The 72089-nt window shown below is 39.1% G+C and overlaps 2 protein-coding genes across 2 annotated transcripts; one reads left to right on the top strand and one right to left on the bottom strand.

Moving 5' to 3' along the window:
• The first annotated feature begins 12833 nt into the window (after positions 1-12833).
• LOC148039562 (clathrin heavy chain 1) lies at positions 12834-29138 on the top strand. Its single transcript, XM_087691973.1, has 30 exons — positions 12834-13132; positions 13844-14048; positions 15199-15287; positions 15409-15487; positions 18714-18841; positions 18987-19085; positions 19160-19268; positions 21149-21228; positions 21339-21566; positions 21676-21741; positions 21925-22041; positions 22209-22406; positions 22484-22600; positions 22715-22774; positions 22879-22965; positions 23223-23306; positions 23384-23518; positions 24087-24149; positions 24240-24344; positions 24461-24573; positions 24752-25004; positions 25104-25240; positions 25333-25611; positions 25751-26753; positions 26860-27345; positions 27690-27860; positions 27954-28139; positions 28259-28381; positions 28471-28581; positions 28670-29138. The coding sequence occupies exons 1-30, from the start codon at positions 13088-13090 to the stop codon at positions 28832-28834; spliced, it is 5121 nt and encodes a 1706-aa protein (XP_087548099.1). The 5' UTR covers positions 12834-13087; the 3' UTR covers positions 28835-29138.
• A 13315-nt stretch (positions 29139-42453) lies between these two features.
• Positions 42454-46643, bottom strand: LOC148039561 (uncharacterized). The gene is made up of 7 exons (XM_087661600.1): positions 45911-46643; positions 44829-45811; positions 43626-44407; positions 43420-43516; positions 42920-43030; positions 42652-42712; positions 42454-42557 (listed from the first exon to the last, which is right to left on the bottom strand). The coding sequence occupies exons 1-7, from the start codon at positions 46641-46643 to the stop codon at positions 42454-42456; spliced, it is 2871 nt and encodes a 956-aa protein (XP_087517726.1).
• Between the last annotated feature and the right edge of the window lie 25446 nt (positions 46644-72089).

The raw sequence follows: 72089 nt of genomic DNA, 5'->3' as shown, positions 1-72089 counted from the left end.
GCCATAAATATCTCTAAAATAGATTATGAATGATTGCACGTGTTGAAAGCCACATTGGAATGTTATCAATGTTGTAAGAACCATCACCATTATCTTCATGTAGAGAAATTCCCACCAACATTTGCAGCATCTCTTTAAAGGTTGTGAAAAGGGAAAAGTTTTCATTCTTTGATTTTCTATATTATTTAGGTAGTTCTAGAAACATGACATCATCTTCTTTTACATCTTCAAGCTCGTCCTTTGAAACAATAGCTAATAACACATGGCACAATGAATAACCACACTTACAACATCAAAGTAGATTCCCATCATGCAAATTTAAGCAAGTCCAATGACAAAGTTGTGCATCATGGTTGGGTCTCCCACGTGCAACTTGGTACCCTTAGAGTGACCATCTTGCTTAGAAATATGGTAATAGTGTGAGAATCAAGAGCAAGTGGTATCCAAAGGCTAGGATCTTCTAATGATCCATACAAGTGTCTATCTTGGGATGGCTTGTCCTGGTTGTTATTATATTACAGTGTACAAGGATAATTCAAACCATGTGTATGATGAGCAGGGTGTGAGCATGGATAAATAAGGCAAGATGTGATCAATGGGGGATAATCCTTGCATGGACGGGCCTCACGGCCTATATTGTAAGGTGGATAAGGAATATTTGTTACACCTAGTTGATATTGCCTCTTTGGGTGAGAACTTGGGAATATTTTTCCCATAGATGCAAGTGGTTGATATCTCAAGTACTAATCTATCAGATCCTATCGCATTGGAGTATACAAGCTCTTGATGACAACTTCAATTACAAGGTATACGACTATAAGAACTAAAGCTCATTATACAAGGATCATTATTTCTCGACGTGGCTAAGATAGGCCAAGATAGTATAAAAGGAAGCTAATAATTATTAGGGGCATTTGCACTACATTCTTTAGTGTCATTAGTGTCATTTTCATAATCATATTGACAAGTTCTTGTACTTGTCCACACATGAGCCCACATAGGTGCTATTCAAAAAATTGAAGACCTCAGTAAGAGGCAATCTATAATCATTGGATGGAGAGGTATTGTGAACAGTTAAGATTGATGATCTATATGAGGTGATATGATTGGTAGCTAAGAGGTATAAAAGAGAAAGGAGAGAAAGTGAAAGGCATACATTGAATTATTGTATTCATCTTCTAGAGTATCATCAATCCTGTTTGTTTTGTTTTCTACTTTTACATCCAATTGCTGCCTCTCGATCACTTGATCTAGACAACAATACTTGGAATTCTAACATGTATTGTGTTAATATGATCAATACCAATGAAAACCAAAACAATAATAAGAAGCTACGAGATGCTACAATTGATCCTTTCCAACATAAAGCTGCATTTGGTTCTTCCACGACCATAATCCTAAGCTCCTCTCTAGCTTCATGCACCTTCAATTCCTACACCAACCTTATCTTTGGCCTTGTGTGCATACATACATACATACATACATACATACATACATACATACATACATATATATATATATATATATATATATATATATATATAAGAGAGAGAGAGAGAGAGAGAGAGTAACATGTGAAAGCTAGAGTTGGATCTAGAAACTAGGGTTCTATAATGGTTATACCATTGTTCGACCAATAGTGTTTATATGTGGGACTAAGACATTTAATTTCAATTGATTTTAATGCATCAAAGTCGCATGCAATAGGGAGCACTTAGTGCCATGGGTTACTTGTTTCTTTATAAACAACTAGCAAGGATGTACTTGATGCCAATGAGCACTAGTTGAAACAAAAATTGGGCACAATGTGCCCCTTCACCTCTGTCGCATCTATGTAGCTTTGCAAACATTGTTTCTAGCTGTGTAGGCCACAAAGTGAAAATCCATTTACACCATTGCTTGGAAAATCTTTGTAAAGGATGGAAAATAGGGTACATAGGGTGCAAGTATAAAAGGTGAAAGTACTAATCATTTCGTACCTATTTTTGATATAGTACAAGTCTTTTCTTGCTTACTCTCTCTCCTCCAGCTTGCATGGTTGACATCTTCTTCCCTTTTTTATGTTTCTCTCTCTTCTTCTAGTATTTCTCACACTTCTTCCTTCTTTCTCTCTTCTTGCAATCTTTATCTCTCCTTCAATAGTCTTTCTCTCTTCTATCTTTCTCTCTCCAAATTCATTTCATGACAAGTGGTATCACAGCATTGGTCTTTGATCCATTTTCTCATATTTTTCTTCATATTTGGTCTCAATTTTCATCATAAATACCTATTTTAGATAGGTACTACAGGTAAACGACATGGATTGTGACTTGCAAGTTTGCTATAGCTAGAAGAGATTATGGCTAGAGGCCTTCACAGGAGTTGCTAACAAAAATGGTAGCCTGCATGCTATTTTAGTAGGTCGTGGTCAAGTTTCATGCCATTCTAAAGGTAACTTAGTCAAAAAGGGTTAACTGGACATTGTTTTAAAAGCCTTTTAGCTTTTTCTTTAGATGCATCATTACCATCCGACACTTTCTTTTTTCCTTTATCTTTACCCGCAACACTTGTAGATGCACCTGAAGATATGGGGCTACTCCCTAGTCTCCCAGACCAAGGGTTAACTATAGATGTAGTATTAGATGATATTTCTGGTCCACTAAGGCTCTGTGATTCCTACTTTTCTTTCTACATATAACTGTCATGATCATTATCATCATCCAATCCATCACCACACTAGATGTATACCAATTGCTCATCTCATAAAAAATAATATCCATGTTCACTCTGAACTCACCTGTGATAGGGTTATAGCAACAATACCCTTTCTACTCTAAAGAATATCCAATAAAAATACATTTTCTAGTCTTTAGATCAAACTTCTTTCATAGCTCATCAAGTGTGACACATCGGGCTTCTTATCTGTAAAGCATTCTTTGGAGGTCATTCCATGAACTACAACTGTGGGAGTTCAGTTCTCATAATATAGATAGTAGCATGAATAGCTTCAAACCAAAAGTATTTTGGCATATTCTTTTTCAGCCATCAATGCCCATGCAACTTTTGCATATATGTCTATTTTTCCTTTCTGCAACCCCATTTTGTTGAGGGATATACCTGCAATGAAACTTTATTTATTCATGGGACCTAAAAAAGTCACTAAACTCATTAGAGAGGTACTCTTTCCCTCCATCTGGCCTCAAATACTTAACTTTCAAGCGTGATTCTACTTGAACAAAAGCCTTGAAAGTTTTGAAGTGCTCAAATGCATCACTCTTTTCGTTTATGAAATATACCTATAGCTTTCTTGAACAATCATTAATAAACATGACAAAACATTTGCTGCCATCAAGAGACATGTTATGTATAGACCCCCAACTATCTGTATGCACAACATCAAGTATTATTTTTTCTTACATCTCTATCGTGTAAAAAAGGTTGTCTTGCATGCTTACCAATTTGACATGCTTTATACACTTTATGAAATTCTGCAACTCTGAAAGTAGGTAACCTTGTAACCAACCCTTTGGACTGCATTAATTTTAGCTTTACACTTTTGTATATCCAATATGCTTGTGTCGTATTTTAATGTCTGTTACTGCTCCTTCTCCTTTAAGCATACATAATAGTAATCATAACATGAATTTCAACATCTAAAGTGCAACTCTACTTCCTTTTGTGACCAACCGGTACTTATCATTAAAATCTTCCACAAAGTAGTCTTTTACATTAAATCGAACTTACAACCCTTCCTCTACCATTTGACAATGAACACTGGATTATTTGTGATGGATAGCACATGTAATACATCTGACAGATTCATTGTTTGACCATCATGCAAGGATAAGAAAACCTTTCTAACGTGTGAAATTGGGTGGCATGAATAATCGCCCATCTGCACATAACCTAGATTTTATAAATCTTGCACCTCTCCAAACCATTCAACATGACTAGTCATATGATTAGATGCACCTGAATTAACATACCATACATTATCATGTATCCCCTTTCCTCTAATAGCATTCATCATATACAACATAATAAACAAATGCTCATTCTTATCTTCATTTTGTTGTGAAGACAATGCATAGTTTCCTTATTACAATTTACCACTACAAATATCATCCTTCTTAACATAACAATGGTTTGCAATATGACCTGTTTTGCCACAATAATGACAAAAATTACCAAATTAACTAGAACCTCTATTCTGCAATCCACCTCTTTCTCTAGAGCTCCCATTGCCTCTAAAGTTTCCATGACCTCTTAAAATCCACATTTCACTCGAACTACTAATTTAACATGTTTTTCTAGTTATCACCAGCACATCCCATACCATAGCTTCTTAAAGAGGATTTGCCATGTTCCCTTCTTGAACTTTGAGTAAAAAGCTTGGACCTATTCACCACTTCTTTTAGATGATTCACCCTGCATATTGATCTCTTCAGTGATCATGAAAGAGACCAACTCATCAAGAATGGGAAACGACTTTTGTGCATACACAAAAGTGACAATGGATTTTCAATCCTTGTCATTATTAAGACCACCCAAAGTAGACGAAACCAAATCATCATCATCATGCATAACATCAATAGCTACTAAGGCATATGCAATGCTTCTCGCTTTCAAAATATAGTCATTTATAGATATATTCCCTTTCTTCAAGGTATTTAACTCTATTAATTCATCCATGCCTTGTATTTACTAAAAACATGTTTTAAAAAGCTACATGTGAAGTTTTTGCATTTGTTTAATGTCCCGACATAATGTTGTCAATGACTATAAATAGCCAATACATCACCTTTTTGTCTTTTACATTCCATTCTTTCCATGCCTTTAATTCTTTTGTAGTCACAAAGGCACACAGCTCTAGCTCATTTTCTTCACCTAAGACAAACTTGAAGAGGCCTTTTTGTCATGCAAAACTTCCATGATGGGTAGTTGTTATTCTCCAGCTTTTCAATGATGGGGTTTCCGCTATTCTCTACCATTATCACAAAATTGATACAAAACAATAAACAAAACTTATGCAACCTTTCATAACAAGTGCATAACGATACAACAAGAAGCCTTTTCACAGACTACTCAATAATACACGTAATATGTAACTTGTTTATAGATAAAACTTGTGTTTGCTTCCTAACAAATACCTCAAAAATTATAGATTCAAAATATGTAACATGTGCGTCCACTTTTGGTCAACACAACCAAAATTGTAGTATACCATGAAACTATTGTCTGCAACCTTGTAGGTCTCAAATGGGGCCTGCATATGGCCAAAAAAAGTAATAAGTAAGCCCTAAAGTGTATAACTGTAGAATATATAGTGCTTTGCTCACACACCAAATCTCATAGCAATCTGAGATTTTTTACTCGACCCTACTTCCAATGCCTCCATAGGCACTATCCAAGAGAGAGTGGAAGAACGAGAGAGCTTCTTACCCGTAACTTGCTTGCTCGAACCCTTACTTCTTCTCCTTCACTTCAACCTTCGAACTAGCCTCTCTCAATGGTGCTACTCTGATACCATGTCAAGAATTGCATGGTGGGGAGGGGTTCCAGTTTGGAACCTTGTAGATTCCCTTCCCATACTTGCTTGAGCTACTACTCCAAATACACACCATACGCAAGAGGAAGCTCACTCAACAACACAAGAAGAGAGATGGAGTCCATAGCTTTTTTTTTGTTGGTTTCTTCTTATTTTTTTTCACACAATACAATGTACACAAAATATAGATAAGATATAACATAAAGGAAAGTAACATGTTAAGTCAAACAATGCATAATTGCCTATCCTAATCGATTAATACTATAACTATGCCAGCTGTAGGTGGGTGCAACAAACTAAATATAATAAGTGATAAGTTAGTGGCCATGTGAGGATCATAACGACCATTGACATGGTAAGTGTATGTAAATGTGTGAAACCATCCAACCAGATAATCCATCATCAATGTTTGCATGTGTTGAGCTTGCCATCTCTATACTGCATTGTCTCAAAGAACTAAGCTCAATTGCATAAAGAATCCAAAGCTCTAATGCTTATAGCAACAAGTAGCTCCCATCCATGAAGCAAATCCAAATGCCAAATAAGCAATACAAGCTCAAGACATCAAGTACATGACCATTCGGAATCTAAGATACATATGAAAGCATGAAACCTAAGTCTGTCTTCAAACCTATAATGTCAATGACTAGAGCAACTGAAGCATATAGTAAAAGCTCCAAAGCATCCAATGTAGCTCAAATTCGAGTGATAAAGCCATCCATAATCATATCAATGTTGGTTGCTTGATTCGAGGGGCTTCTTTCCATGCTATCCACATAGGGATTGGTTCCATTCCTATCACAACATGCCAAGTTCTATGAGACTAGAAAATGACTTGGCATTGGATACTATTGGCATTGGTGATATTAGACTCCAATTTGCTTCAAGTAGAACTATTGTTTTGCATGATGTATGCCATGTTTTGACTTTGACCAAAAGCCTACTCTCTACTAGATAGTTGGATGCTGCACGGTATTATGTATCTTTTAGTGATTTTGTGTGGAAGATTACCCTATGGGAATTTTGTCTTTGCTTTGAGGTGCCAAGGCTGGCATCCTCTATCCCTTACTTGTATTTGGGCCCATTGACCATGTTTTGGCTGTGGCTAATATACCACATGTCTCTTTATGGCATCTTCACCTTGGGCACATGTCCTTAAAAGGAATGAAAATGCTTTCTCATTTCTAGTATCTTCTATCCGTTGACTACAAATGTTTTGATTCATGAGATCATTGTCTTTATAGTAGCTGGCCGACACACAATTCTCATAAGAAGTTTGACATTGCGACTTTATGACTTTCATTGATGTTTATTCACATAAAAACTAGGCATATCCCATAAAGTAGAAATCTAATGTATTAGCTACCTTTCAACGTTGCCTTGCTCTTGTTGAGAACCAGTATGGGTATAGGTTGAAATGTCCAAGGTCAAATAATGGGGGTGAATATGTATCTAATGCATTTGAGAAGGTTAGCAATGAGCAAGATATTAAGCATCAATTGATTGTCCCTTACACCCCACCCCATAATGGTGTTGTAGAGTGCATGAATAAGACGATTCAATAGAGAGTCTATAGTATGCTTAGCTAGGCAAGTTTACCACAATATTTTTGGGTTGAGGTAGTTACTACTCCCGTACACTTAATAAACAGATCTCCATGCATTACTATTAGTTGTTAGCTTGCAGAGGAGGTATGGTCTAGAAAACCTCCATCATATACTCCTTTGCGTGTCTTTGGATATGAGGTTTTTTACCATGTTTCCAAAAACAGATGCAATAATTTTGATCCTAAATTAGTGAAATGTTCTTTCTTAGTTAAGGGGATGTTAGTGAGATGGGCTATCACCTATGGGATATGCAAACTAGGAAGGTCATCCATAGCCATAATGTTGTTTTTCATGAAGGAGAAGATGTATAAGTAGCTTGAGCAAGTAGTTGAGGTATGCAAGGTGATATTTCGAGAGTAGCCTTCTATTGCCATACAGCCACCTAGATAGTCTATAATTGATGTTTTAGTGGCCATGGTCATGATGTTGGACAAGATGTACAGGCCCCATAGCTCAGACGGTCTACTAGAGATAGATATCAGCCTGATTACTTTGAGCCCTCCATGGACTATGTTATGGTGACAGATTCTAGTGAGTCCCTTACTTACGACGAGGAGGCCATGTCCAAAGGTGATAATCACTCTTGGGAGAGGGCCATGAAGTCAAAGTATGACTCATTGTAGAAAAACTACACATGGGATTTGGTTCCTTTGCCCAATGGGAAACATGCATTGCTATACAAGGGGGTGTACAAGTTGAAGAGTATCCGTGGATGCCCTAAGCCAACATATAAGGCTAGATTAGTTACTAAGGGTTTTAAGTAGGAGCATGGTGTTGACTTTCATGAGGTCTTTTCTCCTGTAGTCAAGATGACTACCCTATATTTAGTGCTGGCCTTGGTTGCTTAATTAGATCTAGATCTCTATCAGATGGATGTTAAGATGGCTTTCTTACATGGGGACTTACATGATGAGATTTATAAGTAGCAGCCTAAGGGCTTTCAAGAAAAGGATAGGGAATACATAGTGTGCAAGTTGAGAAAAGGTCTTTATGGTCTTAAGCAAGTACCTAGGGAATGGTATGTGGTCGTAGTCTTACTCCCATGGTAATATGGATTCGTGTCTCTACACAAAGAAGGATCCTGATGACATCCTTATTATCTTGGTACTTTATGTGGATGATATGTTATGTGGTCGTAGTCTTACTCCCATGGTAATATGGATTCGTGTCTCTACACAAAGAAGGATCCTAATGACATCCTTATTATGTTGGTACTTTATGTGGATGATATGTTGATTACTGGGAGAGCTCATGATAAGTTAGATGCTTTGAAAACTTAGCTCAAGAAGACCTTTGAGATGAAGGACATGGGGTAAGCCTCACGTATTCTTGGGATGCACATCACGCATGATTGATTTCAGGGGCTCCTTTACTTGTCACAAAAGGAGTACATACAGAAGGTCCTTAAGCGCTTCCATATGTAGGATGTTAAGCCTATTGGCTATCCTTTACCTTTTCATGTGAAGGTCAGTCAGGTAGATTGTCCCTAGTTAGATAAGTAGAAGGCCGAGATGCCCAAGATCCCTTATATATCTACATTGGAAAGTTTGATGTATGCCATTATAGTCACTTGCCTTGACATAACATTTGCATGGGAGTTGTGACATGCTATATGGCTACACCTGGCTAGCAACATTTGGATACCATGAAGGGTGTCATAAGATACCTAAAAGGCACTGTAGATACGAGCATTTGATATGGTGGTCAGGATACTATAGTTGCGGCTTACACTAACTCTAAATGTAGAACATGTAGATAATAGGAAGTCCACCTTTGGTTATCTCTTCACTTTTGTTGGAGGTATTGTTTCTTTGATGTCCAAGGTACAAAAATACATGGCCTTATCTACTATTGAGGCAAAGTATGTTGCAACCATTGAGGCTTGTAAGGAGGCCCTATGGTTAGGTTATTTGGTGATAGACCTTGGTATTACTGTTACTCCTACATTGCATTTGGATTCTATGAGTGCTATTTAGTTGGCTAAGAATTTGGTATTCCGTGCGAAGACAAAGCACATTGAGGTGCACTATAACTTCATCAGGGAGGTGGTAGAGGACAAGTCTATTGAGCTTATCAAGATCTTGATTGATGAGAATCTTGCAGATTTGCTCCCTAAAAGTCTCTTGACAAAGCGTTTTGCCTTCCCTCGAAAGATGATGGGCATAGGATAAGAAGACATCTATTCCTCATCTTGTTGTACTTCATATACATTTGTACTTTATCACTTTTTTCTTATTCTCTCCTCACTAGAAGCACATTCACCTTTAAGTGGGAGGTTGTTGGGGGTAAAGGTGCTTGTGCCTATGTTCTCCTATATTTACTTCACACACAATGACCACACACCTGTACACTGTAGGTGGCGGGCACTCATCATTGTCACTTTATTCTTTATTCTTTTAGTGATTATCTATTGAATAAGGGAAGACTGGTTACACATTGTGACTATTGGAGTTCCCACATATACTCTCTCTCTCTTTCTCTCTCTCTCTCTCTCTCTCTCTCTCTCTCTCTCTCTCTCTCTCTCTCTCTCCATCCACCATAGCTCTTGCTTCCACTTGTGTGCTTCCATTCAAGCTCTACCTTTCAGGAAAAGCAAGATGACCCCCAACAAGATGAACCAAAGTTGCTAACTATGGATGGGGTGAGTGTTGTTGAACAAGCACCGATCTATAGTGACATTTTTCTATCCATCAATGATGAAGATGCGAAGGATCAAGGATGATCATTTGACTAAGGGTGGTTTGTGAAATGTGGCATTGACAACTTTTGTAACAATGGTTGATCTCTTATTTGGGTAAAATGACCTATAAACACTAAGAGAGGTGGTTTTCACAAGTTGTTGTGATGAGTGAGCATCTCCTTATGCATGTATTTATGGATTTGTATTTCTTAGCTTTTGTGCTCAATATCATGAAGAACATTCTTTTGGGTTTTTTGCTTTATTTGCATGAATTGCATGCTTTGAGGCCTTATTTTCTAACTCCTCTCCCATTAACCTATTCTAATAAATGTATGTTTACAAAAAATATTTCTATTACCCTTAGGCCTTAATACAAAGGTTACGAAAGTAAAACATTTATGCATGAACACAATAAATCCACAAAATAGAAGCACAAAAAAATAATAGGAATTCAAACATGCCAATTGCACCTCTTTGAATATAATAATAATTCATTTGTATAACTTGGTCTAATGATCTACCCACCAAAAATACAAAACACATTAACTAGGTATAATGTGACCAATGTCACACGTGTGCATTCGTGCAACAAGTCACTATCATGCAGGGAATAGACAGATTGAACAAGTGCACATGGGGAATAAACATACCAAAATTCAAAAAATAAAGAAAATATTATTTTTACAACTTGAAAAAGTAATAAATTATCATAACATCCAAAACCTAGACACGATGTGAAAAGTTGTATACACAAAATATAGCGCACTTTATACTTTGAGAAACAGAGTAAATTGCAATTTGAAGTTATACTATTCATTGACCATGCTACCTAACACACTTTCAACATGTGGCCATCTAAAAGGATCTTTGTACACCTCTCAAATATTTGGAGATACAAAAATATCACATAAGTTGGAGGAAAATACTTCAAATCACATGTATGCAAACTTGACAAAGCACATAAGACTCTTCTACTATGCTAATGCTTATCATCAATTTTCAGATAGTTAAAATTTTATAGCTCAACTTTGTCAATCTATACTATGGTGAGCAAAGATTTACATTGCTCTTCCTAATCTTCAAACACTCAACTTAGGCACACACATACACCCTCATATCTCACTTTCCCACATTTCGAAAGAAAAAAATGCAAAACCTAGACATGATGTGCAAAGTTGTATACACAAGATATGGTGCACTTTATACTTTGAGAAACACAGTAATTTGCAATTTGAAGTTTATACTATTCATTTACCATGCTACCTAACACGCTTTCAACATGCGGCCATCTAAAAGGGTCGTTGAAGTCCTCTCAAATATTTGGAATCACAAAAACATCACATATATTGGAGCAAAATACTTCAAATCACATGTATGGAAACTTGCCAAAGCACATAAGACTCTTATACTATGCTAATACTTATCATCAAATTTTAGATAGTTAAAAATTTATAGCTCAACTTTGTCAATCTATACTATGGTGAGCAAAGATTTACGCTGCTCTTCCTAATCTTCAAACACTTAACATAGGCACACACATACACCCATACACCCTCTTATCTCACTTTCCCACATTTCGAAATAAAAAAATGCCTTAAATAAGAAAATACATTTAATCGTGATTACGAAATTTATGGGATTTCACCATGCTGCTTTGTTAACTAAAAAGAAAGCACAAAGTGACATCAAACAATAACAAAACCACTTAATGCATGAAGAAACCCATAGGTTCTCACGTTGTGTGCATTGACTACCCATATTGCCACTCTTAGTATCATCAAAGAATGAATTGCCATTCCAAAATTGGGTTTCGTGTACTTGATGGAGTACTTGCCTTCAATGATAAGTATGGATGCAACATAGTGCATTTTACTTGAGCAAAGGGAATGCAAAGTGCATAGGATTTTGTTGCAATAAATTCTCTAAAAGTACCACTCTAAGACATTGTTATACCATTTGAAATATAAATCAAAACAAAGGAGAAGAATAAAGAGAAAATGTAGGTGATCACATGCCTATCAGTAACATTGCAAGCTTTTTGTTTATTGCTACCATTTTCTTACAATGCATTTAGATTGCTAATTCGATTTGTAATTAAATTCAAACGATGGTGATGATGATGACATGTCATGCTCCAACTTCATTATCATGTTCACCTCTTTGTTGCTTCATCTCCTTGGCTTGGACAAAGGGATCCAACATGTGAGCCATTGCCCAACAAAATCATCCAAGTATAAGGGTTTGGTGAAACCTTTGAAATAACATCTTGGACAAATGAGAGAGAGAGAGAGAGAGAGAGAGAGAGAGAGAGAGAGAGAGAGAGAGAGAGTGGGGGGAAGGGGATAAAGAGTGAGAGAAGAGAAGCCCTTTGGATAGTGATGATAAAAAGTGATAAATGAGCAGCCCTTGAAACATTGGTTTTAACACTTTTTTTAGATTATTTGGAAATTAGGGGAGTTTTGGAATAATTCTCCTTACACCACCTAGGGTAGACTTGAAGCTAGTGATATCTTTGCCAGAACCAAAATATATTAATATAATTCAAATGAGGGAAGGAAGAAATTAGGTATCGGTTCCTTTTTCTCATCAAGGACTCCTTCACCTACTCATTGGTTCCATGTGCATGCTATTAAGAGCAAAACAATAGCTCTTCTAGCTTTTGATGGGCTCGAATGCATGCTTGGTAGCCTTGTGTGCAAAGGGACATGCGGAGTGTTTACCAAGAAAGATGAGATCAAAACTTTAGTTTGTTGTGCAAAAGCGTACACAAAGCTGAATGGTAAGGGCTTAAGCATTTAAATAAATGGGGCAAGCACCACTCTATGTGCAAAGGCAATTAAAAGCTCCATTCGATCGATAGAAACATAGAATACCAGTGAAAGTGTCTCGAGGAGGGCCTAGGCACTTGAGAAATGAAATGAAATGCAGCCCAAATGAAAGGAGATGTAAAGATTTGTGCTTCCATTTCCCTACCGTGAATTAGCTCACATTCATTCTCTCCTCTCTCTCTCTCTCTCTCTCTCCCCCCCTCCCCCGCCCCGCCCCCTCTCTTCACATACAGGCATTCGGGGGCAGACTCCTCGCGCGAGGTCTTCCTTCCCGATCTGCCCCTCCCTCCCGCGCTCGGATCTGCCTCGCCGGTCGCCGCCATCGCCTCCTCAGAGCTCCGAGATTTAGGTCTTGCGTGGTGGTGTTTTGTGTTGCTGCTCTTTTATCAGCCACCGTGCCTGGCCCGATCCATTCCTCCCGCGTGGAGTTCCCTTCTCCGCCAATATGGCGGCAGCAAGCGCTCCTATCGCCATGAAAGAGGCCTTGACTGTAAGTGCTTCCTGGCTCTCTCTCTCTCTCTCGGTCCTTATCTTCTAAATGGCACTTTTCTAGCTGGCGATCACGTTTCTACATACTTGATAGTTGTCGCGGGAGTAAATGTTGGTTGAAAATCTCAAATGTTGCCGGATTGGCGACACTCCCAACATCACCTGCGGTTCTGGATGCATTTGGCATTTCTGTAACGAACTTTCCTTGCACATTGTTTGAAGCCCCTTGTATAGAACAGGCGAAACTTTCAGAGTTCCTGCATCAGCTCGTGAATTATGGTGCAGGTTGGGTGCCAATGTTTTGGATCTGTGCATGCCAGATCCGACCATGCACAAGTGACTGTGTGTTGATCAGTGGATCTTCTGTTCCGAGGGTTTAGTATTAAGTGCTCGCCACAGATCGGATATTGATCTCAAATTGGAATAGTATACTTGATAAGTATTAGCACTACAGACTCAGCCGGTTCTCAACTCATTGTTGCTCCTGGAGAGGAGGCTGCATGCTGCAACCATTGCATTCACGCGACCGATGGATTACTCGCATGAAAGCTTAGTCCTAGTGTTTGTAATCCTCATATGCATGTTGCAGCTTAGCTGGAGTGTTGTACAGTACAGTCATGATGGGAATCATCATTACACTACCTGTTTTACAACGATTTTACTTGTGTTACAATCTGAGGTCCACTGCTGCATTGTTGCTTGTTTCTTCCAGCTGCCAAGCCTTGGAATAAATCAGCAGTTCATTACATTCACACATGTGACGATGGAGTCGGAGAAGTATATATGTGTAAGAGAAACGGCTCCTCAAAACAGCGTTGTCATTATAGACATGAACATGCCCATGCAACCGCTTCGACGTCCGATTACAGCAGATTCAGCTCTAATGAATCCCACCAGTCGAATACTGGCCTTGAAAGGTACGTGCCAAGTCTTATTATATACACCATCATTAGCCTTTGAGAGCTATATTTTCAGGGTGACGTCTTCATATTCTCATTGATGAGTGTCCTACACTTGAATGATGATAACATTTTGCACGTTGAACATTACTTCACTTGTTGACTTACAGAAGGTTTAGATTTGATTTGTGCAGTTGTATTCTTCTTTGTCTCTTCATGGCACATCCACTTCATTTATTCAGGAGCCTTACAATATAAACACATTCACACGTCCCTTTAGGTGATTCCGATGCAACAGGACCACACAGAAGTAGGCCAAGTACTGTTAGACGAAAGTTTTAACTTCATATTCCAAAGTGTAGGAAATAGCAATGCTTGTGATAGGTGCTTGACTTTTTACTCAACTTGACATGTGCCAAGTCTCTGCACTTTGTTTTTGCGACCTTTAAACTGCTGGGTATTTGCTGTTTGAAATCTGGATAAATTTGTCAAAAATGTAGGTCATGAGGCCCCCTGCCAGTGGGATGCAATGTGGTTGTGTCTTGCATGTGTTGGTAAACTTAAGTCATTTCTTAGCACATGAATGTGTCATGTATGCAGCTTGTTGGTTGGTTGCATTTCTCTGTAACCTCAGGTGCTTTGGAGAAATTACAAGCTGGAAGCACATATATTGTCCAGATACACCATGACTTGATACTGAGATTGTATTTTTGAACGGTAGTACAGGCCGGAATATTTGGAAAAGAGGAATCATTGATATAAAGGCAATAGCTTAGAAGAATGAGGGTAGGTGGATTGTGCTAAATTGCTTTATGATGCTGTGAACCAAGCAAAGTTCAAGAATGAGCTTAGGTGGCGTAATGTAGTCTTTGCTGAAAAGTGAGTGTGTGCTGGAGGACCTGAATGATACATGCATGGTTCCTTGTGAGGTCTGAACCGTGTCAGGACCTGAGAATTATTCTGGTAGAACATGAAGCGAAATGGAATCTTACAGGCCTGGTGCAATTTATGTTGAACAGTATGTAAAAGCATTAGAGTCATCAAATGTTCTGTGGTGTAAACTAAAGCATGGCATGAAAAAAAACTGAGGAACGTTAATGCAAGAGTGCGCCATGGGAATATATTCTGTTCAAAGCACATAAATTTGTTGTTTTTGTAACATATGCAGCTCAAATATCAGGAACCACTCAAGATCATTTGCAAATATTCAATATTGAGCTGAAGGCAAAGATAAAATCATACCAAATGCCTGAACAGGTTTGGGTTTTTTCTGGAAATAGTACTTTGAATCAGGTTTCAGGGAAAACTATGATCAGAAACTCAGTGTTGCTGTGCATTGCTGAAGTGCTAATTTTGGGTTTATTGTTGAATGTGGAAGGTTGTCTTCTGGAAGTGGATCACTCAGAAAATGTTGGGTCTTGTAACTCAAGTTGCAGTCTATCATTGGAGTCTTGAAGGTAGATAGTTCATTCCCAATGCATGCTTTTTACTTTTATACACCACAGTGCAATAAATTGAGTTAGACTTCATAAATTGTCATCTTGATTATTGAGACGAAAAGTGTGTTAGTGGTTACTTTTTATTTAACACAGTTGGTCTTGTGAAACTTTTTGAGGAGCAATTTATCCTTTCTTGAATGGCGTAAATGAATGTTTGGGATTATTTTGCATGAATTGTTACACGTTGACCTGCAAGTTTCAACTCACGTTTTAAGTCGTGCTCAAGATCAAGATCTTGTGTTGAGTATTGGCTGATATGGTGAAAACCTTGAATGTTCACTTTTCCTCTTGGTACAGTAGATTTGTTTAATGTGCTTTAGGTGGACACCGTTTATGTTTTGGCCCGCCCATGCCAGGCCTTAGCATTCCTTAGTGTTCCTCTTCAAGAGTCAAGAGATGCCTTACTTTTTAGGCATAGCTGCCACTATCTCTTAATCATTAATTAGCAATTGGCAATATAGCAAAATGATTAGCCATACTTTGAAACCTGTGCTTGGTGGGGCCTTTTGAAGAGTGTGTTGAACTACCAAAATTGCCTTAATTTATTGTATTTTTCGGGTTCATTAAACAATCCCACAAATGCATTTTTGCTTTTTGTATGATGCATGTGACTTATTTTTTGGCTCCAGCGTGTTCTATAAAAGGTACTGAGTGTGTATACCACTTACATCCCTAATCCCTCTATCCACATTATGTGACATCACCTTGATCTCCATCAGCATTATCCCTGACTGCTGTTCCAGCCTTGGTTGCTACTGCCACCAATCCAGCTGGAGGTTCCCACCCTGTTCAGCCAGCTGCCGTTCTGATCTGCTTGTTGATGCCTTACTGTTTTCTCACCTCTAAGAGCTGCTCCATCTGTGTTTTCACTTGCTTCTACTGTTACCAGCCTTTAGGTGGTGCTGCACAGTTGTCCATCCCCATGCAACTGTGCTTTTGATGCCCAGCACTCTTCTTCATCTGCTGCTGTTGTTGTCAGCCTTCTCCTCCCGCCTTCTCCTCCCTCTGGAGGTTGCCTTTTGGCTGCCAGCTGCTGCATACTGAGTCAGAGACTGTTGCTACATGGTACACTACTGTGTTTCATCTCTGTCACTGCTGTGTGGTGATGTCCAGCCTGCTGCCTTGCTGTCTTCAACTCATTGCATCAGGTTTTCTCTTTCAACATTGGTGGTTTTGGTGCACTCGGGATCCGTACAGAGGATGAGACTTCCTAGGCTGCTTCCATGGGAATCAGTGGTTGTTGGACATCCCTGCTCCTTGAGCACCCACATCTGTACCTTTTGCATTCTTCATTTCATCCTTCGTTCATTCATCGAATGCTTCTCCACCTCCTTTTTGTGCTTTGCACTTGCTTGAGGTCATTGTGTTTTAGTCGTTCGTAATTTGTATCAAGATGTGCATAAGAATGAGACAGCTTGTCCAAAATGCAACATGCCCTGTTACAGAGATGTAGATAGCAAGGTTTCTAACAAGGTGCTCCAACATTTTCCAGTTAACTCCATGTATCAAGCATATTTGTGGAGCCCACAATTGTCATGGCTTATGGATTGGGGAGCAAAAAGTACAAGAAAACATGGGATAATGCAAATCCCTGCTGATTGTCTTGCCTCCAAGCACATTCATTCCATGTGGCCTGAGTTTGGGGAAGAGCCACGATACATTGTGTTTTATTCTTGCAAACCCTATCATATCTTTACACTTAGTCCATAGTTGTGGCTATGCTACTTGTTACTAAAGATGACAAGAATGTAAGATCAGGCGCAACTGAAAATACAGCACAACTCTACAATTGTAATGATGACATCACTTCACCTTGGGAGTAGTTCTTGTATGCACAGTTGGGTTGAGCTTCTAAGGAATTTAACTCCTTTAAACTGGTTATATTAGGAACTCTGTGAGATGTTAGAGGATTGTCAGCAGGTTCCCCTGCTGTAGTGAAAAGATTAGGGTTGGATAATTTAGGATATGCACTAGCCAAAGAGCGTGAATTGCATTGTCTAGAGAGGTCCTTTCAAGTTCTTGTGATGTCACAATGCAACCAGTGGATTGATAACCTGTTTATGAGGTGATGAGGGTATGCTAGTTGCAATATGAGTGTTTCCCTCCCATTGTATACACACACCTGATGAGACACTTCACAATTTCATTGATAATGTTCTTAAGGGGACATATTCTAAAACTGTGGAAGAACCACCTCTCTCAGGTTTTGCTGTTTATTGCAGCCTAGCAGCTCTTGATTATGGAGTATTATGCTTGTATATCATTCTCATGGAAGCTCTGCTTTGTTGACCAGATTGTTTGTGCAAAACAGTATCTTCTCTAGGCGGCTTGCATTCTCTCTTATTTAGGCGTTCACTGTAGTCTTTGTGTCCTGTTAAGTTCTTAGTTGACAGGAGATCCACTTTATTGAAACCTTCAGAGGTTACTGTAGGGAATTTTCTGTGTGGATGGTTTCTTGTTTTTTAGCAGGTTGTAAGCATGGTGAGAGTAAACAAGTGTTTGGGGTTTCATACTGCATCCTTAGACAACAACCATTCTCATATTTTAACTGGTGTTGAATTGTAATGTGCTTCCTGGTTTCACAATATTGTTTGTGCAAAACAGTCTCTCCTCTATGTGGCTTGCATTCTTATTGTTTATTGTAGTTTTTCTCTCGTAAGTTTGTACTCAATCCATTTGATTGAAGCCTTTGGATATTACTGTAGGATCTTTCAGTGCAGATGTTTTCTTGTTATTGAACAGACTGTAAGCATGGTGAGGGCAAACAAATGTTTGGGGTTTTCATACCGCATCCTTACATAATGACAATTCTCATACTTTGGTGCCGATTGTGATGTGCTGCCTGGTTTCATACAAAAACATGTCTTATGGTACTTGTGTTTGTGGTCGATTTGGATTCAGATGCCTGCACATTTTTCTCATACTATGTGCCTTGTTATTGGTTTACTGTATTCACGGTTATGTATCATAGAATGTGAATGGGTTGCTCTAGTTCATACTCCTTTCAGAATCCTAAGGAAATTGTTGCAGCTAAGGATGTTGGAAGGGGCTTTGTGATAATAATAAGCGTTGGTTTGAATCAGTTAGAAGGAGTTGACACTTATTTTCAGGCAAAGCTTTTGCACTTGTACTAATAGGGGTTTACCTCCCTGTTATTGGTTTGGCTTGGGGCCTCACGGGACAGGTGATTCGGAGCCAGTGAAGATGTTTGATAGGACTGCAAATCTAACAGGAAATCAGATTATTAATTATAGATGTGATCCGTCTGAAAAGTGGCTGGTGCTTATTGGCATTGCTCCAGGAGCACCTGAGGTATAAAGATCAATTCCTCATCTGTTTCATGTTTGTCTTCACAATTTTACAGTTTCTAGTCAAGGCCTCAGCAGGACGAACTGTTGACTCAGTGTAATCTTTTTCTTTGGTGATCCTATTTTAATCTTCGTAAGCTCTTCTGCAGCGCCCCCAACTTGTGAAGGGGAACATGCAGCTATTTTCTGTTGATCAGCAGCGAAGTCAGGCTCTTGAAGCACATGCAGCAAGTTTTGCATCTTTTAAGGTATGTATGTAATTTTATCAGTTCTTGTCAGCATGAGGTGACCATATCATTAGTCTCACATGTAGTTTTTGTAGGTTCCTGGTAATGATACTGCATCAACTTTGATCTCTTTTGCTACCAAAACCATTTCAGGCGGTCAACTTACTTCAAAGCTCCATGTTATTGAGCTTGGTGCACAACCAGGTATTATACACACTTTCCATTTTGTCCGTGTGGACAGTTTGTTTGGAATAAGTGTAAGTTCTGGTTTCTTGAGCTTGTAGGAATTGGATTACAGGGTAGTTTCGATCCTTGTCTGTATCACTAGTTTCTTGAGCTCATGGGGATAGAAGCATGGGATAGCCTTTGATCCTTTTCTATATCACTAGTTTATACTTGCATGATATTGCTCACGATTGAGCTGGATCAAAGTCCTTTATCTTTCACATTGCAAGTGCTTGGTACAGTATGTTGTGTATAGTTTGTCAATATAGGCTGTTGAAAACAGTATATCAGATATTTTTTTCAGTTTTCTTGTGTCCTTACCTTATCTCTTGTGAAATATTTAGAGACCTCATTTTAATTTTCCATTAAGAACTAGAGAGAGTGAAAGAAAATGTTGCTTATTTATTTGGTTATAGACATGTCTTTCTCTGGCCAATAGAGACCTCATATTAAATTTCCATTAAGAACTAGAGAGAGTGAAAGAAAATGTTGCTTATTTATTTGGTTATAGACATGTCTTTCTCTGGCCAATTCTTTTGTTGATGGCTTTGGGTCAGAGAAAGATGTTCCTACTTTCTATTACTTTTTATTGAGTTCTGTTGCGGATTATGCACTGTGCATCAAGGAAATTTTTGGTTCTTTTTCTGTATGTGCAACTCTATGTTGGCTTTCCACTGTTCCACACCTCCAACTTAGACCAGGGAATAGAAAACTGAAAGGATGACTTATATTAATCATGGTGCATGATGGTGTTAGTGTAGGTAATTGTTTATCTTTTCATAATTGGTAGATTGCCAAATCCCATTGGTCAACTTAAAGCTTTAACACAATGGACCTGCTGACCACATAGTAGTTCTATGTGAGTGCAGCCATGTCTAACATCATTTAATCTGTAGCTAGTTTTGCTAATGTGACACCATGAATGAGGGCCATTTTACACTCAATTTATGGGTTTGACTGCAGGATTGGTAGCCTGCTCATGCTAGCTACGTGATATGTATTTTTATTGATAATAACGTCTTCTTGCAACTTTGTTTGAAACTTCTCATAGCAACTCAATTGAACATTGAGGTGGAATTACAATATGTCTTTATATGTGCCGAGGTGGCATTACAATTTGTTTTCATCTGTGGTGTAAAACATTGGAAAGATCAGTGCATGCATCATAGTTATTTCAATATGTAGTGAAGGATGAGATGCTAACTCTTATCCATTTTATAAGGCTGCTTAAAGTCCAAAAAACCACCCATCCACCCAATAAACTGCCATGTATACAGATTGCTTGTTCTCTTTTTTTAGAGTCTTGTTCCAAGGAAATTGCTGCTTGATCAACCACAGCATCTCATGCAAAAAGTGTCATATGAAACAAAAAGGGGCACTTGCAGATATGTTTTTTCAAAACCTTGGATGAAGAGCCATGCGAAAAGCTTCCATATGCACTGGAAGTACATGTGCATGGTCATTGGTGCCCCATTCACAAGGAAGAACTCTTTAGCACTGGAGTCTTTAGCTTGAGAGAATTTGTTCTAAACAGATGATTGGTTTCATAGAAGATGTCCTTATGGATATCGCCACATTTGGAATCTGTGGGTCATTAAATCCTCTATGAGGCTGGAAGCCAATTTAGATGATGCCAAGTGATTAGAAATGCTTACTTTTCGGGTAATGCATCAAGGATTGGTACCTTGCATTTTTGACATTTAATATCGCTGTCTATCAGTGTTGGTAAACTAGTTGCGTTTTTTTTTGGACCAATCACACAGGTAGTTTGGAGTTTCTTGTTTTTATTTTACCTCAGAAGTTCAAGTTGAATTTAAAAGGCTCTCTCACCATTTTTAGAAAATATTTTATCTTTGCAGGCAAGGCTGGTTTCACAAAAAAGCAGGCAGATTTATTTTTCCCACCTGACTTTGCAGATGATTTTCCAGTTTCAATGCAGGTGGGTAATATGTTGTAAGAGTTTGTATTCTTATGGGGTGAGCCTTGTAAGGGGGGGCATACCTTTTTCTTTTTTCCTAATTGAATGTTTTGATCCGGGATGCTGCGCAGATCTCTCAAAAGTTTAGTCTCATCTATGTCATCACAAAGCTGGGCCTGTTGTTTGCTTATGATTTAGAGACTGCAACTGCAGTTTACAGAAACCGAATTAGTCCCGATCCTATTTTCCTGACAGTAGACTGCCCTTCACTGGGAGGTTTTTATGCTGTGAATAGACGTGGCCAGGTTTTATTGGCTACTGTCAATGAGGCTACAATTGTGCCATTTGTCAGTGGACAGGTAGGATGTGATACTTAAGTTGTTTAGCATCCCAAATTTCTCCTGTTGTTTTCTAGGTGTCTTACAACTGTTTGGGTGAACTGAGATGCGACTACCTGACGTGTTGCAGCTGAACAATCTTGAGCTTGCCATAAATCTTGCAAAACGAGGAAATCTCCCTGGTGCTGAGAATCTGGTACATCTATTCAATGTGTTCAATGGGACTTGCAGATTTAATTTGTTTTGAATACCAGTCATTCATTGTGTCTTCTTTGTCCAGCTGACCAGCTGAAAGCTTCCATTTCAGTTTTTCTCTTCCCTTCTTTTTTGGCCTTTTTGTTACCTTGTTCTCTGACATTTATGTTATTTTGCTTGTCAGGTTGTTCAACGTTTTCATGAGTTATTTGCTCAAATGAAGTACAAGGAGGCTGCAGAGCTTGCTGCTGAGTCTCCTCAAGGGATCCTTCGTACTCCAGACACGGTTGCGAAATTTCAGGTTTGTGTCAAGCACTATTTTAGTAGATTAGATTTGCATGGCCTGTTTTTGCTAGAATATTACTCTCTCTCTCTCTCTGTGTGCGCTAGTATGCTAGTACAACCTGTTCAGTAGATTTAGTTTTTCAAGGACTCATAGAGTTACTATGATATTTGCTTTCAATGCAGAGTGTACCAGTGCAACCTGGACAAACCCCTCCACTGCTGCAATATTTTGGGACATTGCTAACCAAGGGGAAATTGAATGCATTCGAATCATTGGAACTTTCTCGTCTGGTTGTCAATCAAAACAAAAAGAATCTTTTGGAAAACTGGTTGGCAGAGGATAAGTTGGAGTGTAGTGAAGAGCTTGGGGATCTTGTAAAGGTACAGTATTCTGGTCTATGGCACAATGTTCATCACTTGGGGTCCGCAAAGAATGACATATTGTGATTCTCTTCTAGACGGTGGATAATGACATGGCTCTGAAAATATATATCAAAGCTCGAGCTACGCCTAAGGTGGTTGCTGCATTTGCTGAACGACGGGAGTTCGATAAAATTTTGATTTACTCAAAACAGGTATTGTGTAGCTTAAAGGGGCAGGGTATATTTTTGATACGTTAAGTGAACATCTATTTGCTGAGCTATCCATGTGCTCATACAGTTCTGTCGCCTTGTTCTGGCCTTTTACAGGTTGGGTATACTCCAGATTACCTGTTTCTACTGCAGACCATTTTACGGACAGATCCACAGGTAATTGAAGTTCCTGTGACCATCAGTCAGGCTCTTGCTTCAGAATGTGTGTTAACATCTAACATTCTTAAATTAGTCATCAAGCCTGCTTTTGTATGCCTCAGGGAGCTGTAAATTTTGCCTTGATGATGTCTCAAATGGACGGAGGGTGTCCAGTTGATTACAATGTCATAACAGATCTATTTCTTCAGGTATTAATGCTAGTCTCAAGAACTTCATAGAAGCAATTTCTGTTCCCTGTAATATCCTATCTTTTCATATCTATGCTTTATCTGCAAACAAATAGACCTTCTCTTCTGAAAAAGTGTATTCTGAGAAGAAGGGTGGGGCGTCTTACTGTGTTGCGCAACACAGTTGTGACATGGACTGTATAGAAAATCAGTAATGCATTATGTCTTCCTTCAATCAAGGATACAAGATACCATACTAAAAAACATGTTTGTTACAGCGCAACCTGATCAAAGAGGCGACTGCATTCTTGTTGGATGTGTTGAAACCTAATTTGCCAGAACAAGCTATGCTACAGACTAAGGTAACATTGTAGCTGAGTCATCCATCTTTCAAGTGCTTATAAAGTCCAATGTGTGCTAATTGATGATGATTTTGCAGGTTTTGGAGATCAATTTAGTTACATTCCCTAATGTGGCAGATGCCATTCTTGCAAATGGCATGTTCAGTCACTATGACCGTCCCCGTGTAGCCCAACTATGTGAGAAGGCAGGATTGTATATGCGTGCATTACAGGTATGATTGTCATAACCTAGCATAGGTACCAGTTATACCAATTGCTGCATTGTTGCAGACTTTGCTAGGACTTGGAATTAGTAGTAGGTATATGTGGATGATATAACTGCTTCCTTGAATGAGATTTGTTGATTTCTTTTTAATAATATTATGCATGCAAGCTCAACTTCTTTCTTCTTTCTCTTTCTTGCGTTCAATTTGACACTTGCTTCAAATATAACAGAAAGAGAAAAATCTCTTCCAAACATGATGATAAATTGTGTTTATTGCTAATAGCAATTTGGAAGATGTTGGTTAACTTTTCTTGTTCATTATTATGTTTTACAAGACAAGTATGAAAATTTGTTTTCTGTAAAAGATGCCAACAGATATTTACATTTAGTTCAGAATGTTACCTTATGCTTGCTGATGATCATTCTTCTTTGTAAACTGTTTAGTTTTGAGCTACTAAGGAGTTTCATGACATGTGCATTTATTAGATTATTGGTCAAGTTGCATGGTTAGCCTTTCATTTTGAGCAATTAAGGCTAGATGTAATGAGCCTGTATCTTTGGATGAATGTTTACAGCATTATACAGAACTAACAGACATAAAGCGGGTGATTATTAACACTCATGCTATAGAGCCTCAGGTATGGTCTATCCAAATTCACAATCCATTGAGCCTGAGCTGTTGCCTATGCAAAAGAGCCCGTTTCCCACACTCATGAATGATTGTGCAGTCATTGGTGGAGTTCTTTGGAACGTTGTCAAGAGACTGGGCACTTGAATGCATGAAGGAACTGCTGCTGGTTAACATGCGTGGCAACTTGCAGATTATAGTTCAGGTAAATAATGAGCATCTATAGATTTCACAAGTAGCTTTTCTGGAATATGAATACATTGATTTTCATTTGGTGTGCACAGTTATTAGTGTATTCCTATATACTTATGTTTGCTGCAGGTGGCTAAGGAATATTCAGAACAGCTGGGGGTTGATGCTTGTGTCAAACTCTTTGAGCAATTCAAATCCTATGAAGGCCTGTACTTCTTTCTTGGATCCTATCTTAGCTCAAGGTAGTTTTCTGCCGACTTTCTAAAGTTTGGGGATTGAGACTTTTTTCATAGTTGCCCATTGCTATGAAGGTCATAATATCTTGGTTGTGTCTGTATGTACTGTGTTCTCCATGCAATCATTTTTAGCAACAGTATTTTAAATGCTCTGCTGACTAGCTGGGACGTATTTGACTTCTAGTGAGGATCCTGACATACATTTCAAGTATATTGAGGCTGCTGCTAAGACTGGTCAAATTAAAGAGGTTGAACGGGTAACAAGGGAGTCAAATTTTTATGATGCCGAGAAGACCAAGAATTTTCTCATGGAGGCAAAACTTCCTGATGCTCGCCCATTAATCAATGTTTGTGACCGATTTGGTTTTGTCCCTGATCTTACACATTATCTGTACTCAAACAACATGCTTCGGTACATTGAAGGATATGTCCAGAAGGTCAGTGAATTGCCAAAGATCTGAATGCTGAGATAATCCCTTTTGGAATATTGATTTACCTATTGGCATTCAGCTGAGACATCTCACTTGTGTTTCCAGGTCAACCCGAGCAATGCACCACTTGTTGTTGGCCAGCTTTTGGATGATGACTGTCCTGATGATTTTATCAAGGGTCTTATTTTATCTGTGCGGTCCCTCCTTCCAGTTGAGCCTCTTGTGGAAGAGTGTGAGAAAAGGTGGTTGGTTGTCTCATGAGCATCACTGGTCTATTTGTATGCAAGCCACATTATTATTGCCGTTCTTATTTTTCCTTCCTTCACATTTTCAGGAACCGCCTGAGACTGCTCACTCAGTTTCTTGAGCATCTTGTCAGTGAGGGAAGCCAGGATGTGCATGTTCACAATGCACTTGGTAAAATTATTATTGACACCAACAACAATCCTGAGCATTTTCTTACTACTAACCCTTACTACGATTCAAGAGTAGTGGGCAAATACTGTGAAAAAAGAGACCCAACTTTGGCAGTTGTCGCTTACAGGCGTGGTCAGTGTGATGATGAACTGGTCAATGTGACTAATAAGAATTCACTGTTTAAACTTCAAGCCAGGTATTTTGATCGTTTAAACCTTTAGAACCTTTACTTCTTTCATTTCTCATTTACAAGTCGCAACTTAAAAGGCAGGGGGCGTGTGTTAATCTAATCATTTTAGGGTGCGACTAACATCAAAATACTCTCTTTTGTAAAGGTATATTGTTGAGAGGATGGATCCAGATCTCTGGGCTAAGGTACTGGATCCAGAAAATCCCTACAGACGGCAGCTTATTGATCAAGTTGTTTCAACTGCCTTGCCAGAGAGTAAAAATCCTGAGCAGGTTTCAGCAACAGTGAAGGCTTTCATGACAGCAGATTTGCCACATGAACTTATTGAACTTCTTGAAAAGATTGTTCTTCAAAATTCGGCTTTCAGTGGCAATCCCAACCTGCAAAATCTATTGATACTTACAGCTATCAAGGCTGACAAATCTCGTGTCATGGACTATGTCAACCGGCTTGATAATTTTGATGGTCCTGCTGTCGGAGAAATTGCAGTTGGCTCAGAACTATATGAAGAGGCTTTTGCAATCTTTAAGAAGTTCAACTTGAATGTTCAGGCTGTTAATGTTCTTCTGGACAACATTCGCAGTATTGAACGTGCTGTGGAGTTTGCATCCCGGGTTGAGGAGGATGAAGTTTGGACTCAAGTTGCAAAAGCACAATTGAGAGAGGGTCTTGTCAGTGATGCGATTGAATCATTCATTCGTGCCAATGATGCAACTGAGTTCCTCGATGTGATCAGGGCAGCAGAGCAGGCAAATGTGTTTGATGACCTTGTCAAGTACTTGCTCATGGTTAGGAGGAAAGTCAAGGAACCAAAGGTGGATTCTGAGCTCATATATGCTTATGCCAAGATTGATAGATTGGGTGATATAGAGGAGTTCATTCTGCAGCCCAATGTGGCAAATCTCCAGAATGTTGGAGATCGCCTATTTGATGAAGCTTTATATGAGGCAGCTAAAATCATCTTCACCCACATCTCCAACTGGGCTAGACTTGCCAGTACTCTAGTCAAACTACACCAATTCCAAGGAGCAGTAGATGCTGCACGTAAAGCAAACAGCTCAAGGACATGGAAGGAGGTCTGCTTTGCTTGTGTTGATGCTGAAGAATTTAGGCTGGCTCAAATCTGTGGCCTGAACATCATAATTCAGGTTTGAACATTTCAAAGAGCTTAATGGTTTGATCTGTTTGACATAATTGTTGCAAATAAGTTTTCCTGGTGTTTTGGATCTTGATAAACTTACAATTTTGCTTTAGGTTGATGACCTAGAGGAAGTTAGCGACTATTATCAGAATAGAGGTCGGTTTGATGAGCTTATCACCTTAATGGAAAGTGGTTTGGGTCTGGAAAGAGCACACATGGGCATCTTCACAGAGCTTGGAACCCTTTATGCAAGATATCGTCCAGAGAAGTTGATGGAGCATCTGAAACTCTTTGCAAGTCGGATTAACATTCCAAAACTTATCCGTGTTTGTGATGAGCAGCAACATTGGAAAGAGCTTACTTATTTGTACATCCAGTATGATGAATTTGATAATGCTGCAACCACCATAATGAACCATTCTCCAGAAGCATGGGATCATATGCAGTTCAAAGATGTTTCTGTTAAGGTGGCAAATGTAGAGCTTTATTATAAGGCTGTCCATTTCTATCTGCAAGAACATCCTGACCTAATCAATGATCTGTTGAATGTTTTGGCCCCTCGAGTAGACCACACAAGAGTGGTTGATATCATGCGCAAGGTAAGGTTCTTCAAGTCTATTCTGCAGTGTTCTTCCTCTGAGTTCAGTTTGTTTTTGTGTGGAAAGATGGTGTTTATTGGTTCTTGAATTTTTGAGTGTTCTCAATGTTGCAATTCCTCCAGTTAGGAATTGGTCGTCATTTTTAAGGGTAATTTAGCCATGCTCATCGTCATCTGAAACATCTGTCCTAATAGTTGCCATCAAATTTCTGAGAGGTTCTTTTCTAGTGAACTTATATCTTTCAAGTGGTCGGCAGTAGGAGCTTGTTAGTCAATTGTTTTTTTCTTCTCCTTTTTATGTGGATGTAATTTTTTGGATTGACATCAGCTCTATGGTTATCTCAGGCTGGACACTTACCCCTTGTTAAGCCATACATGGTTGCTGTGCAAAGTAGTAATAATGCTGCAGTCAATGAGGCTTTGAATGCGTTGTATATTGAAGAGGAGGACTATGAAAGGCTCAGAGAATCCATTGATATGCATGACAACTTTGATCAGATCACTTTGGCACAAAAGGTGCACATTCTTCTTTACTGACTTCTGTGTAGCAGAAGTTGCTTTTCCTCAATTTCTAAGATAGGATATTAAATGATTCTGTGCTTGCAACAGGTTGAGAAGCATGAACTTCTGGAGTTCCGACGAATTGCAGCTCTGATTTACAAGAAAGCTGGACGATGGAAACAGTCTGTGGCTCTTTCTAAAAAGGATAACTTGTTTAGGGATGCCATGGAAACATGTTCACAGTCTGGAGATCGTGATCTTGCTGAAGAGCTCCTGGCTTACTTTGTTGAACAGGTGCAAATTGCTGTTTTTCTTTTGTTGTGTGCTGCCTTTCTTCTAGTATCATAAGCTCCTGAAAAAAAATCCTTTTAACCTGATTGGATTAATTTTGATGCCTTGGCATATCCTTGCAGGGGAAGAAAGAGTGCTTTGCATCTTGTTTATTTACTTGCTATGACTTGATTCGAGCTGATGTGGCACTAGAGCTGGCATGGATGAATAACATGGTTGATTTTGTGTTCCCATACCTACTGCAGGTAACTTTTAGAAACTTCATGTGATTGTCTCTGGTTTAGCATTTTTGTTATTTGACAGATTTGACCTATGATCTGTCTATACGTTTCAGTTCTTACGAGAGTATACTGGTAAAGTTGACGATCTTGTGAAAGACAAACTTCAAGCACAGGAAGAGGTGAAGTCCAAGGAAAAAGAGGAGAAAGACCTGGTGGCACAACAGGTGAATCTTCTGGCTTGTATATTGCTGTTGCTGCTATGATCTTAATTTATGTAGAGTCTAATATGGTCTCTCAATCGGTGATTTGCAGAACATGTATGCCCAATTACTGCCTCTTGCCTTACCTGCTCCTCCCATGCCTGGTATGGGTGGTGGGTATGATCCAGGATTTGTTCCTTCAATGCCAGGAATGCCTGGCATGCCTGGAATTCCAGGGATGCCCTCGTATGGGATGCCACCCATGGCTGGATATTAGAGTTGGCACTGGCACATGAAGATCTAGGCAATATAAGGAGTCTGCTGCTTGTGCATATACTGCATTTTGAGCAAGAATGTGGTGTTCTGTTGCTCCATTCCGGAGTGTACAGGCAATTTACCATCGAGGCAGGATATACAAGTTTCCAGCTGTTGGCTGTTCATACCAATTGGTTATGAATGGTTGAGTGTGGCTTGTGAGCTGGGTTACCCCGGATTCTTTTTGTAGCTTGTATCAACATATTAGGAACAATACCACCATTGCGCTATTATTTGATAATAAAATCTAGATATTGAATCTTCTCCATGGTAGCCATTTTTTTTTTTGATAGTAGGACTTCTGCTCTGCTGACTCAAGAGTCTTGAAGCCCTGTCATTGCTGTTACAATGTGTGACGAAGGCTTGTAGATGTATGCAGATAGGACTGGGCAAGTGTAAAACTTTTCGTTAACTGAATAGTGAGTTCTTCTCAAAGCTTGTTAACATTGCTGTAATATAGAATTCTCTGGTTTTGGAATACCTTTTATATCACAAAAACAGTGATATGTTTGTTTCATTTGTTGGCACAGTTTGTGATATTAAGGTAAACACGCCATCCAAGTCAACTGTTCTGTTCTACAGCACCCTTGCTCAATCAAGGTCTACAACTATTTTGTAAGGCACACTAGTTGAAACTTGTAGAAGGAGGTTTGCGTTGGCTTTATTTTGCATTTCAGTACCCCATGTTATGCAAGATGTAAATGAACTGTAAATTTCACCCTGTTGGTACTATACAACATATCAACATGCAAAGCAACTGCTATCTGACCTTGAGTTGTTTTAAATCTTCTTTGCATCGAGCAGCTTCTTCCAGCAGTCCTTGGAGTGAAAATACGAGACTTTGTGCTTGCATACCACTTTCCTGCACTATCAAAATATCTTGTACGTCTTTAGACTTTTGTGAAGCGTGAGTCTTGCAGGGGTATGAAGAGGAGATAAACTTCTTAATAGTGTTGAGTTTTGAAGGGCTCAGAAACCCTTGGACTCACCAATGGCTTGTCAATGTTCAACTGATTGATGCAATATATCTTTTGGCCACTCTAAATGATATTGTGCTAGTATTTTTTAATGATACATTGGTATACTCCAAATCCTTTCGAGATTCACGAGGTTCATCCAAGGATTATTCTTTTATGAGAATCGACTCTATGCCAAGACGCAAGTGTACATTCATCACAAGCAGAATTGAATATTTAATGTACATGCAACAACTGCTCATCTCTTGTTAAGTGATCAACAATGGGTCAATCATGGGGAAGCAAAGGGCTAAGCTTACCAAATTCATCATCTAGTGGGAGGAGACCTCTATTATTTAAGAACAAAGGCTTGTAGTTAGCTTTCTTCCTTATAAGAAGTCAATCCCAAAAGTATAGGAAAACTAGCATGTTTGTGTCTTCTACATGTGAGCTCACCTCTCTAGTGTAAATCTATAGTTTTTCTAATGGAATCTAAGCTTTGCTTAGATCTCACATGGATTAGGTACTTAGGAAATTGAGGCCCAAGGTTAAGTTTGGTCAATTGGCTTCTTAGATGTTAGTTTCATTCTTTGCCAATTACTCAGTGTCATGCCCTTCATGGTTAATTATTGCAAACATCTTTCCACATTTTGAACTCAAATTGCTTGGGAGAAAGTCCATTCTTGCTCAAACTTGAGTTACAATGGTAGTGAGTTTTCTTAGAAGAAATTGTATCTTGTTTTGAATTGACACTATACAATGCATTTTGTATTTGTTTTCCCATGTGTGAATGCTAAAGTGGGGAAGGTAGGGATAAATTAATGTTGATTGCACTTGGTTTTCCAATTGCAAGTTGCTACACATAAAAATTTCAGCTTGGACTTACCTTTGTGTTGTTAAAGTCTTGGCTTTGCATGTGTGGAGTTGGAATTTCCATTGCACATGCAAGTGGTGGTTGACATGTAAAGATTAGATGTCTTGAGAGGATTCTAGTAGGAATGCATTAATTAACAGCTTTGATGACACTAGCTTCATTAACCGCAATTTGGGATTTGATATATCCAAATCTTGTTATTTTTACTTGTTGAAACAATTGTGTACATGACAATGATGGAATGTGATGTCATTTCTAGTTATATACACATTGGTATTTTCTATTATTGACTCCACATCAATATCCATGACCACCATACATGGGTCTAAATGAGAAGTGGGCTTCATACCTAAATGAAATCAAAATGGTGAAATGGTGAAAGTTTCAAATCATCATACATTGCTTAAGCACCCCAAAAAGGCAATTAGCCCAAGATTTGAGTTGTCCATCATCCTTAAAAGTCCAACATGCTCACTTGAGATATTGACAATCTATGTCCAATGTGCTCCTCTTTGCCAAGTACCTCTTCATTTGTGTATTTGAGTAGGAGTGTGCACCCTTTTTCCAAGTACTCTTGTATCACTCTCATATTTGAGTACTTCTTACCTCTCTTTCTCATCCTAGATTTCCTCTTACACGAAACATACATTCTTTAATGATTTGTAGGATAGTTTTGAGTTCCTAGTAAATGCTACATCCATCCTAGGTAGACCATTGATTATGAAAGTAGGGAATCCCTTCTTTGAGGATATTGCAACACTGACACTGAACTTAAAATAAAAAAATGGTTCGCTTGTGCAATACCGGAATGTGGATTTGACAGTATTTAGGCCTAAAAAGGACAAATAGATCAAATAGTCTTAATACACACACTTGTGGTTATTTGAGTAAATTGAAAAAGCACAACTATTTCTAAAAATCCATCATTTTAGTATTTTTTGAATATTAAGTACTTTTCACATGACAAAATTTTATAGGAAAATTTTCATACAAAAATTATACTTATGACTTGGTGGTCTCTATGAACTCAGTAGTAGGGGCATTGGCAAAAGTCTTATTCTGCACATGCATGCACACACACTCTCTCTCAAGCTTTGGCTATGGTGAAAGTAAGAAGGAAGTAATAGCTCAAAAGTTTGCACACACAAGAATAAGTTCTCTCTTAATTTTACACATTAGGTATGTATGATTTCCTTTTGGAACGGCATCCTCAACCCTTTGGTCCCTCTCTTGTCTACATACAATATCTGATCTAATGATTGGGCCTTCAAATGTTGCCCTCATGAGAGATATTGAAATGCTCGTATGAGATATTTCCATTTAGATAGAAGAAATATTCATGTGTGCAAGTGTGGTGAATATTTTAATTTTTCTTGAAAGTTTATTCAATTTTCATGGGAGTGAACCTATGCTTGGATTTCACAATAATCATTCTTTGCAACATGATACACGTATTTTACAAATGACTCTAAAATACAATGGATTAGTATTGGGAGTAGAAAATAAATAGAGATACAAATTAAAGAGATGCCAAGGCCTTAAATATCCTCTCCCAAATTACTATGTGACTTTTTAGCCCTTGCCTTAGTCTCTTCTTGCTATTTCTAGCTATTGATAGCGTCACTTTACTTCAACAAGTCTTGAATTCTATTAACACTTTCCTCTTGTAGACAAGTATCTGCCCATTAGCACTCCAATCAAAGGTAGTGTATTGGAGTGTGCATTGCACACGTGGAATGACAAGACTTTAGTGGTGTAGTTTGATAGAGAAGAAATGGTTTTTGTAGATGATGGTGGATGACAAGGTTTTGTAGAGGATTATGATGGTGGTGGGCTTGATTGGTGCATCCTTCCATATAATGATCATGGTTTGAGGTGCTAGGGAGGAGGAATTGCCCATTGTAGAAGAACAAAGGACAAGTGTGTGTGAGAAGCAAGATTTTGGAGTGAGTTTTTGAACGAGCTTTTTTTTTTGGCAACCTCCAATTTTATTTAACATAGTCCACTTGGTCCTCTTTTTCATTTAGGCATATATCAACCACCACTACTACTCCATTGCCATCACCACCACCACCACCACCACCATATCTTACTCTCCCCCTCCTCATTAGAACCACAACCAATTCTCCTCTCTTTCTCTTCTTATATGTTGAGGACAACCACTGACATCTCACTTCTCTTAATAAGATTACCACCACTAGCATTGCCACTACCACCATCACATCTTACTCTCCCCCTCCTCATTGAAACCACAATCAATTCTCCACACACACACACACACACACACCTTGGAGATCCATGACATGCATCTCCCTCTCCTCTTCCCCCTCAATAACACCCTCTCTCTCTCTCTTTCTCTTTTTCACCCCCAACTCTTATCTCTCTTTGTCTCTTTCTCTCTCTAACAACACATTAGTAGTTCTCTCTCCTTAACTTCTTTACATCATTACATTAAGCTTATGTGATTCTTTTTTATAATGTTATCACAATGTTAGTGGTTGAATGACACATACACAAGTTATATCACACTCACGTATACATTCACATCCCCCCTCTCAAAATTATTTACATATATGTTACAATTACATCATGATGTATTAGTATTTCAATTGTGCATACATGAGCAAACCTAGATACACACACATCTCTCTATCTCTCTCTCATATGTTGGGGACCTACAACATGCATCTCCCTCTCCTCCTTTTGAATAACAACCTCTCTCTCTCTCTCTCTCTCTCTCTCTCTCTCTCTCTCTCTCTCACCCAACTTTCTCATTTATCATCTCTCTCTCTCTCTAACAATGCATTAGTAGTTCTCTCTCCTAAACTTATTTACATCACTAGATTAAGCATATGTGCTTGTCTTTGATAATATTATCACAATGTTAGTGGTTCAATTACACATACATAAGCGATATCACACTACATATACATTCACATCTCCTCTTTCTCCCTTCTTTACACATATTTTATAATTACATCCTGATGTGTTAGTACTTCAATTATGCACACCCGAGAAAACCATAGATACATCCACTCATACTTACAAATTCCTCTCTCTTTTTCTCTTACTCCCTCTCTTCCTCATTTGACTGGGCTTACATATGGATTGAAGTTATGCATATGCTTATAATAGCAATCTTTGTAAAATATAGCTCCGCATTGCTTCATTACTTGTAGCTGTTATTCCTTCCAAGAATTTTTCATTTTACACTCCAAACTTCAACAATCAAATATTTTAATATACTAATGTATTTCACATTGTATGCATGAACTTACTATTGAAAAAATACTAAATCCACAAATGCATTTGCAAGTTAATGAACTACTATGTGCAAAGAAAATGAACATATTTATTGCAACATTAAACATCAATCTAGCTCTATTACTAAAGGGTAAAATGGGTATTCAACTCCTAAACTCCCCCATGAAAATATACTAGCCCAGTCAAAGAGGGAAGCATGCATTTTAAGAGGATGGTATCCATGGGATTTTCGTCAGTCAAATAGGAAAGCATGTGTTTGAAGAGGATGGTATCCATGGGATTTTCTTCAAATGTAGATGGACATATAAAGGAGTTAGGTGGTTTACATTGCATCTTCTTTATGCTATCATCCACAAATAGTATCACTGTAGAGCTAAAGTATGGCCAATCGATATCATCAAAACATTTTAGAAACTATAGCTTTGTTGCTGAAGAATGAGATACAATAACAAATACACCGGTGGTATCACTTTCCTACGATTAGCCATAGTCTCTTTGGAAGAAGACATAAAAGTGCAACATATTCCAAAGAATATGTGTGGGATTACTTAGCAGGAATCCGGATCCTTATGTCTCTTGTACATTTTTTCCTTCAAGTATTTTTTGGTATAATGCCTTCTTATTGGAGAAAAATTCACCTTCAGATAGTCAAGGAAGATAAGACATCTCTGGTACACCTCTTCATTCCACTACAACTCAAACTCGCAATTCTTATACATGAGTTACTCCTCCTCCAAGTCCACCTAATCTCTGCATTCCCTTGGCAAAGTTTGCAACATCCCTTTCTCTAATTTGCCATACATGAACCTGCCATTTATAGTTCTATTACATATAGAGAACACATCAATAAGATACAATTGCAAATATACTTCTATAGAAGGATATTGAGTTATGCTTGTAGAGGTGTCTCCATGTAACTAACTTGCATGACTTCTGAGACAATATTATTATTTGGTTTGAAATTCTCTTTATCTACTATGTGAACTAGAAGAATAAATCTTTGTCCACTTGAATGATATAGTAGTTTTCTGAATATGAGAGAGAGAGAGAGAGAGAGAGAGAGAGAGAGAGAGAGAGAGAGAGAGAGAGAGAGAGAGAGAGAGAGAGAGAGAGAGAGAGAGAGAGAGAGAGAGAGAGAGAGAGAGAGAGAGAGAGAGAGAGAGAGAGAGAGAGAGAGAGAGAGAGAGAGAGAGAGAGTTATATTAACGTCTTCTAAAGACCAAAACTGGCCTATGAGACAAACTGTGATACAACTGATGAGGTCCAGCTATCCAAAATAAAAGTGCTGAATGAAAAGGTAAAAACTGGAAACTGAAAATACGGTGCTGTGAGTGTGATAAGTGTCGTGTATGTGTATGTGCGTATGTAGCTCTGGTACTCCAGATAATGGCTACAAAAGGGGAACAAATGTCGGCTGTGATAGGGGAACAACTGTCGGCTGTGATAAAGTGGTGCGATGTGTATATGTAACAGATGCAGGGAGATATACTATCCTGGGATGTAGTAGCAGCAGTCGTCAAAGTCACTAATAGCAGGTGATCCCTCTTGGATGCAGGATGTGGTACATCGGCGGTGGAGAAAGAGCAAACTGGAGATTTGAGATCCAATGTGTCGAGTGTCGTCGGATCTCAGTCTACTGTCGATGTAGATCAAGAATCCTCCGGATCTCCTGTCGGTGTGGCTGTGGGGTCCGAAACCCACGGATCCTCGTGCGGCATTGGAGTGTGTGTGTGAGTGAGAGAGAGAGAGAGAGAGAGAGAGAGAGAGAGAGAGAGAGAGAGAGAGAGAGAGAGAGAGAGAGAGAGAGAGAGAGAGAGAGAGTGTGTGTGTGTGTGTGTGTGTGTGTGTGTGTGGATAAATATCCATGGCTATCTATGTAAAAGAGGGTCTAAGGTAGTATTATAGGCGAGAGTGCTATAAATTTTGAAATTTATAGCACGCTCTCATATAATACTATAATATTACTTTTGGGTCTCCTACATTAATTTGAAAAATGTACATCTCTATCAAAACTACTTTTCACATTTCTTTCTGTTTTCTCTTATCAATGATTTTTACAAAGATACCTCTCTTGTCTCATCAATGATTGTTTTTATCTCCTCTCTCTCTCTCTCTCTCTCTCTCTCTCTCTCCATTCAGTCTTAATACCCTTCCAATTGACATTCCTCACATTCAAAGTATCTAGAATATATTTTTGATTTTAAAGACCACGCAAACCATTGATGAATTACTTAGTCAAGGCGGATTAGAGTTTTTACGAGGAATAATCTTTAAAGGTATGTCTTTAGTTTTTTAATATACACTAGTCAAGCCTACCTTGATTGTTCTCTCTATATGTATGTGCACAACTGTGTGTGTGTCTAACTAAAAACTTGTTCTCTCTCTCTCTCTCTCTCTCTTATTGAAAAACTATTGTCACTAAAAATCTCTCTCTTTTTTTCCCTCTCACTCATTAATATATATACATATGTATGTGTGCATGTACTTGTGTGTGTATATTGAAAGTCATAATATGCACATACATATTACTAGTTCAAAGAAGTATAAATATATTTTATAGCCTAAGAATATTAATATTACAACAACATGATGTCAAGTTAGCAAAAACATACACAATGAGAGATCAAGATGATGGTCACTCACTCACTCACTCACTCACTCTTATTAAGTATATTGATTGAGTATCAAATTTATACTTTGTTTTACCAATTAATATCCCTTATTGCCACCACAATAAATAATCCACAAATGTGTAAGATTTAATCATATATTTTTATTTTGTAATCAATGATTAATGAGGTTGATAGAGCCATGTGTAAGGATAACTTTTTAGTGAGTGTTTGAAATGGATGCAAATGTAAACATGTTTATACACTAACCAATGCTTACCGAAGAGAACTTGCATCTCATATTTGGAAGTAGAAGAACTTTTACAACATCACCCATACTGTGACCATCAAAGCAAAGGCTATACTAATTCTTAGAGCAAATGCATTTTATTTTGTTGAGAAAATAGAGATATACCTCGCTTGGCTAGCTATGATCAAATTTATGATAATCTTTTACTATCATTGTCTCTTAGTTTGTGAAACAATAGTACACTTGCTAGAGGTTAATGTAATATGAATCTAGATCCAGATTGCTTGCAAAAATTGTTTTGTATTGAGAGAGAGAGAGAGAGAGAGAGAGAGAGAGAGAGAGAGAGAGAGAGAGAGAGAGAGAGAGAGAGAGAGAGAGAGAGAGAGAGAGAGAGGTGTGGTGAAGGTAGTGATGGTGGTGGTGGTGAAAGTGAAAATGGAGGCGGGTACATCTAAGGGTGGAATAAGTGAACTATGTGGAATAAGAATAGAGGGGTTGCTGAAAAAAGCTCACTAAAAAAACACTTCTTGCCCTTTCCCACGAAGGACTAGCTCTCAATATAGAGAAAGGACTAGCTCTCAATATAGAGATGAAGATCTGATGGTTTCCATGAGCTTTGGCACCTATAATTAAAATGTTAGATGCAATCGACTTCTATGGACATGACACATTTTTCTGGATTGGGAGATGGATTTAACACTAGGAAAGCTGTAAATTCTTAGGCAATCCCATACTTAAGGAATCAATTAGTGTATAAGTTGTATTGCAATTATGAGTATGCAAGTACACATGCTTAGATAGGCTAATACATAGGTAGAAGACAAATTCTATGGATTCCCTAGTGAAGGTCATCATAGTAATGAGGTTGATTTTCATGGTGGAGGGATAAAAACTATTGTTATTGTTGATAAAAAGGACCACTAAGAAAAATTGATCTTGAGATCATGTCATCTTGGCCTAGATGTCTAGAAACATGCAATTTTTCCTCCAAGAGTTTTTCAAGTAGAGGATGGTGTAGTAGTTTCTCATTTAATAGGAAGTCACACATAGTTGCGAAAGTTAATAGGGAAGTGGGAGCCACGCTTGAATTCCCCCCTTGAACCCCCTCTAGGGGGCATTGACACCCCTATGACCCCTCTGCTAGGGTTAGTCTTAAATCCCATGGATGAGGTACATATGATAACTTGTCACCTAGCATACACCACTACTTTCATTAACTCTTTCCTAAATAGGCATCTCATAACCATATGGTCTTGAAGGTTAGACTCCTTTGAATGCCAACACTAGGAACCCTAATAGTACCCAATGCCCATCATGGCTTCTCCTCGTTTGGGGGTCTTATAACTTGTGGAACTTGGAACATAGGTAGGTCATTGAGAGGTGGGCATTTGAGTGACCTCCACAAATGTATCATCAATTTCTTTGAAGCATTTAGTCATCTTTTTGTGCTCTTCGACTTAGGTTTTGTATATGCTTTTGTTGAAGCACTAGAAGCTCTTGATCGACTTGGTTGATGTAGATCTAGTTTGGGACTGATTTCACTCTTGATTGGAAAATAGTAGCTACCAAATTTGTTGTTCTAGTATGATTAGTAGTCATGGGTGATTGTTGTTTTAGCCAGTTTTTATCTTAAGAGGGAAGCAATGGTGGGATGTGATGTAGAAGATATGGAGTACAAGAGGGTTGAGAAAGAGAGAAGCACACAAGAAAGTTTTGTGGGTACAATCAATGATATCCTTATTCCTTGTTATATTCACTTATATATGATTGAATAATCTATACTTATACAAGGGGTGCTTAACCATTAGCCTTTACCCCAACAACGTCCCACTTAAAGGCCAATGCGCCTTAATGGGAGTATAAGAAGAAAGTGAATATACTATCTAATGCCACAATTAGCACTTTGTAGTGTGCAAAGTGCTTAGAAGGTAAACTATTTGTGATAAGATCTACAAGTTACCATTCATATGGAACTTGACAAGTCTAATGTGCAGAAAGTTGTAACATCACACTACTTGAATAAAATGCTAGAATACTGATGAAATAGGAAAAATTTGATATGTCATTCAACTTAGGCTTAAAATTAACAATATGTGTCTCATTAGGACAAGTAGTAATATATCATCAACATACATTAAATGATTAGAAGCACATCATCCTCATGCTTGACAAATAATATATTCTCAATGGAAGTATTTTGAAAATCATGTGTAGTTAAGTATGCATGTATCTTTTAATACCAAGCCCAATGTACTTCCTTCAGATCATACAAAGTCTTTTTCAAAATACACACTTTGTTTTTTTGACATTTTTACACAACACCACAAGGCTAAACAAGATACACCTCCTCATGTAAATCACTATTTAGAAACATAGTTTTGATATTCAATTGATGTGCATTCCAACCATTATAAGTTGCTAGTGCACAAATGCTATGAATAGTTATCGTATGGCAAGTGGGAGCAAATATATAATAAAAATCAATGCCCTTTTGTTGAGCATAACCCTTCCCCACAAGTCTAGCTTTGTAGAAATCAATATTACCATTTGGTTTTGTGCTTTAACTTGTAAATCCACTTGGTTCTAATGGCCTTCTTGCCAAGAGGTCAATCATATAAGAATGAAGTACCATTTTTGACAATAGTATCATACTCAAATTGCATTATAGCAATCTAATTTTTTGAATTTTGTGCATTTTCAAAAGACACAAGTTCATCCTTATCACACAAACTAGAAATAGCCAAAGCATAACAATGTGATGCATAAGAGGCATTATGAGACCCCAAACGAGTGTGATTAGCCAAAAGTGTATCCAAATTACTATCATATAATGTTTGCACCAACCATTTTGGCATAGTCCAAGATTGTTCAATCTCTACTCTTTCACATTTGTATTAAAAATGGGCTAATTGCATTATCATAAGAAACTTGCATAAGCCAAGAAACTACCTCATTTGGTATTGCATGTGACTTCACACAATTGAAAAGAGGCACCAAAGCATCACAAATATCTTGTGAGAGTACATTTATCTCTTTCATACATGAAAGTAAAGATTGGGTAACATCTTCCATAAAGACAACATCATGGCTAACCAATATACACTTACTTTGTGGATGGTATAACCTTTTCTTTCATTATTGTACTTAATAAAAATGCATTTAATAGACTTATTATCTAGCTTCTTGCATTGTTGTACTGATACTAATGTATAAGGCAAACAACCAAAAACACAAAGTGAGCCCCACATGGTTTTTTACCATATTGTTAGAACATAGGCTTTTGACATGATAATTGTTAGCATGCTTTAATCTTAGTCTCTTGTGACTCATTAAGTTGGACATGTAAATTTACTTAATATGCCAAAGGATAAGTTGGGGCTACAACTGGGGTGGCTTGTAGGAGAGGTGTCATTCTTGTTATGCTTCCCATGCTTGTACCTTTGATGATAGTAATTGATGAAATGAAAAGTTTGATATTTTGCACTCTGATCTATGTGCCTAATTTCTGATTATTCTTTGTTTCATGTTGTCATATTTATTATCTATGCTCTTCTCATGGTTCTATAATGGTATTCTATCTTTGTATTTCTTGAAGTAGTAGTGCGATTTTGTGCAATGCCTACAATAGCAATGCAATCTTGTCATATATTTTGTATGGACTTAGGACTAAAACACTTTGGAGATCTTGCCTATGAAACCTTGTACCTCAAGCAAAATGACCCTATTTCATGGGGAAGATTTCTAAATTTCTTGCAAATCTTGAAGTAGTGGTATACTCAGTTAAGTAGGATGATGTGATTTAAGGGGCTAGTTTTGCTTTTCCCCTTATATATAAGAGAATTGCCCTTATTTGACAAACACCTTTTTGATAAGAAGAAAATAAAAAGAATTACCCTTATCTTTCAAATGTCCTTTTGATAAGAAGAAAATCTAGAGAATTGAGAGAACTATGGGTAAGACAACAACAACAAGAGTTAGTGTAGAATGGAGGAGAAGCATTACAATATGCAACACTAGATAAGGGAAGATACACAAATTATACTAAGGGTTACCAAGATGTTGGTACCTTTGGAGGAGTACCCCTTGTATATCAATCTCCTACTAGTTCCATGGATGAAGAGGAAGCAATATCTTTTTCCCAAGATAACACTACTCCTCCTCAAGTGGCTACAGGATTACATTATCTAGTGCTTGGTGATGTTGCCCTTCTATAGAATTTTGCATAGGAGCAACAAAGAAATATCTAAGTTTTGATCCTCTACCTCCTTTGAAGAAGCCAAAGAAGCAACCCATAATGAATCCAAATCAATGCTAATGTTAGAGCATCCAAGTTTTCAAGAAAGAATAAAGAAGATCCGGATTGCTATGTGACCCAATTCAAAACAAGATGGCTTGCTAGTGGCTTCAATAATATGTATGGGGATCAAGTCAAGCCTCAATAATTTGCTGCTACATTATTCAAAGGGAAAGTAATGGATTGGTATAGTACGTATGGTATGGACCATTTCACTACCTATGATGCACTAAAAATTGCATCTCTAGGTATATTTCAGATGAATAAAATAGTTGGCATTCAAAAGCAATTAAAATAAATAAGAAAAAGTCTATGCTTGTGCAAGATTATGCATAGAATTTTAGGAATTTATTGAATATTGGATATTGTGGATAGAGTATTAGTGGAACTACAAATTTTCTACTTTGTGAAGGTCTAGATAACATAATAGCAAGTGCTATGGTTAACATTGAGTAGTAGACTTGTGGCACTATAGATGTACTTGCTGATACTACCTAGAGGGTGGAAAAAAGACTTGGAAAAGCAAGTATAGAAAGAAAGCCACCAAGGGGTCTTTCAACTCTGAATTAGAAGATTCTAATACAAATGACAATAGTAATGATGAGGATTCTTCCTTAGGATTAGAATTCAAATTAAGTGATCTAGATAATAAAAGAGGAAAATGAAGACATAAAAAGAAGTCAAGGAAAGATGCGAATTGTGATTTATTGATCAAATATAATAAATTGTAATATAAGAGGCATCAATAAAGACATGGAATGTAATATCCCATTATGAGCATTGCAGAAGTGGAGCCATTACCAACATGTTCTTCAATACACTGAACGATTTGTCTTGATAATGTCTCCAAAAAAATTGGTCGCACTTCGTTGAAAGCATCATGATAGAAGTATACATATGAGCCTAAAAAAATTGGAAACACTTCCTTGTAAGCATAGTGATAGAAGTATGTATATAAGCTAATTATTTGGGATACCTTCTGTGCCACTTGGTTTGACCAAGAAACCTCTTCACTTCATGTACCACTAGGTGCTCTGTGCCTAGACTCAGCCCGGCGCTTCGCGCCGGGATGTGAAGCACAAATGTTTTAATTTGTTCACACATTCTTCCACTTAGTAATGAATCAAATAGTCTTGCAATTTTTAAACTTCATTATAAAATCTAGCAATTCAATACATATAACATTGATTATCTCAACCATAATAATTGGAAAACATAACTGAAGCAAAAATGATTTTTAAATATCACTGAAAGAATTCCAACTATAACAATAGGTAAATGGAAAAGAAAGTATATAATGTTTTCAAAAAGATAGTTGTACTGTCAAAAATCAACTATCGAAAAGAAAGCTTTCTCTTCTTAGATGAATTATCAACAGTGGATCTAGCACGGGGAACATGTGTGGGCAAAGCTGTGACATGCCCCGCCCCAGATTGTGCTGCAACATTTAAAAATGAAAAAAAAAGACTTTAGAAATAACAATATTAAATTTATAAAGCAAAACATTAATGAAAATGGTGAGTAAGTATTACCTGGGGATGTGATATGATTGGCTCTAACATTAGTAGAGCAGTCAGCAGAATTTGGATGAAACTGATGCAAAGTTACAAAACATGATAAATCTTGAAACTCCCATTTACTCCAGTCATTTGGTATGTGTCTAGTGTGGGACCGAGATATGAAGTACTCAACATCTGTTTGTCCAACATAGTAGCATTGGATCCATCCAAAATATAAAATTTCTACATATAAAGGAGTGTTTCCATTAGTAAATCCATCATTGGGTAATCTTTCGATTACCCTAGCCAAAGTTCTATGGATAATATCATCCGTAGCAATAGTTCGCAATGCTTCTTGAAGTCTCATTTGATAAGGAGAGGCACGATAATATTCAAATACTGTTTGGGCCATCTATCAATAAAATTTAGAAAACATAAAAATTAGTAATATTGATCAAATTTTAAAAAATAAAGAAAAAGACATTATAATATTGAAATTAGAAGACCAATTTAGAAGAGAAAAAGAGTTTGTAATGCATATTGTATAAAAGAACTTTATCCATATATGAGAGATATGATTAAAACATTAAAGTATTAAATCAGAGAAAATAAGTCAAACTTGCTTTTCATCGACGAAGAACTCACTACTGAAAAAGAGCATAAGAAAGTACAACACTACATTTTATAGATATGTGAACAAAGAAGAAAAAAAGGCTTTGATTGTATTGAAATAAAAGCATTATGCAAATATAATATGAGAGAACAAACATTACACTTTTGAAAAAATAGAGGTTACAATACTTTCTGTAAAACTTCATTATATACAATATTGATGGTACCATTTATCATGTCCTCTTTCTCATTAATCAAGACTTTCAATCTGTCTGGAGACTTTACTCTTGAGAAAGCAACATAGAGTTGACCATGAGTAAAGACTGGGGTTTTTAGATTTTATCCCCAAACATGATAACGTTTGGCCTTGAGATTTGTTGATTGTCATTGCAAACGCTAAACAGACTGGGAATTGCAAGCGTTTCATTGAGAAAGGAAGTTCTAGTGTAGTTGGGATGAAAGTTATTCTCGGGATAAAAACTCTGTCACCAATATTGGTCCCTGTAATTATCTCTGCATCAATGACCTTGTTATTGAAAGCCTTGCATATCAGCCTAGTACCATTGCATAAACCTTTAGAAGGATTCAAGGTCCTGAGCAATATTATTGGAGCATTTACTTTGAGCAGCAAGATATGAGGAGGAATACCTCCACCGAGGTCAAGGGAATTTAGATATTCCACAGAATAGAGGAATGAGTTCTCCTTGGTTCTATCCATAGAATCATCACTGTAGTATTGTTTAACCTCTCCCGGCATCAGCTGCAATGCATGATTGTTTATCATTTCCACATCATTGTTTCGAGGTGCAAGAATGGCACGTCCACTAAAGAAAGTTTTGTAATCAATTACACAACTCATTTCACAATAGACAAAATTGATCAAGTCTTGCATAGATCCTCCCTTTAACAACAATGCAGGTGGAATTTGCAATATATTATTAGTATCTGTCAAATCTTTTCCATCTCCAATGTCTTGCAACCATGCAACAAACTGATCCTGATCTGATGCGACCCGCATATTCTGTGTAAGTTTCAAAACATTGAAATATTGCCACAAATTGGAACAACATATAGCAGCACCGACAATATCCTCACGGGTACCCTTTGGTACAACAGGTAATATTTGCCTAAAATCTCCACCTAGTAGAATAACTTTACCACCAAATGGCATATCACACTGCATTATATCCTTTAAAGTTTTGTCCAGTGCCTCAAAGGTATTATGATGCAACATAGGAGCTTCATCCCACAAAATAAGACTTGCCTCTTTTAACAGTGTTGCAAAGGTGACTCAGGTATATTGCATGTAGAATTATTATCTGCCTGCAATGGAATTTTGAACTTTGAATGGGCAGTACGACCATGTGGCAAAAGCAATGCAGCTCCAGAGGATGCTATAGCTATTGCAATGCGACCTTGACTGCGAAGCTTTGTAAGCAAACATTTGTATAGGGATGTTTTTCCAGAACCGCCTGGGCCATCTAAGAAAAATGGTTTACCCAAACCACTATCAATAGCATTCATTATTGCCATAAAACAATTTCTTTTTCCATCATTCAACAAAGTTGCATTGTTAAGAAGGTATTCTCTTGTTCTACCTTATCATATAGTTGTTCATCAAGGATCAAAGGATTTGTGTACTCTTGCATTGTCACCTCAGGCAATCCATGATACTCTGCCAAATTGCATCCATGTTGATCTAAAAGTTTTTGAATATGCATCAATGCATGATTATTGGCCTCATCTTGCATATCAACATTTCGTCTATTTTGCAAGGAGAGTCGATGTTTTATATCCTCTGTTAGCAGACCTAAGAACTCTTCCCATAGAGCCCCAGGTTCCCATAGAGCCCCAGGTCGGGCAGGTGAACAAAATACCAAGATGGATGCAAACAAATTTCTTAATTGAGCATCGGTTTGCATCAATGCAGCTTCACGCAAACACATTTGCCATTCATCATATGTTTCCAACATTCCTTTTGCAATGCAAGCCTCCTTAAAAGTTGAATATACCACATTATCAACCGTACGCAATGCCTCAAAGGATGTGCACCCCTTGCATACAGTGAGTAGTAGGGGCAAATAGTATTTTTCTCCACATGTAAGTGAAACAAAGTATATTCGACTACATGTGTTTCCTTGCTTTCTCTTTGTCCACATTTTTTTGCGTGCATTCCAAACCCAAAATATTGGAAAATCTTGATAGAGAACTGTGCTAGCATCAAGGTGCAAACGATTGCATGTAAACCATTCTGTGAGAGTTGTTTTTTGAGCATTTTCATTTTGCACCACATCACAAATGTTATCAGAGTCATAAAAGGAAACAATATTCTCTCCAGGTAAATGTATTTGCAATCGTTGAATGTCAGGTTCCTCATCATGAAGTTTGAATTCAAATATTTGCCAACATGCTTCAGAAGCTGAAATATATCGTGCATCTAAGTACCTCTCAATCTCATCAATATTTTGTGCATCAATATTTTCTGTGTCAATATCATTGGATTCGGAACCACGCGTACTTGTAAACCGAATGGTTGCTCGATCATGGCCCTTATATACATATTTATACAAATATTTGACAGCTGCAATTGTTGAGCAAACCTCAACATTTATGTGAGCACTATACTTGGAACTCAAATAAGGATTGTAAGGCACTATCCATCAGTTATCCAAGAGGTTACCATTAGCATTATGAGTCCTTCCATCCTCTTGACGTCTGTATAAAGGATAACCAGTTTTATCAATTGTAGTTGTATGTATAAACTTTTTTGGATAATCCTTTATACACTTTCCGTCCACCATACAAGCACTTTTTGGATTGAACTCAACACATGGACCATGTATGTTACATTTAGTAATAATTCGATACAAATCCGAAAACCTTTCCTTATTAGGTAGCTCAGCGCACACCAGTCTATCATAATGACGTGCTTCTAGTGGCTTAAAACGTGGTTCCAATATTAAGAGCGTATGTGAATGAGGCAAGCCTCTCTTTTGGAATTCTATGACGGACACATATCCAACAACTTTACCAAACAACTCCTTTTTCACTATCGACTGCATCATGTCCTTATGTTTCAAATGAAAAACTCTAGTAGTTAAATCTGGTCGATCATGTGCAGTTTGACCAGGCAACAAAGCATCTGTAATTTCAGACCACTTAGGATTGCATGCCATGGTGATAAACAAATCAAGTTTACCTTTGCTACGCACAATTACCATAGCATCTTGATATAATTGGTACATGAATCTTGGTCCACCTGTAAAGCTAGATGGCAATACTATTCTCTTGCCCACACCAATCCCAACGATATTAGTATCAACTGCATTTGAACCATTGACCATATCAGCCAAATGTTGCTTGATTACGATGACACCAAGCCAATCTACATTGTTCAATGCTACAATAAGCATCGACAATGTATTGTTGTAGCAAGCGACCACCACGCAAAAGACATGCATTAGTATCATCTCGAATCTGAAGTTGAAAAGCGTAATACTGCATTTGAGTGACACAATCTTTATTTGCAAGATTATTGGCATTAATATGAGCATCCATAAATGCATATGGAACTTTAGTATGCCATCCATCCTCTCCATTTGGAAAAAGAAGAACATATAACAGTGGCATATATGCCTTGTGTAAGTTAGAAATATAAATCAAGTGGCCTTGTCATGTGCAAACTTGAATGCTACGATGATCAAGTGTATCATCATCACCTTGTCCAGGCATGATTGCAGCAACCTCACTTGTAGTGGGAACTAAATATCGTCTAGAGGTGGATCGATTTTGAAAAATGGACATTCTTATTTCTACTGATGGATTGCGTTGCAAGCTTGCACCAACTGCTATAAAGGCCTGTGCGTAAGCATTGTGATCATGCATCATTTGTTGAAGCTCTTGTAGTAAGTCTGGCAAAAGCCCAGGTAAAACCCCCATGCGATTCAATAACTCATGATCAGTGTCATAAATATAAAGTTGTGCAAACTTTGGTATTTGTTGTCCATCCTCACTTGGCAATAGGGAACCCATCCGGTGATAGATTGATCCATGAACTCGAAAAGTATAACCATTTCCATTTTGAGGCAAAAGCTCATCAATTTTTGCACCCATTGAAACAAAAGCCAATGCACTATTATAAGCACGTATATTTTTTTTGAACTCTCTGCTTTGTGGATGTGTGCCATCAAGCAAATTACATAGAGTTTGTGGTGGCTGCTGTAGAGGTGACAAAATTACTTTCCCTTCTCTACAGCAATGCTTTCCAATCGAAGTTGTACGCATTGTGTTAGTTTCATTGTGCCACAACTTAGCCATGCAATGGTGACAAACCTTGCAAAGGGTACCAATTGCATGCAAATTTGGTTTTTGGAAGAGCAAAATTGTTACTGATGGATGAATATCCAAATTAGGTGGCATGTCATGGAGAATTGAACAAAATCCACCATTTTGAGGTAAAAATATAGGAGCTTGAATACTGTACTGGTCATCTACCATCTCAGTACTTGCACCTGCATTATGGATAGCTTCATTCTCTTCTTGAATAATGTGAGGCAATTGAACATCTAAGGACAGTAATGGTGCACCAGGCATTTGAGCACTTATATCAATTGTATTTGTTGTAGTGCGATGCAATTGTTGTAATTGCGTTCTTGCTCTTGCCCTGTGTCTACATTCAGCTCTAGTAGCATCAAGCATTTGCCTACAATTTCTTAATCCACCATCTGGATTATTTGTGTTTCCATTTTTTTGTCGACTTGTGCTATGTACCTCCACTCCGAAGGGTAGCAATTCATGGTTATCCAACATCTCAACATCTATATTGTGGATAGTTGCATTGTCTCCTTGACGAATAGGAGGTGGTTGAACTTCCAACGGCAACAATGGTGCAACTGGCATTTGGACACTTGTAGCTTGGATGCCATTGTATCTATCTCTATCTATGGTAGCATGATGCAGTTGTTGCAATTCTGTTCTAACTATTGCCATCTGCATGCGTTTAGCTCTTGTAACATTAAGCATTTGCCTACGCACACTCAAGCCACCATTAGGATTGTATTGTCGAGTTGTGGTAGACATATGAACCTCAAAGGATACCAAATCATGAGCAGCAGAGCAAGATGCAGTGCGAAATTGATTGGTTTGATATAGCTGATTTGGGATTTGAACATCCATATAGTTTCCATTTGCATGATGTTGTTCATACATATCTCTTGCATGGTCACGAACATGTAATTCAGTCCTAACTCTTGCAATGTGCCTACGTTTATGTCTAGTAATTTTGAGCATTTCCCTACGTGCACGTAATACACGATCTCTAGGCACAGAATGTGTTGGAAGTACCATTGTCGAGAAAAACCTGAGATAAAAAGAAAAAGGTACTTTGATATTAGTAATTGCATACTTTTATGACATAGGCGTACTAAAATTTCTTCCTATCTCTTAGGGAAGACTTTAGCAAAGATATACCTCAAGATAAATTTGTTCTAAACACTATTTCAATATAAAATTTGAAGATTATAACATCACATAAGCAACAATATAATCTTACATGTGCAAGAATATAAATTGAAAGAGCATATTATGTCATTATCATGGGGCATACAAAAGTCCAAATCACATGAAAATTCTCAAACCCAACAATAGAATGACATATCTATCGGAGGATCCGACAAAAAGTTATTGAAATCCTTAGATATGCTAAGAGAACTATGCATTGTATGATGAACTCATGCGACGATTCAATAGGTTCAACATTGCAGAGAACCTATTGAGGCAAACTTTTAGAGATATGACATGCACATCGAGGCAAATGCTCTTAGCTGCAAGCACTATTGCATTCTTTTGAGCTAGTAATTCACACACTCCATCCTCTATACGATTATTGCTCTTAGCAAGGTCTCATAACTTTTCTGCATGGTCTTCCAAAGCACACCTTGGCAAGTGCTTGCGAACCAACTCATAGATTTCTCCTATATAGCCCTTTATTTCATCTATCTCATCTTGCAACATTATCCCATCAGCCAAGCCTCCTTCATATTTTTATGCCAGGATTTTTTCGATCCTTTGAAGGCGATCACCAAAGTTTTGACAGAAGGAGTTCGAAGCTCTTTAACGTTTGTTTAAACTCTTGATTTGCTTCTCAATTGCATCCAACCGATGCAGGAGCTTTAGGGATACAACAGAAGTGTTGTGTCCTTTGACCATGTTTGAGGGCACGCCGTATTGACTTCCTCCTAGCCATGTCTTTGGCTTTACGCACATTCATTCGTGCTTTGGGAGTACACAAAACAATGTATGGTACATGGACATTGTTTCTTGCATCAGATGTTTCAGCATGCTCCATACTGCCATGGTTACACAAAGTATTAAGAGAGAGAGAGAGAGAGAGAGAGAGAGAGAGAGAGAGAGAGAGAGAGAGAGAGAGAGAGAGAGAGAGAGAGAGAGAGAGAGAGAGAGAGAGAGAGAGAGAGAGGGAGGGAGGGAGGGAGGGAGGGAGGGAGGGAGGGAGGGAGGGAGGGAGGGAGGGAGGGAGGGAGGGAGCATATTTAAAAAGTAATTGAATACTTTCATGACGTAGGCACACCAAAGTATTACAATATTTATGCATACATGAGAGAGACACAATGAGACTATGTCGAGAAAATATTTGACACAACTTTTTCTCCACATGAAAGCATGAATATCCATACACACATGAGTGACATCATAAAAGCATTAAACTATTAAAGTATTCAAGCATTAATTACAACTTAAATGAACAAAATATTAATTAAAATATTATTAGCATATATATACATATGAATACATACTATTAACACAAACATAATAATGTTATCACACATTTTTTATACTAAAACACATAAACACATTAATTAATCAAACACTTAAAACACGTAATACATCTTAACAATGTAATGGCACACATAACACATTAATTAATAACATGCATAAACACATTAAGAAATAATATTAACACACTTTCATATCAAAAGACTTTAATGTAGCACAAATCTTTAGTTATGAAAGATGCATTTGCTATTTTGAACTTTGACCTATTTAAGAAAGTTATAGAAACGGCTACCATTACACAAAAAGGATTCACCTAGAAAATGAGACCTAGAGCTATACTTTATAGTTTGTAAGTTATCAAATATAGCTTTTAGAAGGAACGTAAAGAATGTGGCCTAGAGCCATGCATTGAATATGTGAGAAATCCTATGTGGACTTTCTAGAATAGCTTCAAATTGTGGGACTCTTCTTTCCAAAAATGTTTTATTGAGCCTACTAAACTTTGAATTCCTAAGTTCAATTTGGAAAAAAAAAGTCATAGCACTTGATCAATATTAACCACTAAAATCATCCTTATGATGTAAAGATAAGATAGAGAATTTGAAACCACGCAAGCATTTTTCACATGGGGGTTTGGGTCTTGCACATGGGCTAAAAAGCCTATTATACATTCCATTCAACTTTAATGTAGCACAAATTCCACATGTGTGCATGCATGCACGTCTATGTGTGACCTCCTCATAAAACCAATTAAACATTCTTTTCAAGGGAAAGAGAAATTTCCTATTACAAAACGCCCTTGAGACAAAGCATTCCAAAGCAAATACAAAGTACAAAGCAACCTTATAAGGGACTTCCATACCAAAAATTAACTTTGCTTATGTCAATTATTGCATCTGATTAAAATTATTGATAGACCTTGTGGAAGGCATCCAATGATTTTCTTGTTCGATGTCATTAGAAAGATAATGACTTGGTATATTGTTGGTAAGAAAAGCAAAGCCTTCTCTAAAAACTTTAATAAGTGATAAGGACAGATAAGGTTTCAGACGATACCTGCAGCAGTCCGCAGATGATACTCGCAGTAGTGGCAGACAATACTCGCAGCAGTCACAGACGATACTCACAGCACCTCTTTATATAGAGCTGGCTGCTGCGCAGCTCGCCACGCAGCTTGAGCTCGAGGATGTAGCTTGAGGATCACGATTCGCCCCCATGCAACTCGCCACATAGCTCAAGCTCGAGGACGCAGCCCGAGGATATCAATTCGTCGAAGACAGGGGCGGTGGGCGCTTCGATGTTCGATTCGTGGGCGAGGGGTGCTGGACGCATGGCACCCCCGCGGGAAGTCAAGGGGAGGTCGGGGGCTGCCATGTGGCAGCAGCCCTCGACCTCCCCTTAATATATAGTAAGGATTATGTAATTGTGACTTTTTGGACTAATTGAATCTTCTAAGGGTTAATAGCAATTTCTTCTTTAGAGATATGTGCCCAAACAATGCTCCCCTCTTATCACGAAATACTAGTTTGAATGGATTTTGTGGCATCCCAAACTTTCTTCACTTTTTGAAGCATTACCTGAGATGGTACAAATGATCTATCTTTTTGCCAAAAACACAATAGTCATCTATGTGTTAGATATGATCAATGCCCCACCCTCATTAGGTGCTACCAATGATCCATGGTGCTCAAAGTTGTAAGGCCCCCATTATGAGGAGAAGCCAAATGTGAGCCCGGACATTGGTTGAGTCCTGACTTGTATATCAGATGAGGTCTATGTGACTGGATGGCAAAAAGGTGACTGTTGTGGGTCTAATCTTTGGGTTAGACAGAGTGTTTAAGCTGGTAGCAACTCGAGGCGCATTGTATCGAGTTGCAGTGTAAGGGAGTTAAAAGGGGCCCCTATTGTGGGGTCTGGGGGCCGCGGAAGCTAACGACCTTCGCGGGCTATAAAAGCTAAACCTCTTCGCAGCCATCTCTCACTCATCTTTCACCCAGTCAGAGTTGTTGTTCCAGCTAGCCTTAAGCTCTTCACCTATCTTCTGTCTAGATCGCCATCTAAGCTTCACACAGTGGAAGTGCACGGGTGGACAGAGCCATCTTTGTATCACTTGTTTGGAGTTAAAGAATTTACTGATTCTCCTCTTATCTGTTGTGTACTCTCTATCTCTTTCTCAGATTCTGTTCGCTGCGCCGTGTAATATTTTACACTATGAAACCATGCATGAACATTATTGCCAAAAACACAATAGTCATCTATGAAACCATGCATGAACATTATAGGATATAAATCAAAGCTCCTATGACCACTCCCTAAAATTCAAATGGACCATTTCTAAAGCCCAAAATCCATGATTATGCTTACAAATGCTCCCCATTTCCACGTAGACCCAAATCTTCTTGTTCTTCTTTGGGAAAACAACAATAGATGAGGGCCATATAAGTTGATTGATAGGTTTAATGAAACCAACTTAATAATTTTATCAATCTCTTCCTTTACTTACTTTGCATAGTTGTTCATGTGGTACCTCATTTGTATTATTGCTTTGGAATCCACTTTCAAATCAATTCAGTGTTGATATACCTTAGGGTTGAAACCTTTCATATTAGTGTATTCCCATGTGAATATATCCTAAAACTCTTGACAAAGTTATGCCAATTGATATTTATAGTCTTCATCCACATGAATACTCATTTTAATTGGTTTAGAACTTGTCACAACATCTAATGTACCTCTTGTGCATGATCCTTAAGTACTTGTGTCAATTTATTAATGGTATGTTCAAATTTAAACTCTACATCAATGATAGCTTGTTGTCACTAACTTTCTCCAAAGTTTCCAATCTTTGTTTTTTTGTTATCTTGCAATTTCTGCAATTCTTCATTAGCCTTCTATTTTTCTTGCATAGGCCTACAAATGACTTCCTCAAAACTACCACTTTTATAAATGAGGCTCTCATTTTCCTACATAGGGATTGCAATTTCCTATAGAGGATTTGTGGTCTTCTATAAATATTTGTAGGCAATACATTGTATTTTGCTAAGATATATTCCACATCAACTTCAAATGTTGGCACGATAGTGGGATTAGCTTGAATAAATAATTATTCTTTATCCTCACTCATTTTTGCTATGATATTACTTGCTTGAGCTATCAAAGGCCTAAACTTAGGTTTCAAACTGACTTGGTTGGCTATACAGAGCTTTATCTCTTTGACAATGTGAGGAATTATTACTATATCTACTCCCTCATCTTGCTTAAGTTTGGACAACTTGAACCATGGTCTACCTAGTAACATTTGATAGGAATCAACTTATCCCTCCATGTGGAGTACTACAAAATTGATTTATATTTCAAAACCTAGTACTCTCATTAATTGACTCTTCAAGACCCCCAAAGGTTGAAGTCTCCTTTTGTCAACCATCTTTACTTGAAATGGTACAAGCACCAAACATTGTAGCTTTTGAGCAATATATAATTCTTTAGGGATGATATTAACTCGTGAACCTCCATCCAAAATAAAAGATGATCAAACTTTATTTCCAAATACTCTACTTAAATAGTGTTGGGGTTAAAGGCGCCTATGCCTAGTCGCCCATGTATTAGTTACACTAATAGTACCCACACACTTGTACACTACACGTTTGTGGGTGCCCATCCCTGTCACTTCATTCTTTATTCTTTTGGTGACATTTGAATAAAGGAAAGGCTGGTCACACATTGTGATTGTTGGAGTTCCCATATTGTGTGTGTGTCTCTCTTTGGCTCTTGCTCCTTTCACCATAGCTCTTGCTTCTTCTCCATGCTTCCACTTCAGGGCTCACTCCCTTCAACTGGTATTAGAGCCATCTTTCCTAGAGCTTGAGCCTGACCCAACCCATGGAGAAAAGCTTCAGCTCACACTTTCAATGGCAGCCATGGATCCTTCATCCTCAGGTATGAATTGAGCTCTACCCTCTCCCCGACTTCTTCCTCTATCACCTAAGGCTTGTTCCATGGCTTCCCTAGGACCTATTAGAGCTTCCCCAGTGCCACATTCCACTTAGCATAGGTAGCAAGGGTGGTCGACAATTCAGCATGAATTGCATCTTCTTGTTGCCCCTCTTCCTTGATTAGTTTACTTCACCCTACCTCACCTCCAGCTCCTAGCATTTCTCCCGATCTTTGGGCAATCACTTGGCATTGTACTTGACACCTTTGGCATGAGTTTGGGCATAAATTAGGGCTCTTAGATTCAGCCATTAGCTCATAGTGTATGACAGTTTATGCTGGTTATGTTTCTGGATTGCTTTTGAGTTGAGATTGGAGTTTTGAATCTTGACATCGGTTGTCATTCACTATTATGTATAGCTATTTGATGCTCCAGTAAGAGCTTTGCAAGTTACTTGGATCGGATGCTCTCGGATATATGCTACTTGTATCTTGCATGTATGGATGCCTTCCACATGATGTTTTGAGCTTTGTTTGCTCATCTAGCATTTGACTTTTGTTATAATGGAAGCCACTACTTGACATTTGGATATTATATTGAGCATTTGGTTATGTAGTTGAGCTTGAGGGTCTTCTAGTGAGATTGTGGGACTTGGTGACATGTACATGCTCTTGTTATGCTTTATGTGTGCAGTTGATGCTTAGTGGGCTGATTTGACATTCCTCTTAGGCAAGCATCTATCTCTATCACGATGTTGTCAGTGATGTATGCATATTGGTTGGTTATGTATTGAGCTTCCGTTACATTGCTCAGTCCATTGTGCCTTTAGTTGGTCTCTTTTGTTACCCATGACACCCACTATATGCACAATGGTTATGCCTATGGGATGTATCTTAGTCTAACACATTAATCCTTTGACAGTTCTTAGTGCCAGTCGCATATTCACTCACTACTAGTTGGAGCTATTCCTTAGCAATTGTAGTTTGTCTTACATCAGTGATTACCATCCTTGGCATTGACTTTTTACTATTACACTTCGCTTTTAGCATGCTATAATTGCAATTTACCGCACTATTTATGTGAGTAGTCACATTCATTTGACAGTTCTTTGCATTGAGTTTGTAGACAATTCATTAGTTGGTTAGTACTCCTTGTTTTTAGCTTGATTTAGCAGTGGTTTTAGGTCTATTTGCAGTAATTATAGCAAGCCACTTTGACAATTTGAGCACTTTTTTACCTTCATTATGGTTGGTAGCTTGATTGATAGTGCTATCTTTAATATTGACAAGATGGATGGCTCCAACTACAGCTATTGGAAAGCCCAAATTTGACAAGTTTAAGTGTAAAATATGTAGGTTAGGCCTTTGAAACATCAGGGTGTCAAGCCTGAACCTATTGATGTGTAGAAGATTGGGCTAAATTAGATGAGCTATGTAAGTCCACTATCTTTTTGTCGCTCTCTAAGCACGTATTCTATAATGTTGTCTCTGATGGGAAATCCGCATGGGACTTATGGGAAAAGATTCACAATGTCTATGACCAATAGAGTCCCACTTCTCAGATCTATTGACTGAAGCAACTCATGGACCTTCACATGAAAGAGGGCACTTCTATGTCTGCTCACTTAAATGCATTTCATTTCATTATCAATATTTCTCTTCACAAGGGTTTGAATTCAAGGGTACTTCACTCCCCTTGTTCCTCTTAATTACATTGACTAAATCATGGGATACATTTCGTACAACTCTGTGTGTCAACATGCCTACTAATGGGATACAGTTGCAAGATGTAGAGGGTGCACTCTTGATTGAAGAGGTTAACAAAAAGAATGTCTGTGCTTCCCGCACATCTCATGCTTTGACAATTAGAGGCCATAATGCATGTCATGGGAGAGACTCTCAACAATCTCGCTCTCTCAGCCATGTGGACAGTCCTCGCTGTAGGTCTCATGACCATCAGTCCTCATTGGCTCATCATTACAATGGGAAAGAAAAAAATATTTGGTTGTAGTGCCATAAAATGTGCAAAGACAAGCATAAGGAAAAGGACAAGGGTAAAGTATAGGACAATAGTGATAATCACAACATTGTCTGTAGCAAGTTATGAGTTAATATTGAAGAGATTAATATTGTGGTGATGATTTCATACTTGCAGCTTCTTCTCTTGATACTTTATAACTAGCTGAAGCTTTGTTTGGGTATACTTAGTGTTGGTTGTGAGTGATAGATTCAAAGGCTTCATTTCATGTGACCCCTCATAGAGAGTGATTTCACTCCTATCACTGTATGACTGGCTCTGTTTGTTTGAATAATGACCTAATTGCAGATAGTTGGTATTGGTGATGTCTGGTGGTTCAGGTTGCATGTTTAGTCTTCATTATGTATATCATGTACTCACAAAGAGCCTTATCTTTGTTGGTACTTTGGATAATGCAACTTATGTAGTTTCTTTTGATGATTCCTCATGGAAGACTACACGTGGGAATCTTGTCATTGCATGTGGTGCTAAGTCCACTATTCTCTACCTCTTGCTTGTATCTGGGTTAGTTGACTACATTTTGGTAGTGGATGCACTTCCACATGTATCTCTTGGCATCATTTCCTTGAGCACATGTCCTTGAAAGGAATGAAAGTGCTTACCCATTTGCAGTACCTTCTACTCCTTGACTATAAATATTTTGAGTCTTGTGATCATTGTTTATATGAAAAGCAGACACACAATATGCATAAAAAGTTTGGTATGATATGCTTGGGTGAGCCTTTGGATCTTGTTCATTTGAATGTATGTGGTCCCATGCCCTACAAGTCATTAGGTGGTGCAAAGTATTTTGTTACCTTCATTGATAACTATACACATAAGGTCTAGGCATATCCTATTAAGTAGAAATCAGAAGTCTTGGCTACATTTTAGCATTCGCTTGCTTTGGTTGAGAACCAATCTAGGTATAGGCTGGAAGGCCTCAGTTATATAATGGGAGTGTATATGTCTCTAAAGCCTTCGAGAAGTTTTGTGATGAGAGAGGTATTAAGCATCAATTGATTGCCCTAAACACCCTACCCTAGAATGGTATGGTTGACCAAATGAATATGGCAATTCAAGAGCGAGTTTATGGTATGCTTAGCCAGGCAGGCTTACCATAGCATTTTTGGGCTGAGGCAGTTACTACTACTGTATACTTGATGAATTGGTCCCCATGTACTACTCTTGACTACCAAGTTACAGAGAAAGTATGGTCTAGGAAACCTCCCTTATGTGCTCATTTTTGTGTCTTTGGTTGTGAGGCTTTCTACCATGTACCCAATAACAAGCACAATATGCTGGATCCTAAGTCTGGAAAATGCACCTTTCTTGGTTATGGGGATGTAGGTGAGATGGCCTATTGTCTTGGGATCTGTAGGCTCAAAAGGTTATCCACATCCATGATGTTGTTTTCCATGAGGATAAAATGCATAAGTAACCTGAGCATGTCGTTGAGATACACAGGGTGATATTTCAAGTTGAACCTCCTACTACTGTATAGCCAGTTAGATAGCTTGTAGCAACAATTGATGCCCCAATGGCCCAAGTCCTTGATGCTCCATAGGATGTAAATTCCCCACAACTAGCTTTGAGACAGTCTACTCTAGAGATAGACAATAGCATATGTGGTTAAAGCCCTCTATGGATTATGTTATAGTGACAAATGATGGTGAGTCTCTTACTTATGATGAGGCCATGCATAGAGGTGATAGTCACTCTTGGGAGAGGGCCATGCAGTCAAAGTATGACTCATTATAGAAAAATCATACATAGGATTTAGTTCCTTTGCCTAGTGGTAAACGTGATTTGCCATCCAAATGGGTGTACAAGTTGAAAAGTACCCTTAGACATCCCAAGTTCGGATACAAGGCTACATTGGTTGGTTAGGGCTTCAAGTAGGAACATGGTGTGGACTTTGATGAAGTCTTTTCTTCTATTGTGAACATGACTACCCTATGCTTGTTACTGGTTTTGGTTTCTCAACTTGACTTAGATCTTTATCAAATGGATATCAAGACGGCTTTTCTTCATGCGACTTGCATGATGAGATTTACATGGAGCAATCTAAGGGCTTTGCAGACCCTAGTAGGGAAACCCTAGTGTGCAGATTGTGAAAGAGTCTTTATGGCCTTAAACAAGCACTCGGGGAATGGTACCACAAGTTTGATACTTTTATGTATTCCTAAGGTGTTGAAAAACACGGATCTAGAGCATGGCAAGAGGTATGGAGGTTGGAAGATAGAGACCAAACTCATGATGACATAGACAAGACTTGATGTCACACAAGTGAATTAGGTTCCAAGATTGAGACTTGGAATCATAAACACAATCTTGTGTATAAGATTGACAATGACCAAGACACTAATTGAAATGGTAAAGCATCATGATATTGCATTCATCATATATCAAAAAGTGGTAGTCAAGTACAATGCTTTATAGTTGATGGATGGGTAGTAGTTTCCCTTTCTGTGCATATGGGATTCAGTCTGCCTACATGTCCTAAGCCCAGAACTACCTCATACAAAGAGGCCACAGTGGGTGTGACTGTAAATCTCAACACAAGGATATTCCCGTAATGATATGGATCCATTTTTATACACAAAGAAGGCTCATGATGGAAACCTTATGATTTTGATCCTCTATGTGGATGATATATTGATTGCTCGAAGTGCTCATGATGAGTTGGATGCCTTGAAAGGTCAACTCAAGAAGAGATTTGAGATGAAGGACATGGGACATGCCTCACATATTCTTGGGATGCATAGTGCGCAGAATCACTCTAAGGGGTTCCTTATCATAGAAAGTAGTACTTTCAGAAGGTCCTTCAACGGTTTCATCTACAAGATGGTAAGCCTATTGGTTGTCCTCCACCTTTGCATGTAAAAGCTAGTCATGTCGATTGTGTGTAATCCAATGAGCAAAAGGCTGAGATGGCCAAGATCCCTTATGCATCCATAGTGTGCAATTTGATGTATGCCTTGATAGCTACTCATCTTGACATAGCATTTGTGATGAGAGTTATGGCACACTATATGGCTACCCTAGCAGATGGCATTGAGATACTGTCAAGGGTATCATGAGGTACATGAAGGGCACAACATCTATGTGCATTTGTTATGGTGGCCAAGATACAAGAGTCATGGGATACACTGACTCTGATTATGCAAGACATGCATATAGTAGAAAGTCCACCTCTATCTATGTCTTCACCTTTGCAAACTCAAGATGCTATTTCTTGGATGCCTAAGGTGCAAAAATTCACGGCCCTATCTACTACAGAGGCAGAGTATATTGCAGCCAATTGAGGCTTGCAAGGAGGCTCTCTAGTTATGTCGTCTGGTGGCAGATCTTGGCATTATTAATGTAGTCCCTACATTGTATTCAGATTCTATGAATGATATTTAATTAGCCAAGAATCTAGTCTTCCATGCAAAGATGAAGCACATTGAGGTGTGTTACCACTTTATATGAGAGGTTGTTGAGGACAAGTCCCTTGAGCTTGTCAAGATCTCAATTGACCAAAATCTTATAGATCTACTCACTAAAAGCCTCTCAATGTAGAGCATTTTGCCTTCCTTAGGAAGTTGATTGGGTGCTGGATGAGATGATATCTTTCCTCATCCTGTTATACTTATGTACTTTTGTACTTTGTCACATTTTTTCTTTGTTCTCTCCTCACCAGGGGCACATTTGCCTTTGAGTGGGAGGTTGTCAGGGTAAAGGCACCTATGCCTGGCCACCCGTATAATAGTTACATTGACAATACCCACATACATGCACACTTGTATGCTACAGGTGGCAGGCACCCATCACTGTCACTTTATTCTTTATTCTTTTAGTGACATTTGAATAAAGGGAAGGCTGGTCATATATTGTGACTGTTGGAGTTTGCACATTGTGTGTGTGTCTCTCTCTCTTGCTCTTACTCTTTCTTCTTCCACCATAGCTCTTGCTTCCGCTCCGTGCTTCCACTTCAAGGCTCACTCCCTTCAAATAGTGGATTCCTTATAGTACACTACCTTTGTCTAAGTAGGAATCACTACTTGGCATTATGTTGTGCTATTTGCATCTTCAACTGCTTCCATACTTTTCCTTGCTTGGTCATAATTCTTAATAGAAACTTTTCTTTCAATCCTAAAATAAGATCTAAAATTTATTCTAGGGCTAATTGCAAAGGAGACTTAGCTAATGCCTTACATAGCTCATGAGAGTCCTCTTTTTTGCTCCTCATGAGAACTTAGATCCTCATGATTATCATCTTTTTGCTACATGATTTCTTTTAAACCTTATTATTCTTGACCAAACTCTTGTCTTTACTCCATTTCTTGCAACAGATCTACGGGGTTAAACTAATTCACCCCCCTTTTTCTTTGAAATGATGTTACTTTTGTAGCTTTCTCTTGCACATCCCAATCTCTCTTTTTCTTTACTTTGCCCCTTGTAATAGCCAAGGTATCAGTGTCCTCTAGACAATCTTCCACTATAACGCAATTTGAGCAATCATACCTTACATGTTGTTCCAACACTTGTTGCTGACCTATAGAATTCTCCTCTTTTCATGACACCTCTAATATCTCAACTTCATTATTCTTTGCTTTAGCTATTGGCCTATGGATTCTGCCCATTTGTAATCTCTATTAGGACAATTTTTGTGGATGTTGATGATTGTTGACCATGAGATGCTCTTGTTGGTTGTATTTCTTTCAGATGTTTTTATATGCATCCCTCTTTCAGCCCCATGGTATATCCATAACTCACAATTTGGTCTTGAGATATATCCATGTCTGCCATAGTAATAGCAAGGTCCTCTTGGCCTTTGTTGTGCATTATTCCATGGTCTTGGCTAGTCATTGCTTCACTATTTCTGTGGCTAATCCTCTCTACCAAACCCTCTATATCCTCTCTATGATGCCATTTCAAGTACAACATTTATAGGTGCTACTTGTAATGTTTGTTGTATCATCCTAGAGTTCTTGATACTTGGATTATATCAACATTCTTTTGTCTCATATCTAAATTTCTAAAAAATAGTGCAAGTTTTCAAATTCCGCTATGCATTCACTACCCCCATATCCATCAATCACTTTTTAATCTTTTTCATGGTTTTCTTTTCTTCTTTGTCTTTTCTTTTCCTCTAATCCCTATAGGTGGATGCTGTTATTGTAGGAATTAAACTATAAGATTGTGGATACCCCTTAAAAAGAAACATGTAATTGTAGAATTCTTAAATAGACTTTAGTTTGTTGTTGAGGGGTATCAAGTCAAAGGCCTCAACCACGAGGATTAAAAAAGAAGAGGTGCAGAGAATAGGGACATGAAAAATTAAGAAGAAAAAAATAGAATTAATTTAAGATCCAAGAATCTCCACAAGAATATATATGGATAAGAATCATTACATTCACCTGAGACAATAGCCCAAGCCCTATGTTTTAGGACAATATCCTAATGTATCTAAGACGATGGCTCAAAAGAAACCTTGATAGCGGACTGATTCCCAATCAAGTGGTTAGGCCGATGGGATGACATACAAATGATTGCGATTATGAGTTGAGTGCCTCTAATGTCCTTGGAGAAGTTAAGGACATGATGAAGCACTACACCGATATAATTTTTGAGCAATATAGAAAAATAGCTATGGATGTCAATTTTAAGAAGTAGCAGAATTTGATAGGGAGTTGATGCCCTGAAGAGGGTGCCCCCTCAAGATTCAACTGTAAGTGGTGTGGTGGCCTACATTTCTCTAAGAATTGTCCAAATGTCAAATGAGATATTTGCAAAAAGTCTAGCCATTTAGCTGCTACTTGTTGGAGTAAGATTAGTTCTCTTCAACAAGGAAATAAACTTCCAGGTCCAGTTAATCATTGCGCACAAGGGAATAATCTCCAGCAAGATGATGGACCAAGACAAATACTGCAACGAGGAAAGGCTATTTATTGTAGAGGAGTTGCCTCATGGCAGTGGAGTGAGTCTCATTGAGGCTGTGCGTGTCAATGACGCTAAAACTTCTAATCTACGAATCGTAACAAGGGGTCAAAAGACTAGAGAGTGTGAAGAAGGAAATGTAAAACCTATCAAGGAAAACCCTAAGCAAGATGCTAGGGGAAAGCAAGTCCTAAATCCAGATATGGAAGGTGTCCACCTCTTAGGCCTATTGATAGTAAAGTTGATCTCAAGAAGGATAAAGGATTGCCAAGAAAGAAGGCAAAAGTTAAAAAGAGGCACCAAAGCTGGTTCAAAGACCAAAGGAGATAATGGTTTGGTGAGAGAAAAGAACTTTGGCTTACTATCACGACTTTGATCTAGCAAGTTCTCTTAAACCAGACATGAATCTCCTACAATTGATTAAATTGTCTCTAGGAGTACATAAGGAATTCTAGAAAATCCTGCTTATTGGGTATATTGTAGAGCCTTTGGGCATACTACAAGTGGGAGAAGATTGGTTCGATCATGTTGAAAAGCATTGCCCTAGGGTTCTAGCATATACGTGGATGGAATATTAGTAGAGCACGCCATCATGGACACTGGATTCTTTGTCAATATCATGAGTTTAGACTTGATGGAGAGGCTAGGTTTAGAAATCCAAAAAGATGGCTCCACACTTCTTAGGATGGCTGATGATAGTCTAAGGTAACCAGAAGATTGCATCACTAAAGTCCACATTACCGTTGCGAGCGTGGAATGCTATGTGGACTTTAGAGTGATAAGATTTGCAGGACATCATAGCTATCAAGTTTTGCTAGGCAAGCCATGGATTTTATGAACAGACTGTCAAGTTGATATACCCGCTGGTCGAGTGATTCTAGGAAGAGGTGGTAATTGTGTCATAGTGGATGCTTACCCTGATCTCCTTAGAGTGAGAGAGCTCCTTTATCCTCTATTGAACTAGAAACAGTAGATGATCCATCTGGTAGTGAGACGTCATCGAGCGATAGATCTAGAGAAGGGTCCACTATAGAGGACATTTATCAGATAACATTGAACGAGCCGATAGAGCCTCAAGATTGAATAAGAGATGCAGACGTTATGGAATTGGACCTTGGTACGCCTAATGATTCGCAGCCAATCAAATTAGGCTCCATGCTCAGTTCAGAAGAGAGAGAGGACCATGTGTCCCTAATTCAGGAGTTCCATGACATCTTTGCTTAGAGCTATGATGAACTGAGAGATATTCCTCCCAGCCTAGCTATGCATACCATTCCTGTAAAGGAAGGAAGTTGGCCCATACATTGGAAAGTAAGGCACATGACTTTTGAACTAAGGGATGGGCTGTTTGAGGAGCTCCCGAAGTTGCGAAAAGTAGGTTTGATCTTCCCAGTTTAGCATACTGAATGGTGTTCACCAGTTGTGATCAAGAAAAATAAAAATAATCAAATCTAGATTTGTGTAGACTTTAAAGAGCTGAATAAGCAGACTATTAAAGACTACTACCCGTTTTCCTTTATTGACCAAATTTTGGATCAACTAGAGGGTAGGGAAATATATTCATTTATGGATTGCTTTGCAAGCTATAGCCAAATGGCTATTGCTGAGCAAGACAAGTTGAAAACGACATTTATTATTGTCTTTAGTACCTTTGCGTACCATGTGATGGCATTTGGTTTATGTAATGCACTTGTTTTGTGGCAAAGAATAGCTGATAAGACCTTTTGGTGACATCTCCGCAGAGGATTTGAAAGTATTCATTGATGACCTGGGGGCAGCCACCACAAGAGAAAGGCAATTGATTATTTTGCGAAAGTGTTTTGAGCGTTGCAGACAATTTTGCATAGCTCTTAACCCACGGAAGTGCGTCTTTGGAGTGACTTATGGGCTATTATTAGGTCATGTGGTCAGTTCAGTAGCAATTGCAAGTGACCTTGAAAAGATCAAGGTCATAGTCACCATGAGTTCACCACGTACTCCAAATAAAGTGCATAGCTTTTCAGTAGGGTATTATCAGAGGTTTATCAATGCCTTGGAAAAAAGAACGTTGCCACTAATGAACCTATTGTCCTTTAACTGTCAGTTTGCATGGAGTGATGCTTGCAAAGTATATTTTGATGATGTGAAGTAGGAGCTTGCCAAAGCACTTGTTTTAAAAGCACCTAAAAGGGGTATATTTTAAGTAGCAACCAATGTATAGCATTAGCTGCTGTTTGGCCCAAATTTGGGAGGAAAAGTGGTACCATTCGATAGCTTTTGCTACTCGGAAGTTGAGCATATCGAAAATTAACTATACCTATAAGGAGAAGTTGTGCTTTGCAATGGTATTGGCGACCAAAAAGTTTAGGCACTATATTCTTTATGAGAAGGTGGTTTTTTATACGAAGATGGAGGGGAGCTACGGAGCTCTACCCCGAGACCTACGGACCGCTTATTGATCAAGCGTTTCAAGCCGAGCAGCCATGGCTACCTCTCACATAGCCGACACGCAATGTCTACCTTACAGGTGTAGTGAGCTTACCTTGATGCTCGATTGAGTTCCCTCCCCTCTCTTGCACTCCGGTAGCTCCACGATCCTTGTGGCAAGCTCAAGCCCCCTCCGTCAAGCTCCATCCTCCATAGCCGCGCAGGAGAAGAGAAGAGAAGAGAAGAGAAGAAGAGAATATGAAGAGAGAAGATGGGGAGCTTCTTCTCCATCATCCCTCACTCTTACACACTCACTCCCTCACTCCCTTACACTCCCTCACTCCCTCACTCAAGCACAAGCATGAAGGCAAGAAACAAGAGAGGAAGAAGAAGAAGCTTTGGCCACACACAAGAATGAGCTTTTCATTCACTTTTCAACTTTATATACAAAACCCTAAATCCCTTTTGGGCGGTCATCCCCTTATCCCCTTTTTTACATAGCCAGTCGTGGCCTAGGCCCTTTTTCCCATTGTCCTTCTATCTTCCTAGCTTCCTTTCCACTGCCCATCTACATTTACAAATTTCACGGGTGAGAGCCCGGTGCTCCTTAAATTAAATCGTGATGCACTTGCACTCTTTTACAAAAGTTTTGACTTGCACTTTTCCTTGTGCGTTTTTTCCCTTATTTGGGACTTTTCTGTGCTTCTTGTGTTTCTAGATTGTTCTTGGTGCGCCTTTGTCTTCCGTTTCACTTTGCCTTGGCCTTTTTCTTCTGCTTTAGCTTTTCCACATTTTCCACCTTGTTTGTCTGACGGTTAACATTACCCCCTCCTAGACGAGTGCCAGTCCCATGGCACTCACCGTCGTAGGTAGTAGGCTTTGGCCTGCACTGAAGACGTGGGTGGAAGGGGCATCGATGGTTGCCACGGAGGAGTGTTGGTGGTGGTGTGGAGGAAGGTCATTGGGGGTATGTTGGTGGCCTAGGTGGTTGGTGGTAGGGTTGTTGGAGTTGGTGGTAGGGTTGTTCTTTGTTGGGGATTGCACTAATGGCCAGCACAAGTGTTGGTTTGTTGGGGATTCTGCACATGACGATTCTTGGCAGGCTTGCAGGGTGATAAGGATAAGAATTCAGAATTAGGTGTCGATGAAGAGTGAACGACACTTTAGTTGGAGTCTTTAATACCTGCAATTGAAAACCTCTCATAGCTGGTCTCGCCCTAGGGGTAGTGCTAGTCTTCTCTATCGTGCACAAGATATAGTTCACTTAGTTTGGGAGACAGGTCGAACTCTAAGCAAGCTGAGAGTATTGTCCTGCACTTGAGGACCCAAACTGTGTATATATTTCGGTGTAGATATTATGTGAGTGCTCGTGCATACTTATATATTACGTAGTTAGAAGACTGCGGGTTGGTTTCTCGTAACAATGTGTGCAAAGTTGTCCATGTTGAGAAGAAGTACACGTGAAGGTGTATAAGACATCCTTTGCATTGTGACTGCACGACGTAGCATAATTGAACACAAGGACACCGCACTTTCAGTATAGCTGGGAGCTATTTGACTTGCTTGATGAGAACGGTGTACTTTTCATGGCCATTCGTGCGGTGCTTACCACAATTGATTGCAATGGTATTAGGCACAGTGCAAGAGGGAATCGTGCGAATGGGTCAAGGTGACAGGTCTAACCATAGGCGAGGCAAGCTTCCTAGGTATGTCTTGCCCTTGATGTGCCCTGAACAATTATGGGTGATGCTAAAGGGCTAGGGCACTAGGGACGGAGCCAGCCGACCAAGGTCACTGGACATGCCTAATTTGAGGACCCCCAGGTGCTGTGCTGTGATTGTGGGTGCTTCATATATTTTTCTTCTTTTCTTCTCTTTTTTCCTTTTTCGTTTTCTTTTTCTTGTGAATTTTTTTTCTTTCTTTCTTTATTTTTTCTTTATTTTTTACTTTTTTTTTTCGGACTTGCTTGAGTACAATCATTGCAATATGTTGAGGCTATCAGCCTTTCAATGGGTTAGGGAATGTCAAGCTTTGAAGGCTCAGGAAATGGATATTATAGTTTTGATTGTGCCCTAGCCTCGTTGTTAGAGAAACATTCGTTGAGATGGGGAGATACACTTGAGATATTGCAACCCTCTTTGGAATGTGCGATGTTGGTACAATTGGGGTAACAGCTGCCGTGAGTGCCTGGCGGCGCAGAGTGTAACCCAGAAAGAGGTAGTGGTTAAGATCATGCTTTGGGCCATGCGATGTGGGCACTCGCAAGGGTGATTTTTGCTTTCGGCAGCGTGGCTTTGTCGCGGCTCTTTGTGGGGTCGGTGGTCTGCGGTGACTTGGGCATTGAACACTTTCGCACAAAGACCTATGTTATCCTACGTCCACTTGTCACTTCATGAGAGTACATGCATGGCATATGCCGCAACTATAATAAACTAGTGCAACGCAAGGAGACATCACTTATCTGAATTCCATGGTGTTGACTTAGATACTTATCACCTGCGCTTGATTAGCTTTTTCTTTTACTAAAGACGTGAAATATATTAAACGCAAATGTGAAAAGTTTGTACTGTCGGGGAACATGTCAGTACTTAACCATTTAAAGACAAAAAGTCATGGCCAAGTAGCATTTAATAAGCCTTTTATACAACATGGGGCTACTCTATTTGTACGAGGCAAGACGAGTCTAGGTGGTCGGGCGATTGAGGCTGTGTTGGTGAGGGGCTCTTGTGAGGCTAGGTGGAAAAAATGTCGACCGGGACTTGAATGGTGTAGTCCCTGACTGCAACTGTTTCCAGAATGCTTTTAAACAATGCATCAAATTTCTGCTTGTCTCGAGCTGTCCTCTCCTCTTTTGAGCACCTTGTGCCCGAGCGTCTAGTGGGAGCCTGCATAACTGGTGTTGCCATGCCCCACGTGCTCCCTTGAGCTTCTATTTCCCTGGCCTTGGGATTTTTTGGCCTACATTTGAGGTGGTGTTGCTTGGGGCCTCGTTTCTTTGCATACCTTTTAAGGGTAGGTACGTAGTGTTCTGGCAGAGGAGCTTGTGCTACATGCTCCCTTCGATGGTGAATAACATCCTTGTAAGCTAACTACACTGGGTGCTCCATGTCGGCTATCATAGGGGGACCTGCAATATGCGAACCATGGATTAGGCCTTGAGGCAGGATAAAATTGTTCGCATGGAAGGGATTATACTGTGGGTTATCAAGGGCACATGACGAGAAGGGGAGAGGTGAGGCATGCAGTGTTTGTTGTAAAGGGATGGCCCCCATGATGATGTTCATTTGGCCTCTAGCCATAAGTAGATCTTGGCTCATGCTAAGTTGCGTGGATTGGTTGTCATGGAGTGGGGCAAGGCTCATCCTCGTAAGGATAGATCGGAAAGGGGGAAAGGTGTATAGAAAGGGACGGTACCCTGTCTACACCATCAGAGATGTTGGTCAGGGCTTCCTATGGTGGTAATGAGGGTTGCATGCTCTCCATCTAGAGGTGGGAATGGTCACACAACTTCTAAATGTGTGGTGAGAGGAGGACTTGAGGAGCTTAGCCTATTGAACCCAACTCTTCTCCCTGCGCTTGACTATCATTGCTTGTGTGTGTTGATATTGTCTATACAGGGTCACAAAAGTCATTGTTTATTTATATACATATCTACGAATCCATGTCACTTCATGAGGATAAAAGCCAATTGTAGAATTCGGATTGTACTGGAGTGTGGCACACACATCTAGTACTTGTGGCAGCTTACTCAATATCGATAGATATTTTGCAACATTGAGTAGCATGGAACCTTGTCCGAGTCTACTGGCAACATGTAACTCCTCCTTAGTGAGAACCTTATCAGACAAAGAGTTCTCTTGGCTAGTTTCAGCTAAGTCCGTACCCCGAATGGCAGTCAGCACTTGAAAGGAAGTTGGTGCCACATAGGTTGGGTCTCTTTGAGATCGCCATTTGGCCAATCGCTCCTCTGACTGTCATGATCTGGGCTCCTAGTTCGGCCATTGCAACACGGTTTTCACACCAACGTTGTTCAAATTGACATTGACCCTCTGATTGTCACTTTAGTTGCTCTATCTCTAAGAGATTTGGTTGGCAGACACATCATTGAATATTATAGTTAAGCGTAGTTTGTCAGCTTCCTTGTCAGAGATAAGTCGCATGCACTCATGCAAGAGCCTATTATAGTGCTCGTCAAGATGTTCTTGCTCTTCCCAGGATAAGGGAAATGGCAAGTATTCTTCAAGCTGCCCTTTAGGGAATGCGCCCATGTTTGCCAGGACGACATAGACACGTGCGAACACTTTGAGCTTAGCATCCAACTCGGTTAAGCATTCTACGACACTTCTATGTTCAACGAGGGCTTGCTTGGTTGCTATCTCATGCAAGGTTCTAGGAGTTTGCCTAGGCTTTAGCATAGCTGGGGGCTCAGGCCTAGATGAGCAAGATTGGTCAATGCTAGGATTTCTTATGCTCTTGGGGTTTCCATGTTTCTCCTGCGGCTTTGTTATTGCATCATGGTTCTCCTTGGATGTGACTGGTATAAATTTGTCACCCTGTTGTGATAGCGTTGTATCCACTCTTGATTGGTCAATGCGAGTTCTGTTGTCAGTGGATTGAGTGTTGCAAGCAATCATTGATGGTAACGACTGCTTTGATTTTTCAGAGCACACGGATGTGTCTGAGGTTTCACTGCTATTAGGAGAGGCATCAATGGGGTCATTGGTGGATGGACTTGATGCTTTATTCCTAAGCTCTCCAGCGCTCTTGGTGTCAATGTTCTTGGGGTTCACAACCACCTATAACTGCTGTTGTTTTCACTATTTTTTCCTCTTTTTCTTGGTCAGTGAAGGTGTATCTCTCAACGACTCAGGACCTTGGACTAGGTCAACCGTTGATGTGCTTGGTTGGGCCTCAACATTCTCTAGTGTGTCCTTATGGGACATAGCCGTGGCCTGCTGAATAGCCTCGCTAGGTTGTGAGGGTACAACTGCCTCCCTTTTTGGAGAGTCTAGCTCTTCCCTTCTGTTTAACTCCTCCAGCCTAGACTTTAGGCACTTTGGAAGTGCTAGAGTTGTCAATGAAGTTGGTTGTGATACCTCCTCCACAGGTGAACTACAAAGAACACGTTCTGTAAGGGGCATTGTCACGGCCAAGGGCTGTGATTGCTATGATCCTTGATTGGAAGTAGTAGTGGCTAGTTCAATGGACTTGCTATTATTGGTGGATTGCGGAGTCAAGTCCTTAGGTTGATTGGAAGTGATCGTGTCTTTTGTTGCCCTTAGAGCATTCACTTGGTTGATTGAGTATCAGTTGAGCTAGCCGCGGTGGATTGCATAGGCATATCCTTAGGTTGAGAGCTAAGGGTGGTGTCGTGTCCTGCCTCTTGGACATTTGGAAGTTTTGATGTAGGTAGAGATTGGGATTGAGTAGCTACACTTGACGACTATTGTGTTTCCTGTGTCTGTTTAGGGGAAGAGGGTGTAGGAGACTTGGGACTCCTAAGTGGCTTTGACACTAGTTGGGAGATTTGCTCGTGGCTGTTAGATGATTTTGCTATTTGCTTTGTTGAGCATTTATCCTTACCATGAGAAATGTTGTGCCTACGATGCCTGCTATCCTCTTGGGGAATCAAAGGCTTCTTGGGCACTAGTGGCTTTTGCGTATCCTCAATGATTACATTTGATATTTGCTTGTCAAGCACACTAGGCTGAGGATCTACCCTCCGATTGGTCTCGTTTGGTTTCCTGATTTCGACCATGAGGGGCTCGGTCACTCCACTGTTGTTAACTCGAGACTTGGTTTTTCGTTTAGATCTCCTCCTACGCTTCTTTGCTCTTGATACGATTTGGCCTTCAATTGACAATGGAGGTTTAGCAAGGGGTTTTGGCACCCAAATCCATCGGTTACTTGCGTAATACCCTTGAGCATGTAGCAATGCTTTGGATATCCATCGTGGCATTTTGCTGACCCTCCATCGATGCCTTCATCTATAAGACTTGGGCTTCTTTTGGGGTCTTCTACGATATTTGTAAGTCAAAAACCCATCCTTGGCATTGTCTCTTGACCTTCTTGTTTAGGTATGGCCTCACTCACTGGTTCTCATTGTTCGATCTATGCTTGTATCAACTCTTCCAACAAGTCCTTGCTCTCGTTAGCAGGCTTGACTGTTATGTCAACACCCTCTTTGCCTTTCCCTCGAGGTTCGATGAGGTCACCCTTGCTAAAGGTTGTGACTATCCTTACACTCGGTAGTGTCAGGTGTATCCTCTGTGCTACATAGTCGGCCTCACACTTGGTTGCCCTTTTGAAGGGTCTTCCTAGGAGGGTTTCCTTTCCGTAATTAGCACTATTTGGAGGAACATGAAATATGATAGGCAAGCTTTTAGTTTCGATTGTCGCAAGGATTTTGCACTTCCCTATGAGTGATTGTGGGTGTCCCCCATAAGGGCTAAGAGTTGCATTAGTCGGTGTGAGCTCTGGTTGGCCTAGTAGGGTCCATGATTCATAGGTCAAGATATTAAAATCTTCTTCTTCATCAATCAGAGCATCGATAGTATGCTCTCTTTTCGCGGTGAGTTTGACCCTAAGATAAGCAGGTGGTACTATGTCTTTGTCTTTCGGGTCTTGGCTTGTAAATTTAAGCCTTCTGACAAATGCCCTTGAGTCCCCAACTGCACGACCAGATGTGGATTCTCCACTGATGTCTTGGATCATCAGTGCACTGCTATTCAAGGAGCATCTATCGTCAGGACTATCATATCTAGTCATTCTCGCTGTTGTAGCTTGATGTTGTTGCTTTCTGCTTTGACTAGATATAGTCCGAATGCAACACGTATGTGTTTTTGCAGTGTGGCCTTTTTGCCCTTGTTGGCTAGATTGGCCCATTGATGTTTTAGGGTCTCTGTTTCTCTCTGTTCGGGTATGGGGTTTTGGTTGCTCTTTTGCAAGTGAGAATGCATGCTCATGTATAGCCATTACAACACCAGGGTCCAATTTATAGGACTTGTCACGACACGTGTTTTCTCTCCAACCTACTTGGGGGAGGTGCAGAGGGGGCAGAGCCCCTCTGCGGGGGTCCGGGGGGCAGTCCCCCCCGTTCCGTAGGGCCGTTACGGTAAACACCATGCGCAATTTGAAGAACCGTTTATAGCCAAATTTTGAACTACTTGCTCTAAGTTTCAGCCCAGTGATCGATCTATGATATGGTTTCGGTTCTATATGGTCTCTCCGTCTGTTTCAAGTCTACAGGTTAAAATTTGAAAAAATCCAAATTCGGCTCAACAAGTCCGAGTTGTAGGGGCTGAATCAATCCCCGATTCGGCCCGTCCGAGGGCCGAGTAGAAAGGGCCAAGTAAAAGATCCAAATTCGGCCAGTTTAAGTCTGGTTGTCCGAGGGCCGCATGGCCAAGTGGGTTGAGGGCCGATTCTGGGACTCGACTAGGGTGGTCCGATTCTGGGAATTGGATGGGCTAGTCCAATTGTGAGACTTGGACGGGTTGGTTCGATTGTGAAAATCGGACAGGGTGGTCCGATTTTGACACTGGGTCCGATTTTAGCAATCGGACGAGGTGGTTTGATTATCGCAGGTGGACGGGGTGGTCCGATTATAGCAGTTGGACGGTTCGACTCCAGAAATTGGGTGGTTTGATTTTGGGACTCGGACGGGCTGTTCCTACTACGTAGACAACGGCCCGCGGGTTGCGCGCGATGCCTCAAGGTCAACGCCTACTCCATGAAATCATCCCGTGCCTTCCAAATAGGTGCAAAAAAAATACAAGGAATTGTCAGG

Source organism: Lygodium microphyllum, chromosome 2, assembly GCF_053477565.2.
Source record: "Lygodium microphyllum isolate KBCC chromosome 2, Lygodium_microphyllum_v1.1.10, whole genome shotgun sequence".
NCBI classification, from domain to species: Eukaryota; Viridiplantae; Streptophyta; class Polypodiopsida; order Schizaeales; family Lygodiaceae; genus Lygodium; species Lygodium microphyllum.
The sequence above is the reverse complement of the archived record's forward strand: the minus strand, read 5'-3'. Positions and strand labels throughout refer to the sequence as shown.

What these genes read in the sequence shown, in the direction of transcription:
- LOC148039562 (XM_087691973.1), top strand. Translation starts at nt 13,088, where the DNA reads ATGGCGGCAGCAAGCGCTCCTATCGCCATGAAAGAGGCCTTGACT. An exon ending in CATACCAAATGCCTGAACAG is followed by an intron (nt 15,288 to 15,408) that starts GTTTGGGTTTTT and finishes TGAATGTGGAAG; the next exon opens with GTTGTCTTCTGGAAGTGGAT. An exon ending in TTGCTCCAGGAGCACCTGAG is followed by an intron (nt 18,842 to 18,986) that starts GTATAAAGATCA and finishes GCTCTTCTGCAG; the next exon opens with CGCCCCCAACTTGTGAAGGG.
- LOC148039561 (XM_087661600.1), bottom strand. Translation starts at nt 46,643, where the DNA reads ATGCTTATTGTAGCATTGAACAATGTAGATTGGCTTGGTGTCATCGTA. An exon ending in CAATTCCCAGTCTGTTTAGC is followed by an intron (nt 43,517 to 43,625) that starts GTTTGCAATGAC and finishes TGCTTTCTCAAG; the next exon opens with AGTAAAGTCTCCAGACAGAT. An exon ending in ATAATGAAGTTTTACAGAAA is followed by an intron (nt 43,031 to 43,419) that starts GTATTGTAACCT and finishes TTTTATTGATAG; the next exon opens with ATGGCCCAAACAGTATTTGA.